The 71395-nt window shown below is 40.9% G+C and overlaps 3 protein-coding genes, 3 long non-coding RNA genes, 1 pseudogene and 4 gene segments (V, D, J or C); 3 read left to right on the top strand and 8 right to left on the bottom strand.

Moving 5' to 3' along the window:
• Positions 1-551: 551 nt before the first annotated feature.
• On the top strand, positions 552-3679 carry trdc (T-cell receptor delta constant). 2 transcript variants are annotated; one of them, XM_030363681.1, is made up of 6 exons: positions 552-725; positions 1142-1213; positions 1429-1659; positions 1852-1944; positions 2385-2432; positions 2557-3679. In XM_030363681.1, exons 3-6 carry the CDS (start codon positions 1473-1475, stop codon positions 2664-2666), a joined length of 438 nt encoding a protein of 145 aa, XP_030219541.1. In that variant the 5' UTR covers positions 552-725; positions 1142-1213; positions 1429-1472; the 3' UTR covers positions 2667-3679. The 2 variants fall into 2 exon arrangements, with proteins under 2 accessions (XP_030219541.1, XP_030219540.1); XM_030363680.1 differs by lacking the exon at positions 552-725 and having other exon boundaries at positions 782-1213.
• A 12982-nt stretch (positions 3680-16661) lies between these two features.
• LOC115548821 (T-cell receptor alpha chain C region-like) lies at positions 16662-21078 on the top strand. The segment is given in 5 exon segments: positions 16662-17086; positions 19546-19743; positions 19913-19945; positions 20392-20501; positions 20604-21078. Coding segments are annotated over 4 exon segments (351 nt in total).
• A 19993-nt stretch (positions 21079-41071) lies between these two features.
• Positions 41072-42018, bottom strand: LOC115549361 (uncharacterized). Its single transcript, XR_003977752.1, has 2 exons — positions 41843-42018; positions 41072-41663 (listed from the first exon to the last, which is right to left on the bottom strand). It is a non-coding gene; the product is annotated as an uncharacterized LOC115549361 (long non-coding RNA).
• Positions 42019-42692: 674 nt separating this feature from the next.
• Positions 42693-44755, bottom strand: LOC115549359 (uncharacterized). The gene is made up of 5 exons (XR_003977750.1): positions 44381-44755; positions 44131-44223; positions 43550-44033; positions 43327-43424; positions 42693-42730 (listed from the first exon to the last, which is right to left on the bottom strand). It is a non-coding gene; the product is annotated as an uncharacterized LOC115549359 (long non-coding RNA).
• A 475-nt stretch (positions 44756-45230) lies between these two features.
• Positions 45231-46252, bottom strand: LOC115549342 (T cell receptor gamma variable 9-like). The segment is given in 2 exon segments: positions 45231-45894; positions 45985-46252. Coding segments are annotated over 2 exon segments (477 nt in total).
• A 63-nt stretch (positions 46253-46315) lies between these two features.
• Positions 46316-50694, top strand: LOC115549338 (uncharacterized). 2 transcript variants are annotated; one of them, XM_030364503.1, is made up of 3 exons: positions 46316-46397; positions 47853-49905; positions 49996-50694. In XM_030364503.1, exons 2-3 carry the CDS (start codon positions 49443-49445, stop codon positions 50406-50408), a joined length of 876 nt encoding a protein of 291 aa, XP_030220363.1. In that variant the 5' UTR covers positions 46316-46397; positions 47853-49442; the 3' UTR covers positions 50409-50694. The 2 variants fall into 2 exon arrangements, with proteins under 2 accessions (XP_030220363.1, XP_030220362.1); XM_030364502.1 differs by having other exon boundaries at positions 46331-46517.
• A 1127-nt stretch (positions 50695-51821) lies between these two features.
• Positions 51822-53102, bottom strand: LOC115549354 (T-cell receptor alpha chain V region CTL-F3-like; annotated as a pseudogene).
• A 140-nt stretch (positions 53103-53242) lies between these two features.
• Positions 53243-54638, bottom strand: LOC115549356 (uncharacterized). The gene is made up of 3 exons (XR_003977747.1): positions 54236-54638; positions 53653-54138; positions 53243-53527 (listed from the first exon to the last, which is right to left on the bottom strand). It is a non-coding gene; the product is annotated as an uncharacterized LOC115549356 (long non-coding RNA).
• Positions 54639-62954: 8316 nt separating this feature from the next.
• LOC115549346 (T-cell receptor alpha chain V region CTL-F3-like) lies at positions 62955-63714 on the bottom strand. The segment is given in 2 exon segments: positions 62955-63362; positions 63622-63714. Coding segments are annotated over 2 exon segments (420 nt in total).
• A 5142-nt stretch (positions 63715-68856) lies between these two features.
• LOC115549347 (T-cell receptor alpha chain V region CTL-F3-like) lies at positions 68857-69790 on the bottom strand. The segment is given in 2 exon segments: positions 68857-69381; positions 69643-69790. Coding segments are annotated over 2 exon segments (420 nt in total).
• A 190-nt stretch (positions 69791-69980) lies between these two features.
• The window catches only part of LOC115548666 (uncharacterized), a 2666-nt gene continuing 1251 nt past the window's right edge, over positions 69981-71395 (bottom strand). The window contains exons 2-3 of the mRNA XM_030363430.1: positions 70570-70646; positions 69981-70444 (exon numbers count right to left, since the gene is read on the bottom strand). Of these exons, the coding sequence (XP_030219290.1) occupies positions 70059-70444; positions 70570-70646 (463 nt within the window). The 3' untranslated portion in view covers positions 69981-70058. The remainder of the gene's footprint in view (positions 70445-70569; positions 70647-71395) is intronic.

Raw genomic sequence — 71395 nt, 5'->3', positions numbered from 1 at the left:
TACAAAAACTAAAAGGCTTCACCGTCTGGGCTGAATCATTGTGGAAGGTAAACACTCATCCCCATTCACATTGGACTAAACTCAAAGTAGGCTGCATATTAAGCAGGCAAAGTAAAACAGAATATTCATCTAGATTATTCATCTAATTGATGTAGGATTAAGGATTCTTAATCTACAGTAGCAAACTGATCATTTTTAAATCAACCAAATTGTATTGCAGGTTAAAAATAAATAAATAAATACCACAACAACAATTGCACAGAGTATCCACAGCCAGGTGCCTAGGCTACAGGGATAAGACGCTAACTATAAGCTTCTTTACAGGATCAACCCGTGTTGATTATAATCTGTTAATTAACTCTTTATTTAACTATTAAAACCTTGCAAACATATAGGACTACATAAAAAAGCTGGCTCCTACCTACCCTAGCGTAGGCTACTTCTCGGGTAATATTGTTTTGCATATAATAATGGCAAGTTTATGCTGCTGCAGGTCGGACTCGGCTAGGACCCCTCCCTACACTCCTTTCGTTTTCGCATAAGGGGAGTGCTGCTACAATTGCTTGGCTCTTCACAAGAGCCACAACGTATAAGTCTTATCCCGCAGGTATAGCTTCATAGAGAGGCGATGTTTGGTATGATATTAATTCAATATGATAGCAGCGTAATAGATAGAAACCAGTCATCGATGTTCCAGGGAGTTCCAGATCTTTTCCCCACAGCAGGTAATGTCGTCGTAGTTTTTGTGCTGGGATGTTTCACTGTGTGGGGGGCCCACAATGATTCAACACCCGCACACACCTTAACAAAAACCCGTCCGACTAGGCCTACGTTATTAATCTCATGGAATAATACCTTTGAGACAGAATTATGTTTCAATAGGCGTTTGATGGACGTTTGACATTTGGTAAGTCGCATTTAGCCTTAACCCTAACCCCTAACCCTAACCCTAAACCCTAACCCTAAACCTAACCCTTACCCTAACCCAAAGACACCATTGCTGTATAAATCATCTGCAAACTATTATATTTGTTTTTGTAGGCTCTATAGCTAAAATAATATTGACTGAACTTAACATTTACGAATTTACTGTTGTAATACTATCCTAAAGTCAGAACTTATTGATTGAATTCCCCTGCAGGTTTTTGTATGGGGCTGTAGCACAGTGATCGGCTTTTCGGTAATGCCATCACTCTCGACGTTAAATTTGGAGGTAAGAAATGTTCTGTTATTAGTCAACATTCTCAAATACATTTTAAAAGTTTAATTTATTAGTTTAAACCATTTTGACATTTAATTAAAAAATGTAAAAAAGTGAAAAAAAAGTTTTTAAAGCCACCCGTTTCATTTATAACAGCACAAAAACCTGGGTTTATTATGTCTTCTTTTTGGTTCATGCATGTTATTTTGTTTTTTTCTCTCCATAAGATGATACTCCTCATGTCGCCCCCACCCTGTCTATCCTCCGCCCGATGTTGGGCGATATGGAGGGCCCGCAGGTCTGCCTGGCAACCGGATTCTACCCGGATATATCGAACAGAGTGCTCCTTAACCCGCTTAAGGATATCACCAATCAACTTTTGATATCCCCCAGGAGCAAATCATACACCTATGCTACATTTTCCAAAGGAAGTATCATCAGTAGTTGTTCAGTGGAAGGTAAATCGACATAGGGCTATTTCAAATGGGCTACTTTGAAAAATCGTTAAAAATACATTGGCCTATTACTTTGAAATCATTCTAGCCCTACCAAAAGTGGTAGGCCATGGTTCTGAAGTACTGGATGTATAATCTGTGTTAATGTGACATGTAGTCTATGTTGAAATTTAATTTATGTTCTTTAATTTATAGGTGCAGATAATGAGGCAGTTCCGACAAATGCCAACCCAACAACTGCCTACCTAACAACTAGGTCTACCCCAGTAACCGTCAACACATCATCAGGTTAGTCACCAGGAACACCAAAATGCGCTGTCCTCGACGTTGTAAAAATTGATATCTAGACATGCCATTAACAGGGTCAATTATTTTGATTGTGAAGGCCTACTCTGTTTATCCTGAACTGCCGTTCATGAAAGCCGTAGCTAACAAATCCTTTCATAAACCTTTTTTTTTCTTGACCCAAGGGTTTGCCTTCAACTGTCCTATACGAAAGTTTAAATTAAATTGAGAATTTATGCACGATTTAAAGTCGTCCATATTATAAACCCATAAAGCTCGTGTTTGTTTAATTGGGCACATTCAAATAAGAAGGCTTATCTACTTACAATAGTGTGTGTGTTTGTCTGTGTGTCTGTCCGTCTGTTCATGCACGTGTGTGTGTGTGTTTCTGTTTGGTGTTATGTTATTTTTTAATCACAAAACAATTCCTGCTTTTGGTCCAGCCCACAAATTAGAAAATCACACCGAAGTCTTCAACGCAGAACCCTCCGGTAAGTCCGCTCCTTGACCTCTCTATGAATGTGTGATAACTTCCTCTTGCTTTGCGTCGCATTATCTTCAGGCGCTGCCAAATGGCCGACATCAATCTATTTCTCTCCTTCCTTTGCGGTCCAGACAATAACAGGCTGAGCTCGTACTACCTGCTGATAAACGGCCTGCGACACATCCTGACCAAAACCCTTGTTCTCAACGTGCTGGTGGTCCTCCGAGGTCTGCTGGCCTAGAAGACCACCGCAGGGCACACATGGACACATTGGTTGGAAATATACTCCATCATGCCGTAATCATGATCAGGACCTGAATCTGATTCTTTAAAGAGGTCAGGATGTGGATTAAGGATGGATAGGCATATTGTTGTGGTGTATAGTAGGCCTAAGTAAATTGTAATTGACAATTGAGAATTTGAAGAGAAAGGATTAGGATATAGTAAAAATCACATTAAGGCTTCATTGTGGTGATGTTTATTTTTTCACTTTCGTTTTATTGTCTGTACAGTCTGTATGTATTCCTTTCTTATTTGTAAAGCGTCTTTGAGCATTTAGAAAAGCACTGTAAAAAAAAGATCAATTATTATTATTATTATTGTTAAACTCAAGCAGCCAGCACCTGTTCAATCTATCGCTGGGACCGGTTGAAGCTTGATGGTATCAGATAGATGTGGACAGCTGGGGAATGAGAAGAAGAGAAATTTGAAGCATGAGGTATAATATGTAATGAATAATAACAATTTATAGTCTACTGATTGGACAAACCCCTATCATTTAAATTAATATGGTGCACAAACAACTTTGGCCCTTGGGCCAAAAATAAAACAAAGTTGTTACACATGTATTTCTGGGGTCTTCTGGAGGCTTAAGAAGGCTGCTTGTCTGTCTTCTCTTGTTATCTTGGTGTCAGTCGTGGTGCTTGTTATTAGTGAGGAAAACCACATTTTTACTGAAACTTGAAACCATGGCAACAGAGGAAATCCTCCATGCTGATTACGATCTAATATTCTCTGACAGTTTGTTGAGTATCGGAATATCTGCCCGCAAAGCTTTAAAACGAGGCTGTCATTGACAAGCACGATGCTCATAAGTCACTTATGTATAGAGTTTTATAGGTTTTTTTTTTGTCATTATGTGTAACATCCACAACCTGGAGAAATCGATCATGTACTGCTGAATTGGACGTCTTGTTTTTTGGTTTTTCACTTGCAAAATATAAATAAAAAAAGGTTTTCACAGCCCACACCAGCCAACATAGTCCTATGTCTTTTCACGCAATTCACAGGAAAAGAGCAGCGATTTGGATTGAACCCGGGTCCTGATTTGACAGAAGGCCTATTGCCGTTTCTCTGTAATAGTGTGTTTCTGCAGGCGAAGTGGTGTCTACAGCTTAGATGAGCATTTTTTGTTATTGACGCTTGGACGTCATCGATGGAGCTATCGACACAAAACTTGTGACACTTGAGTTAGGGGAGATTTCATCTATGTGCACGATAAATAACCTGATCCTGGCTCAAGTGAACTTGTGATTCCTAGAATTGAGTTGACCTTATTATTTTATGGAAACTATAATAACTTCTACGCATTTTTGAGTCAGACACGTTCTTAGAACATGCATCACATCAAGTGTTATTTGCACCTGTGGCAATTTAGAAGATTTTTTCAAGTGTTCAAAATTTCACTGTACAGAGAAATCTATCCAGATGGACAGTATTGGTCAAAGAGGCAAACCTTTACAGCATGTAAAATAAGGCCTGTAACAAGTAGCAACAGATAGCCTACTCTTAGAATCCTATCTAATAGGATGCTACAATAATACTTCCGTTGTAATCTGGTGTGACGCTGCCCCCTGCTGGATACAGGTAGAGTTGTCTTTCTGTCAATATTTTCCTAAACAGCGATGGAAGTGAGTAAACCCAGCCCCTTTCGGGTGCAATCTTTACGGTAACTAAAAAAAGGAAAAAAAAGACCATTGGTTGGCGATTGGACCACATATTTAGAGAGTGGCATTTGTTTAAACCATTTTTTTGGTTTGGTTTGTAGAAGTTTGGATTGAACCCGGGTTCAACAAGTGTTTTTACAAAGCAGTTTTTAATTATGAGATGTAAAAGTATTTCCCAATACGCGTGTGTTACTATATCGGTAGATATGAATAAATGTAACGCTGATATTCCCATCACTGGATTTCAGAGCTTCGAACGGTTCTAACCGAGGCCTGGGAGCGCATTGTATGATTGTTTGACAAGGTTATACTATTGAAAAAGTATAAAGATAAAGAGATGTTTAATGTTGCGTGCGTGCGTGCGTGTGTGTGTGTGTGTGTGTGTGTGTGTGCGTGCGTGCGTGCGTGTGTGTGCGCGTGTTTGTCTTGCTGCTTCCAGGCCCCAGGTCCCAGGTGAGCGTGTGATGATGTCACACTCACCAGGATCCAGGTCATTGGGTCATCCTGCGCGACTGTGCCTGAACTACTTTACTTGTGGTTCACTTCCCTTCCTACAGCATGGATGTTTAGTTCCAGAGACTCCACTCCACTTTTTTATTCTTGTTTTAGTACTCATGGCGTTAACACTACTTCTACGTAAGCGTAATGGAGTTACAGTGTGAAAGTAGTATACTCATAGGCGTTAAAAATGAAGTTATCCATTAATGTATTCATCCATCCCAGACTTTCTGTTTAACATAAACAGGGGGTCTGCCTGTGTCTGGTGAAGATCAGGCCCGGGTTTTAGCAAACATTTATTTCCCAGATTGAAGGAGGATAACGGCGAGGGCCAGTTACCACCTGCTGCCGTGGACAAACTCAGCCCCCCGTCTCCTCGTCCAGGCAAGTGAGTACATCTCCTCTGCATTCCTCTGGCTCAGTCGCTATGGAGGGGTCAACCTGTTGCTTCCTTCAGTGCTGTGTTCCATGGTCAAACACAGACCCATCCTCAGCAGCACAGCAGTGTTCTCGAGATAGATGTTGGCCACTTTCCTGTGTTCCCTCAGTGGTAAGGTTTCTCTAGTTTATTCAGAGTTGACATTAGGTTGTTGCTTCTGTAGTCTATGCAGAGTGGACTTTAGTTTTGGTATCATGGTTTTTAGACAGGGATTGATCACAGTGGGCCAAGAGGAGTTGATTCAATTATGTTTGGCCCTGGGATCAAATTATCTGTTGTAAAAGGTGAGTTAAAAAGTGTTTATGAGTAGCATCGCACATGGGTAAATATAGTTGGTATCGAATGCAGAAATGCAGTCCAAAAAAGGTTTTCTCTCTTAATGTACAGTAACAATTTGCTGTGATACTGTATCTGAAATAAACCCAAAGAAACACCTTTACAGTCATGTTATTCTCGTAGAGATGCTTAACATCACAATTGCAAAATATTTAGGTTTAACTACATTATCATTTTCAATGATGCATGCAAAAAATATATCATGATTAATTACAAATACCTACTGTTACTGTTATATTACTGAAAGTGTAGGTCTACCGGTTGATTAAACTAAAATATTTTCTGCCATTGTTAGTAAAAGGCCTTAACCATGACAAAATTGCCTTTAATTGTTAATATAGGTCCATAAGTAATAGTCAAACCTAATTCGGAGGATAGGTTTTACTCATTATATCGTGAGATACGCGTTTTAGGAGTAGTTTCTCTTCTGGGAAGCTGTATAACTGACACCTTGCAGTTATTGATATGGTATTAACCACTGTGTGTCTGCGAACAAGATCTATTTCGGCCAAGGGACTAAGCTGACTGTTTCTAGCAGTAAGTTAAAGTTCATGGGTTTAAACAGTATATTTTATAATATTAGATTGACCAAGGAATAATATGAAGATTGTATCACATGAATCAATATAACAAGTTTGACATAAATGGTAAGGTTAATGTACTGAAATCACCATCAGAACAAACTAGAGTATTTTGCACGGAAAAATACTAAAAGAATCTAAAAAAGAAAGCAAACACTAATGTTTCATCCATAAACACCATTGTAATTTACTAAATACTAGCATTTAGAGGTGTGTTAAAGCATTTTGAAGTGGTTTAAAGTGTTCGTAGCGGTTCTGTCCTTTGTCCTATAGTTTGTGTCATGAGTGTTCACACTGTGTGAATCAAGGAGCAACACAGAAGATATTATTCGGTGCTGGATCAAAACTGTTAGTACAATCAAGTAAGAAATATCTTAATTTACTTTGTTCGATTAAGTTGTAAGATCATTTTCGTTCATTGGGAAACACACGTAGATAGGAATTGATCGGAAACAGCTGTTGAGTTGAATATCATTGAATATCGAAATATCCCCAAAAAACTATAGAAATGCGTTAGCCGTCCCTTGAGATGAAATTATTCCTGTCAAATTTGTATATGTATGTATATTTAGTTTTATAAAGTCTGTTTTTAGTATTTTAAAGTGCTGTCAGTAGTTATGTCCTTAGTCATAGTTTGTGTCATGCGTGTTCACACTGTGTGAATCAAGGAGGAGGACAGAAGATGATATTCGGTGCTGGAACAAATCTCTTAGTTGAATCAAGTAAGGATTATCTCCCTTTACTTGGCTAGATTGAATAGTATGTGATTTTTTTTCAAAAAGTGTTGATTGAGTTACCTATAGGTTTGATAGATATGTCTTGTTCTAGATATAGCTCAATTTGTATTCACAATTTTCTTCAACAGAAGGTATAAGGAGAAAGCCTTTCAGCATGTATTGATCTAAAAATTTGACTGGTTTCCAGTAACCATTACATCTAAAATGTGTTATTGTGAGGCTTTTTAGTTATGATTGAACGAGCAAAACATTGTTCACAATAATTTTGACCAACCTGGTAAAATATGGAAATATACATATATAAGAAAATATAGAAACGCTAGTTTTTTTTCAAAATATATTTGGGTGTTGGTTTTAGTCAAGTGTCCCCGCATATTGTGTATTCTGGAGCTCAAAATATTGTGTTTGGAAGTGGAATATCCTTGACCGTAAAACTACGCAAGATTAAACATTTGGACATTTGAAATGAACACACACAACATTTTCATGACAATAAGTTTAAACTAAGTTTGTAGTTCTATAAAGTGGGTTTTAAGAAGAGGCAGTGGTCCTGTTCTTAATTGTAGTTTTTGTCATGCATTGCCACACTGTGTGAATCAAGGACAGAAGATACTATTCGGTGCTGGAACAAATCTCTTAGTGAAATCAAGTAAGAATTATTTCCCTTTACTTTACTAGACTGATTTGTGCTTGATAATTTTTCCAACATTTTTGGCAAAATGTGTTTTTTTGTAGCATAGAGGTTTGATAGCTCTTTCTGGATCTTGATATCGATCAATATGTATTCAAAATGTTCAACAACATGGACACAGAGAAGGTAGCTAATAAACTGTTGTCAAAATCACACCAAGGGTGACACAAAATGTATGTGAACTGAGGCCTCGTTGTGAAACGCACATAATTGATTGGAAACAGCTCATGAGTTTAAGTCATGGGGCTTATTGTTGTGTGAAGTCTGGCGCTATCAAACTCATCTTTGGAGCTGGTGTAAAACTTTCCATTGCTTCTAGTAAGTTTCCTGTTGTTGCTTTTCTTAAGTATATTTTTTCTTTCGCATAGCCCCAGATGTATACAAAGTATATGTAAGATAACACATTTTGACATTTTGAACAAGCAAAAACATTTCATTTTCATTACAAAGTCAATTATTTGCTTATAATTCATTTTTTTAAAGCGTTAGTTGTCCCTCGAGAGGAGGTTATTCCAATCACATTTTTATAAAGTGTGTTTGTAGTAATTTAAATTGCAGGCAGCGGTTAGTTATTAGTTGTAGTTTGTGGCATGCATGTTCACACTGTGTGAATCAAGGAGGACAGAAGATATTATTCGGTATTGGAATAAATCTCCTAGTCAAATCAAGTAAGAATTATTTCCATTTACTTAGCTTGATTGATTTGTATTTGATAATTCTTCCATAATTGTTGTACATTTTTTGTTTCAGTAGCCTATAGAGGTTTGATAGCTCTTTCTTTCTCTTTCTCTTCATATACGTGGATAAATATGTATTCAACATTTTCAGCGAAATTGACCTAGAGAAGTTAGCTATTATAAGTTTGGAAAAAATCTAAAGGGGCACAACATGTATGTGAACTGGGCTACATTGGGAAACAAGTAGGAATTGATAGGAAACAGCTAATGAGTTTAGGTGATGGGGTTTGTTGTTGTGTGAAGTCTGGCACTGACAAACTCATCTTTGGAGCTGGTGTAAAACTTTCCATTGCTTCTAGTAAGTTTCCTGTTGCTTTTCTAAAGTATATTTTCTCTTTCATAGCCCCAGATGTATACATTTTCCCCTGGGTGGATTGAGCTTTTTTCTTCAGACAAAGTGAATGTGTCAGTGAAAAAGTTATAGATCCAACGTGATGCCTGGCAATGTGACATTAGTACTCATGTGCAGGTTTAAGCAAAGCAAATATAAATATGATTCTCATTAAAATGTTATTACAAGTAACAATATTTTAAACCCAAGCCCATGCCAGCCAGTGTTACTCTGGGTTTTGTGTATCCAGGTTTAGCACTGTGTGAATACCGGGCAAGGCAGACTTATTTTCGGGAGTGGTACAAGGCTAACCGTAGTCTCTGGTAAGTCCTCACTTCGACTTATGATAAAATACCTTTCCATATCTTATCTTTCCAGAAGTTATCGTTTGGAGGCTTATCAGCGCGTATGGATCATTAAATTAACTGGCGCCCGGCAAATTGGAACCATTAGATTGTATGTATTGTTATGATTTATAACTATTTATGAATTTGAAACACAAGAACAAGAATGGTCACCAATGATTTTGCCAGTTCTATTTGAAAAGAAATATTATGGAATTAGTTTTGGTAGTGTCCTTTCATTGTGTGCATTCTGGAGCACAAAGGAATGTGTTTGGAAGTGGAACCACCTTGACCGTAGAACTGCGTAAGATAACACATTATGACATTTGAAACAAACAAAAACATTTCATTGCCATTAAAAAGCCTTGTGAATTATTTGCTTATAATTACATTTTTTTAAAGAGTTAGTTGTCCCTTGAGATGGGGTTCTTCCAATCACATTTTTATAAAGTGTGTTTGTAGTTTTACAAAGTGTGTTTGTAGTCATTTAAATTGCAGGCAGAGGTTAGTCCTTAGTTGTAGTTTGTGGCATGCATGTTCACACTGTGTGAATCAAGGAGAACAGAAGATATTATTCGGTGCTGGAACAAATCTCTTGGTCAAATCAAGTAAGAATTATTTCCATTTACTTGGTTTGATTGATTTGAATTTTATATATTTTCCAAAATTGTTTGAGTAGCCTATAGAGGTTTGATAGCTCTGTCCTGATCATGATATAGATAAATATGTATTCAACATTTTCAATGACATGGAGATAGAGAAGTTAACTATTATACTGTTGAAAATATATGAAGGGGACACAAAATGTATGTGATCTGAGCTTCATTTGGAAACACGTAGGAATAGATAGGAAACGGCTAATGAGTTTAAGTCATGGGGCTTATTGTTGTGTGAAGTCTAGCACAAACAAAATCATCTTTGGAGCTGGTGTAAAGCTTTCCATCGATTCTAGTAAGTCTCACTTTGCTTTTCTAAAGTATGATTTCACTATCGAATTGCCCCAGTTTTCATACAGAAAATGTACGAGCGTATTGACCTTATTCTTTGGAAAAAGTGAAGGTGGCAGTGAAAAGTTAATAATTTGGAGCCAAAGTCATGGCTGTCAGAAGTAAAGTTACATAGTGCGTCTAAGCGAAACAAATGTATATATCTGTATTTTCTACTACAATTAAAACTGTTTTAACTCAAGCCAATGCCAGCCAGAGGCGCTCTGGGTTTGTGTATGCTTGTTTGACACTGTGTGAATACCGGACTAGAGAAAATTATCTTCGGGTTGGGTACAAGGCTAACCGTAGTCTCCGGTAAGTCCGGGCCGAGTATTGTAACCAGTCAAATTTGTCAAGTGTTTTTAGTTTTACAAAGAACATTTGTGTGTTTGTAGTTCTATAAAACTGTTTGTAGTTTTTTTTAATGTGTTTGGAGTATTCAATAGTGATGTGTTTTTAAGTGTGTTTGTAGTGTTTTAAGGTGCAGGCAGCGGTTCCTTACTTTTTAGTAGTTTGTGTCATGGGTGTTAACCCTGTGTGAATCAAAGAACAACACAGAAGATGTTATTCGGTGCTGGGACAAATCTCTTTGTGAAATCAAGTAAGAATTATCTCCATTCACTTGGCTAGATTGATTTGTATGGGAATCATTTTTCTAAATTATTCGACATTTTTTATTTGAGTTCCTATATGTTTGTATCTATCTTGTTCTGGATATAGCTCAATTTTTATTTACAACTTTCTACAACTGAAGGTTTCACGAGGAAGCCTATCAGCATGTATTGATCTGAAATTAGACTGGAGTCTAGTAACCATTACATTTAAAATGTGTTACGAGTTAGGCTACCTATAGGTTTGATATATCTATCTTGTTCTTGATATAGCTAAATTTTTATTTACAACTTTCTACAACAGAAGGTTTCACGAGGAAGCCTATAGCGTGTATTGATCTGAAAATTAGACTGGTCTCTAGTAACCAGTACGATTTTTTCAATTATGTTTTTCAAATACAAGGATTAGCAAAGCATTGCAACCTGCTATGATTTTAACTAATCTGTTTAAATCTAGAAATCTATAAAAAAAAAAGTATAGAAATGCGAGTTCTTTAGGGGTTCGTTTTTCTCAGTTGTCCTCTCATTGTGTGCATTCTGGAACTGAGATTGTGTTTGGAAGTGGAACATCCTTGACCGTAGAATCACGTGAGATAAAACATTCTGGCATTTGAAACAAACACATTGCATTTGATCACATAGCGTTGCAATATATTTGCTGTTCCTTTTTTCTTTTTTTGCTCTCCCTTGAGATTAAGCTGTTCCTATCAAATCTGTATCAACAAGTTCAGTATAAGGATTACTAGCTGAAAAAAACTGTAAGGTAATATTTACCTTTTATAATCACTTACAAAGGAGCTCTTGTTTTAATTATTCATCTGTTAGTGTCTCTGCTTGAGCAGTAGGTAGCTGGTTGCTTTTTGCTATGGCAAGTATCGTTGTGTGAATACTGGAGGGGGATATAAACTCATCTTTGGAGAAGGCACCCATCTATTTGTTAATTCTAGTAAGTAACGATTAATGTACTATGTCCATCTAATCTAATGTCATCTCATCTCATCTAATACAATTTATCTCATCTTTATCAACAAAAAAACAGTAGTACATTTCTCATGAATCTTTTTCAGGACAGTTAATAGTTCATAGCATCAAAATTGACTATGATTTAAATACTCCAATTAATCCATTTAAGATATTGCTGAACTGCTTCTGCCAAATATTGTATATTGTGTCAGAAGAAATCCGAGATCAGATAACATTTTCTACGCAGTCCACCCTGAGTAATTGTCATGGTACTAAACACTGTGTGACATATGGGAATGTGTTCATATTTGGAAAAGGAACCACGCTAATAATTGAATCAAGTAAGTTTTAATTTTTCGATGCAAATTGTAACTGATTCAAAATTAGCTTTTTGTTAACAATAACATAAGCATTCTATGGAATGGAATGTTTAAAAGTGAATAAAATCACACAAAAAGTATATAAATTGGTTAGTAGTTTACTAACCATTAGTTTACAGAATACATTCATTGACTAAAATACTACTATGGGATAGTTATTGCTGAGGACTGAATCAGTGTGTGACTAATACGGCTGGAGGGTTGAAACTTTTCTTTGGCCAAGGTATCAATGTAGTGGTTTTAACTGGTAAGTATTTTCTACCTGATAATGTTAAACTAGAAAGTTGATGTGATGATCTGGAATACGAAAAAAAAGTGTTGCAATATAATGTGATTATATTGAATACTGGAAGTACTTTAAGATCATTACTATACTGCTGTCCAATACATTGAGTAATGTAGTTAAAGTGAGTATATAGGCCTAAATGTAATATCTAATATCTTAAAAAATATGCCATCCATAACTGGAAAAGCTAAAACTAGGAAAAAAAGGCAGTTTCAACAAAACAATAATTAAATTTTTTGAGTGATAGAATTAAGGATAAAGTAAAGAAAATACTACAATATTAAAATCCTGTACTGGGTTATTATTTAAAAATATTTTATGGCATATGTAAGTGGAAGGTTTTTGTTAGGCAGGGTCTAGATGTGTGAGTACAGATGGCAGAAAAATCTTCTTTGGTGCTGGAATAAGCCTGACAGTTAACCAACGTAAGTTATTATTGTAATTTCCCTTAAATAATATATATTTATTTAATTTACATGACATTCCTTCTGAGTAAACGTGACTTTCAGGTGAGGTATGTTTAGTTTTTAGACGGAAACCTTTCAAATCTTAGGGTAGCATTGCTGATATGTAATCTGCATGGCATTAAATCATTAGGTAATGTTATCTACCATGATTAATACCTTATATAGATCCAACAAAAGCCCAAAAGTGGGATGATTTATTTATATATTTATTCGCTTATTTTAAGGGTAGTAAAGTAGAAACATTGACTGTTGCACAAGCAGTGTCTGATGTTTTGTACAAGTGTATAGCCAAAGCTATGTACAAGGCTATATGCCAAGGCTCATTTCCAACACCAGTCCCTTGATAGTTCAAACAATCATTAAAGTAACATGTTAGTTTAAAATCAGTGTGTAATGAAATAAGAGATGACCAGCTTCCATCTAAGACAGCACAAATAAACAACATAAAAACAAAATAACAAACAAAAACAAATAAAACATAAAGCAGTCGCAATACATTTATAGCATCAATTCAATTTACATACACAACTTATTACTAGTTGATGTTGATAGGGATGATGCTGATTTTGGGATGAGTCTGTATTAACTGAAATAAGCAATGTTTTAAGTGGACAGAAATTAATTTAAACTCAAACTTGAAATGAATCCATAGTGTTTTAAGTTGGGTGGGAACCACTGTGTGACTACTGGGTCAGGCTGGAAGATTTACTTCGCATCAGGGACCAAACTAGTTGTTGAGACCAGTGAGTACCTGAGAAACAATTTCAGTACCTGCATGATGAAATGCTTGTAGATATTTTCGTACAGCCATAAAACAGTTTTACTAAAAATATATTTTTTGCAGTCTTACTTTGTTTAGTAAGGATTTTGTAGCTGCAGTTGAGAAAGTATTTGATACTCGTCAATTAATTAAATGCTAAATTTAAGATACTGAGTAAATGTCATGTATTGAACCACTGTGGGACTGATAGTGGCTCAAGGAAGCTCCTCTTTGGGAATGGTATAATACTCACCATCACATTAGGTAAGTTTTTGGATTCAACACAGATTACCCTTCCAATGATTGAATCAAATGTAATGGGGTTTTAACGTGTAAGGGGCATTTTGTTAGCATAAAAACAGTACCTCATATTTAAACAGGCCGGTCATTCTGGTAAAGTTAGCCAATATTAGATTAGGATTCTGAATTGTGACTACAACACATTTTTAAATCATTATTTGGAAAAAACAATATTTGTTGGTTCATTTTTGCACTGCCAATCCAACAATACAAGTAACCTGAAAGATTCATCTTAATGTCTCAAAATGTATGTGAGGCATTATTACTGTTAATTACTATTTTGATAATTAAAATAATCCATAAAATAAGCACATTTTCCATAATATTTTCATGAATATATATGGATGTGTAATTGCAAAAAAGTCACTGCAATACAACTTTTACTTAAATTAGGATATTTCAAATCTTAAAATGGTTCCTTAAATGGCAATGGATTCTTCGGTTACTAGTTGATGAAGTGTATATTACTTTGCCTTGATGAAGATAGGGTCAGCTTATTCTTGTTCAGAGAATATTCACTGTGTGTCTACTTCAGGAGGTAACTGGAAAGTTATCTTTGGAAAAGGCACCAAACTAGTTGTTGAGACCAGTAAGTACCAAGTAAACAGATAAGAAATGTTAAACACAAACTAGCACTTGGATGTAAGCTAATACAGCAGGTAATAGCACTTCAAATTATAAGCGGATATTTGCAGATATTTGATATTTTGACATTTCATAAAGGGTTAAGAAGATCAAATGTATTTTGGTATTTAAAAATTGCATTTAAATATTGCAAAATATACACATTAAGATGGATATAATACAAATCTTATATTTTTTTTTATAAAAAGCATATGTAGATGCATTACTGTTAGCAGATTATATGATCATCAAGGCGACATGGTATGTTCAACATAGCAGTTATTGTTCAGAGAAAATATGTTGCGTGACTGGGCTGGGGTAGGCAAGTTTGTTCTGGGAGAAGGAATCAAATTGGTTGTTGAGTCCAGTAAGTACAATTCTTTCAGATATTAGCTTAAATGATAAGTGTAGGCATACTCAGGTTGAATATGAATGTCGAACTCTTCTCATTACAAAGTTAAAGTATGTGTCATTCGTGGTTTTGGTAGTGGTGTAGTAGTAGTACTAGTAGTATAAGTAGTAGTGGTAGTAGGAGTAGTAGTAGTAGAAGAACTGATCAGTAATATGCAAGTGAAAATATAAGAACTGATTTCTGTAAATGATCCATCCTATATTGCGGACTATACTAAGACCTAAACACATTGTCCCCCATGAAGTCTGTCTCAGGTATTTGTAACATGCTATATTAGTGTGTGACTGGCTCAAATAACAAACTCATCTTTGGGACTGGGGCAAACCTCATTGTCCATTCACGTAAGTTTATCTTTATCTAAGTTAATCAAACAATGATAATGTATATTAACAGACAATTATTTTGTTTCCATACGGAACCTACTTGTTGATCCTTGTGCTCATTGGTCTTTTCATGGTGTTCTCACTTTTAATAATTTAATCATGTTCATTACTCTTTTGAAAATGAAGAAACATTGACATTTAATCTAAAGGGATGGTTTGTAGAATTTGATTGCCATTACATCCAAATGGATTAATAGGCCAATATATGTAATGAACCCCATAGTCCATGTGCTACATGTATTAATGTCATGCGCATATTCATGAGATTCAACCCTGGAACTTGTTTTAACACTAAATAGTTATTTTATTATTTCAGCCTATATTCTTCTGTGTTACGGTTGGTCTGTAGAAACATATTCTTTGGCAGTGGACAAATTAAAATGAAAACCAACTTTGCACTTCTATCAATTATTGATGACAATAACACTTACAGCCTTATTGGAATTCGTTGTTAATGCATCATGAGGCTTTAACCTCGTTAAATCACAATTTCTGTACTAAATTCCAAGTGCTTGTTCCAACAAGTTAGATTTTGGTCTGTAGCTTAACACTGTGTGAGTAATGCAGCAGGCAGTAGGGTCATTTTTGGAGCAGCAACTAAATTAGTAATTGAAACCAGTGAGTATCATCACATTCATATTGGTATGATCACATTCAGGATCATCACAGGATGCTAAATATTTTTAATCTTGTAGTATTTTTAAAGTTGTAAACCAATTACATTATTTTATATTTACATTTGGAAGTAGAAATTGCATATTGTAAAATAATAGTTTCTAAGACTTTGTGGAGGTCCATGCTCAAATTGATCTAGTTAGATAAAAGTAACACTAAATAGTATTATTATGTCACAAATGTTGTTCAATTATCATACAATCAACTACTATAAATACTAACTCCTACAATGATAATGCTATTTATATTAACAGTGTCCTAAATTAAACCAAAAGCTAAATGTAAATTATCCAAAAACCTGCTAGAAATATGGACATAACAATAATATAATCTTATGATAGTTCCAATACGCACATCCAAGGAGATTTCCAATTTTCTGGACCTGTTTTTTTGTAACGTGTAACTTTCTAAAACTCCCTATTTGTGTCTGGCATCCAATTCATCATTTTAAAAAGGAAATCAACCATTAACTTAATCGTTGTTTTTGGTCTGCATTGTATGGATTTACTACCCAATAGCCTTTGATATTAGCTCAAATTTGGTTGAGACCAGGAGTGGTTATTGAACCAGTTCCAAGCACAGTGTGAATGATGGAACACGCAAACAGATTTTTGGAAGAGGAACAAAACTCTTAATAGAGTCCAGTAAGAATATTTGAATTGTTAAATTGCAGTAAGTAAATAAATCTAGAAATGCATCCTTTACACCGGAAGAGATTTATATTGTATTTATTAATGAAAGTTGATTTCCAAGTACCCTGAAATGTACTTTAAATATAGAACAAATATTTGAAAATATTTTTTTTTGTTACAAAATGTCAGGGTGTCAGGCTTCAAAATGACAGTAAGGCTTATTTTGAAAAGTTGCCTTAGAATTAGATTTAACTGCATTTTGACATGTTTGGCTGTTTGCCGTTGAACAAGTGAGTTTTGGAAAATCTAAATTTAATTTTTTACATTAAGGTAGATGACAGGGAGTAATGGTACACACGGATGTCAGAAATGTCCCAATTATGAATGACTAAAATATTCTGTTGTTCACGGAATTCCATACATTTTAAATTCCAAGTCAGTAACATCATTAGGTATTTGTAGCAGGGATTCTTAATGTGTGACTGCCTCAGGAGTTGGGAAATTGCTCTTTGGGACTGGTACAAAACTCATGGTTTATTCAAGTAAGTTAAAACCATCCTGAAAGTATCTTTTTAATCGGACCATGGTGTTTTATCTTTGCAAATTGAATTGAAGCCAAACTATTTAGTGGTGTTGTTTGAGAAAACCGGGGAACAGGTATGCCCAAAGTCTTTAGCCAAATATATATTTTAATTGCAAAATTCAGTCTAAGCGTCTAGTAATATACGATGTCATCACTAGATGTTGGTTTACTGTTTTACTGCTACGAATACCTCAGATGGACTTTAATTTAGTTTCCTTATTGCTAATGTTGGACTGCAGAACCGTTTCATTGGCGGTAAAGTTTTACTACAAACTCTATTTACTTATTAATTTGTTACTGATCAAGTCAGAATGATCCTTGGAATCCAGAGAACTCCTCAATTAAAGTAGACAATGTATTTTCAAAGGTTTGAAATAATAATTTTTCTATACTATCTTAACTAATTACTGTATTACAAAATAGTTTCGGACAATGTCAATTTTTTCTGCAGCTAAACATACAGGACAGCACGCCACAAATAGATTTGATAGTTATGATTTTTTGATAACAGGAGCAAAGCTACTGTAGATAAATGATTCCAGACAAATATAATAATTAACCATGTATTTTCTTACTAACGTGACAAATACATGATTTGGTGTTGAGACATGGAGTTTTTGAACCAGTTTGAAGCACAGTGTGAATGACGGAGGTCAGAAGTTGATCTTTGGAAGAGGAACAAAACTCCTAATAGAGTCAAGTAAGAATTATTTAAACTTACCTTGACCTTGACTTACCTTTTTCTAAATAAAATTCACAGGAATTCCAAATATTTATCAGAATGTAGATAATTAATTGGTTTACAGTCAGAGAAAATCTTTTATGTGACTGAGTAAATAACTTTGAGGAAAATCAAGGTATAATTCAATATATTGGTCTTGATTTGTGATTATGAGAAAATAGCTGAGTTCCACTTTAAAAAAAATGAGCTTACATAGGTCACTCAAAGTTTGAGGTTTGATCATCCAATTAATTTTCTTAATGAATACAATGACCATAATCGATAAATAACTATAAGGAGAGCTGACAAAAGTTTTGTTCAGTAGTTTGAATACTCCTTGGTATTTGTAGCAGGGTTCTTTAATGTGTGACTGGCTCAGGAAAGTACAATCTTCTTTTTGGGGTTGGTACAACCATTAAAGTTGTCTCAAGTAAGTCAATTTTGTCCTTGTAAAAACTTTCAAATCGCTCCTCCGTGCGTTACAATCTGAATCTCAATATTTGGTGACGTTGATAGAGAAAACCGATCCTAACATAATCTATTATTAAAATATATGAATTGATTAATTTAAAACTATGTCTTAAGTAATGGTAATTATTTGCCACAATCACAAATTTCCTCGTCTGAAATAGAAAACGAAAATAAAACGAGAAAGAAGAAAATAAAACATAAATATACCCCAATAGGTTTCTACAGTCGTTAATTAATTAGTTTAGTCTTGTAATTTAATTAAATAAACATACATTTGAATTTATTAAAAAGAAAATAAAGGAAAAATAAATGGTTGAAGAAAAGCTTCAAAATACAGTTGTTGTACTCTTGTCTATGACCGTGAATGCCGCTGGATATATATATAAAAAAAATAAATTGTAGTGGAATCCGGTTAATGGTCGAAACTGAGAAAACCATACGGAGAACTTTGTTTCACGTTAATTAACTCATTTTTTATCAACATTGTATTAGTAGCATTGACTTAATTGTAGACATTACATTCAACAGGCAAAAATAAAACTGATTAAAACCACCATGCGTAAAGCAATGAAGATGTTTTCCTTCTTCACTAAATGTAATGTATCTTATTATGCATACTTATTACAGATATTCGGTTTTATTAAATTGATTAAAAGAAGCTGGTTAGAAAGGAAAATCGTTTTCTGTGGTTAGTAAGAAAATACTTCTGAATTAGATATACTATTATATTGTTGATAGATGCTTTGCAGCAACAAATTATATACAAACAATATGCCAAAGATTTTATTGATTCATATTTACCTATTAATCTGTACATCCATCAACAAATCACAGTTTTTGAACTGAGCTAATTTATTGTGTGAATAGCAACAACTTTAAACTTGAATTTGGATCTGGAGCCAAAGTCATTGTTGCATCAAGTAAGTTGATAAGTTGCATATTTAAAGACTATAAAGATGTATGTACTGTGCCTAAAGAAATCGACGTTTCTGTTGGTCTTACAAACAAATGGACCGCAACAATAAATATTGTGAATATTTACACTGACTATTTCAAAGATCAATTTTTTTGTAGGATGGTCTGCTGGATTTTTTAGAAGGCCGTCATTCGCAATAATGTCAGACTTGAAGGGTTACCCTGTTTGTACGCGTTTTCCAAAGACACCACCTTTCATCCAAATGTATCAAACAAATATCAACGAGTGTGATGTGTGTTGTATTTTACAGAGGGGCCAGAAGAAGAGCCGAAATACTACCGACTAGGAAGTAAAGGAACCAAAGCCTGCCTGGCGACGGATTTCTCTTCATACAATGGGACCATTGGGACGATTGGGTTTTACAAGACATCAAAAGCTTCTAGAGCGCCTGAAGAGGCGTTCTACAGCCAGGTGGCCGTCAACCCTGAGAGCGGTACCTGTGTCGAAGGTGATTAACAATATGGAATTATATTTATAATAGCACAATTATATAATTCTGATGATGATTTACAATATAACGTCTATTAAAATAATTATATAGGCCCTTAACATGCATACTTATTATATTCCAAAAAACATGATTGTATAACATAAAATGTCTACCTCTCCAATAACAGGTGACGCAACGTGTAAGAGGGGTTTTGGGCCAGGTAAGGCCAATGTTTTTTATTCTTTTATTGAACCCAAATGGGAAATTCAGGGGTGCCAGAGCAGCAAGTAAAGGATAGTAGAAGAATAAAAATATGTCAATGTTTAAAGACAATATACAATATATACAAAATAAGAGTAGATGAAGTGTAGCACTACTACCAGCTCATTTTGTCCACTTCTATGTTGTGACCAAGGTCCTTCCCAAAGTGGCGGAAAGCCAAGGTTTAAAAGTTCCTACCATGTTTTAGCTCTAGCCAAGTGCTGAGCCAGCTCGTTAAACTCCTGGTCATTAGCAAATCCAGGCCATTGACTAAAAATACTTGGGTGGACTACCCCTTTCTGAACCTGGATGGACAGCCTGTGATTCTATGCACCAATATACCAAACATGGTCCTCCTTTGCTTAATACGTTGCTCTGTGTTCTCTTTCATTATTGTGTGTGCAGACAAGGAGGTGACCTCCATGTCTTTCATCATGCTGGTTCTGAGAATCCTCTTCCTGAAGGCCGTCGCCTTCAATGTCCTCATGACCCTACGACTGTGGATCCACTAGGTGGTAGGTCTGTTTTTCTGACTGTCCGTTTCTCCCTCTGTTCATTTGCCTGTGTGTTTGTGTGTGTGTTTGTCTAACAACCTCGTTTTTACTGTTGTTTTTTAGATTCTCTGGGATTCAGAAAACCATTGACCGAATCAACTGAAGACAACTTTTTGTTCCCCCGCTCTGCGTTCCTTGGACTGTAATGTATGCTGTGTTAACCAATGCTGGAATCACAAACCAACTAGGTTGTAAATGTCTGTGTTATTTTATAAAACAAACAAGATGGGCAGTATACCGGCACATGCACAACATCATGTCACACAAACTTTCTGTAGATGTAGTGTTTTGCTTTAAGGAAAAACTAAGTTTAACTCGTAAATGTTTTTTTGTTTTTTAGTTCTGTGTGTTATTGTCATTATGTGTTGTAATGTCACATGTACATTTCAGAGTTATATAAGTCCTCACAGCTGTACCTAGCTAAGCTTTCAAATTAATTAAGTGTCATAGATTTATTACAGCATTGCATCATTTACTGAGATCTGTCTATGGCTTGTGTGTTGAATGCGAATATATAATAAAGCAGTATTTCAATTAATGTGTATTCTGTTCAATGCAAACATGAGACTATGCAGAACTACACATCCATACTTCTGAATCTTTCCCCCTGATTCATGAAAATAGCAGCACTTTCCTTCCAAATTTAATTAATTAATTTTATGTATGACATGTATCAGGTGTGTTTACATTTCTACCTTTGTGATTACCTGAATGACGATGTAATTAAAAAAAAAAGAAGGTAAAATACAAAGCAATACATCTTGCCATATTATTGTAGAAAAGGAAGAGGTTTGCGTGCAACCTCTTTAAACACATTTGTTTAGATACATTTCCAGTATCATTTTTGTAGGGTTATTCCTATTTGTAATAGGAATACATTTTTCAACTCTTAATTCTACCCAACAATACAATCTTATTTCTTAATCCTCTCTCTTTCACACTCATTCCTGAGTGCCTGAATGACCAAACAGCTACCTAACTCACTTTTACTTGCGTTAAAGCAGAAGTTTTGTCAGGCTAAAAACCAAAGCATACGTAGGCATTACATGAGCCACTAAGACGTGGACGTTACATGACCAGCAGCTCTCCAAAGTACAGTACCAAGGTTATATGATCAGGTAAAGCGTGGTTTTCCTCTGCATAACACAATTGTGCATTGTGTTGTTTCTATCAAATGTTAATTAAATCAATTGTCAGATTACTATGGTTGCGTGGGTTTGCACATTTGTCTGTGCCTCGTGTTGCATTTTTCTGCAGTGTTGTGCACTTCCTGTCTGGCTTCCTGCCATGTGCATGAAGCCAGACCCCAACCATTCACCACTGAGACGCCTTGCAATAATGTTGCGTCAAACACATTATTTTTTCAAACGAACAAACTTTAATGGAAATAAATAAATAATAAATAATCCATGCAGCCACTTAAACACAAGTAGGCAAGCTACGTGCTTTGCATCAGACAATACAATGTTTCATTAATGCATAATTACAATGCATACATATTGTATTAGGCTGTCTTTTCATCTGTGAATGTCCTGAAAGGCTGATTCAAGCCCGAAGGTGGTCTGTATATATAGCAGCAGAAAGTATGATTTTATCTTTCAGGAATCGTAAGGGAACAGGTCATCCATTGTCTTGAGACTCTTTAATGTAGTGTCTAGCATGACTTGAGCACAAAGGTACTAAGTTTGATTCTCAATGCATTCTTATGTCAGTAGGCTACTTTTCTCAATAAAGTAATCAGTTACGTTAATAAGTACATTTTATCTTCACAAAATATATGAAGTGAAACTCTAAATTAACCAAGAATTGACTTTCAGTGATTGACTCTCGGTCTAGTCTAGTGGCTAGTGTGTTTGGCTCTCAGTCGAGTGGCTACTGTGTTTGACTTTCTGCTCAAAGGTCTTGAGTTCACTCCACAATGTCTAACTGTATTCTACTTTTGAAGTGCACTTACAATTTAAGTACACGTAAATTGGGGGGTTATTGGTTTTAGTAGTCTACTTCATATATTTTGTAGAGGTATAATACTTAATAATGTAACAGATTACTTTGCAGGAGAGCAGCTGACTCAATAGGAAAAATGGTCATCTCACTCTCCCAGGAGTAGAACTAGCCAATACACCGAAGTCAATAGACTCTTCCCTTGCCTTCGATTACTGTTCACATAACGAGATCAGATGAGTCCAACGAAACACTGAACTTAACAACCGCGTGGTGAGTTGCCTTCAGTCAACGACTAGTTAGTAGTTTTTATGGTAAGGAGTTGACAGCACACAATCAGCGCAACACAAGAAAGACGACACCGCATCCCAGCTGCCATGGCAACATAATGCGAGTTCCACAAATACACACACATACACAAGCCACTTCCTGGGTGCACCTGCCTTCCACCCCCGCTCCACCACACCACATCGGCTGGGTCAGGCCAGTGTGAGTGTGTGTGTGTGTTTCCAGAGGATGTGGTTGAGGTGTCTGTTTGCGTCACAGACGGCTGTTGGCTCCCCAGCCCCCGCTGACACAGGATGTGTTTGTGTGTGTTTGTGTGTCACTGCATGTGTGAATGTATGTGTGTGTGTGTGTGTGTGTGTGTGTGTTTGTGTGTGTGTGTGTGTGTGAGTATGTGTGTGTTCCCCTACAGATTATTTTTGGGGAAAAAACTGATATTTAAAAAAGTGTGTTTAAGTCCTATTTACACAACAGTCCTATTACATTACTATTATACTATAGAGTATATGCTAAACTTGCTTACATAAATGAAAAGGTAGAATTCCCCCTCCTTATGGTACTTGATGGTACTTGATACTCACAGTGGTCGGTATTCAATCAGATCGTGTCTGGTGTCATAAACATAATTCTATACAGGTACACTGTTTATATACCACACCAGCTTTTACTGGTATACTCTAGTTCAGTGGTTCCCATTACTGTTGACTATTTATTGTTGAATTATTTGGTGTGATATTTTGTAATCATTTCTGTCTCTGGGCAATTACATATTTTGACAAATAATGTAATTGCCCTATAAATAATTGCACTATAAACACTATAATGTAGGTTGGGAACCACTGTTCCAGTATCAACACTAGGAACACTAATGTGCACTATTATGCTGGTTTGAAACCAGTGGTACAGAATTCAAACATTAGGATGCATATAACAAGTGTGTCTACCTCTGGTGTGTTTTGTATATCAGGGACATATCTGGTATGCATAACTTCTGATGAATAAACTATTCATACGTGAGGACAAAGTTTCATTTATAGTATTTAGTTAGCTTGAAAAGTCCTACAGTAATAGGTAGGGTAGGGGTAGCAGATGGTAGTTGGACAGTGAATAAAGAGACAAGTCATTAAGGAGCAGGTAGGGGTAAGACGGTGAATACGGGGACAGGTCATTAGGAGTAGGTAGGGGTTAGACAGTGAATACAGAGACAGGTCATTAGGAGTAGGTAGGGGTAAGACGGTGAATACGGGGACAGGTCATTAGGAGTAGGTAGGGGTAAGACGGTGAATACGGGGACAGGTCATTAGGAGTAGGTAGGGGTTAGACAGTGAATACAGAGACAGGTCATTAAGTAGCAGGTAGGGGTTAGACAATGAATACAGAGACAGGTCATTAAGGAGCAGGTAGGGGTTAGACAGTGAATACAGAGACAGGTCATTATGGAGCAGGCAGGGGTTAGACAGTACGGAGACAGGTCATTAAGTAGCAGGCAGGGGTTAAACAGTACAGAGACAGGTCAGTAAGGAGCATGTAGGGGTTAGACAGTACAGAGACAGGTTAGTAAGGAGCATGTAGGGGTTAGACAGAACAGAGACAGGTCATAAAGGAGCAGCTAGGGGTTGGACAGTACAGAGACAAGTCATTAAAGAGCAGGTAGGGGTTAGGCAGTATGGATAAAGGTATTTAGGAAGCAGATAAGAGTTAGATAGATAGGGGTGAGACAGATAATTTAGGAGCAGGTGCGGGTAAAACAGTACAGAGACAGATTATTAAGGATTAGACAGAGATGAGATAGGTAATTAAGGAGCAGGTAGGGGTTAGACCAGGGGTCTCAAACTCGCGGCCCGGGGGCCAATTGAGGCCCACGGGATGATTTTTTGTGGCTCCCTACTTGGCATCAAAGTTTAGTGTTAGTGCGGACCACACGTTGTTGTCAAACGCACATTTTTACTGAGTGGCTTGCCACGATTTTTTATCACTTGTGATAGGGTGACCAGGTTTCCTGGTTTTGCCGGCACAGTCCCAAATTTGAGTTGCGTGTCCTGAGTCCCGACAAAAGCCAAAGGACGCTAAAATGTCCGGGTTTCCACCAACCACTATGAAATGTCCCCTGTTGTCAGCGATAACATAGCCAATGTGATCTAAATATAGCCCGATCATTAACTTAGATTGGGTCAGTTGTGCTCTTTTTTTTGTGGAATACTTGATGTGGCCCAGCCTGACCCAGACTCTACCTCCAGCGGCCCCCGGGTAAGTTGAGTTTGAGACCCCTGGGTTAGACAGTACAGAGACAGGTCATTAAGGAGCAGGTAGGGGTTAGACAGTACGGACACAGGTCTTTAAGAAACAGTGAGGAGTAAGACATTACAGAGAAAGGTCATTAAGGACCAGGTAGGGTTGAGATAGGTCATTACGGAGCAGGTAGGGGTTGGACAGTGAATCCAATCTGTTCAAATGTTATTCTATCTTAATTAAAGGATGGCTAAACACACATCCCATTTCATGAAGTGGCTTTGAAATCTGTCACTTTAATGTTCATGGTTTGATAAAAAGTTTGATTTTCAATGAAACAATACTGACACCGTGTGGCCATTTTCTGTATAACTCCTGTGTTTTTTTGGTTACCGATAGGATTGATGTTTAATGAAAATGTAGCTGAATTTCTATGATTGATAATACATCAGGTTTATTGAAAGCATGCTGGTAAAAGCCACATGTTTTTTTATTTATATATACACTTCAAATAAAACAGCGTGGCTTGGCAGAGTGCCTTGGGAACCATTGTTTTATTAATCAGGAATAGACTCTTATATACACATGAAAGTTGCTTGGTATGCACTGGTATGGTGTTGTTGTATTTATCAGTGAAATATCTTTGGTAAACAACATAATTTTGACAAATTACACTAATAATTATTCATTACAATATATTTTTTTCTTATGAGTAGCAAAATGTGTAAAAAGCATTAAGTTTAATGTTAATAATAATAATAATAAATGAAATTTATATAGCGCTTAATATGGTACTCTAAGACGCTTTACATATTGCCCTATCAAAACTATGTAAAACAGACTAGGAATAAAAGAAAAACAGAGGTTAAACATGAAGAATAAGAAGAGGGCGGTATGACAACGCAGAGTCAAATACCTTGGGAACAAACGCAGGATTCGGCATTAATAAAACCTTTGAATTCCCCCGCAAATACTGCATACACGCCGGGCTTACCGACAGCGCATGGATGTCACTCACGCGTTTAGCCGAGGCCAACGCGAGTACAAAGCCGTCTTAAACGAGAGCATCTTAAGCTCTACCTGTTGTAAGGGCTCTAACGGTGGGCGTAACAGTGTATCAAGCACCCTAGATGAATCCCACGGAGCAGTCAAGATCCGGGACACAGGCCGAAGACGGCGTGCACCTTTCATAAACCGGCAAACGATAGGATGCTGGCCTGCAGTTTTGTCCCCAAAACCTATGTGACAGCTGATATAGCGACCAAGTTCACTTTGACAGTGGAGAAAGCCTTGCCTTTATCCAGCAGGTCCTGCAGAAACGTCAGAATAACAGGTACGGGACTCTGGAAAGCTATTTCCCCAGCTTTCGCGCACCATTCTTCGAACGCACGCCATTTCCCGTCATAAACATAATGCGTAAAGGAAGCCCTGGCGCCCTGGATAGTCGTAATGGCATTCCATGGGAGTCCAGAAGTCGTTAGGTTCATCCTCTCACGGGCCAGGCCCTCAGAGCCATGCGCTCCGGATGAGGATGGAAGATTTCCCAGTGCCCTTGCGTCAGGAGATCCCTGCGTAAAGGCAGAGGCCAAGGCTGGTTGCACAGCATCTGGACTATTTCTGCCAACCAATATCTCCCCGGCCAATGGGGGGCTGTAAGGATCAGTGCATGACCCCTCTCTCGCAGTCTGGCGAGATTAGGAATGATCAGTTCTAATTAGGGAAAAGCGTACAGGAGGACGCGCGGCCACTCGTATGCCAAAGCATCCAGCCCTATCGGGGCGCTCCGACCGGTTGGGGAATAGAACAGAGGGGACTGAGTGTTCTCCTTCGATGCAAAGTATATCTCTCCCATATCCGGTTCACTTCCACGATGTGGAGTGTCCAGTCCTTGTAGCGAGGGTCACCCCTGGACATTAAATCTGCTCCCCAGTTCCGTGCGCCCGGCACATGTGTTGCTCAGAGACAACAGGTGAGCGTTGCCCCACATGGTCAGTCTGTGTGCCAACGGGTGCATTTGGGGGAGCGTAGCCCCCCCTGACGGTTTATATACGCCACCACCATGGTGTTGTCCGTCCTGACTAGAACATGTGCCAGAGACACCGCTTGAAGTTCCAGGAAGTTTATGTGAACAAACTGCATATGTTTGTTCACAAACGGCTCCCGAGCCCGCCCGAGACACATCCGTCGAAAGGACCTTCCTGGCCAGGATAGTCCCCATGGTAACGCCCGCAGTTAAAAAGGACGCGCGTCTCCAAGGGCGCAGCGCCAAGGCTCACGCCATGGAGATCAAAACTCGGTGCTGGCCATGGCGCGTCGGGTTCAGTTTGATGCAACCCATCGCTGAATCGGCCTCACATGTAGGCGGCCAAGTGGGACTACTACCAGCGCCGACGCCGTCAGACCTAATAGCCCGAGGCACGTTCTGAACTTCAACATCGTCAGATTTATGCTTGTGAACCAGCCTCCCGGGTGCACAAAGCGTATAAGAGCGGCATGTGTCAGTATCCTGAAACTGTACTGCCTCATGTATCTGTTCAGAGCGCGTAATTCCCTCCCTCCTTTGGGACTAGAAAGTAGGCCTACCTCGAGTAAAAAACACTTTGGCCTTTCTCCAGTGGCACTATCTGAATTGCCCTTTTGTTTTTTAGGGAGGTGATTTCCTCCTGTAAAACATGAGCTTTCTCTCCATTGGCCTGCGACTGCAGTATCCCGTTAGAACGGGGAGGAGTGGACGCAAAGTGGAGCCTGTAACCGGCGGTTACAGTTCTTATAACCCAATTTGACGCACCACATGCACGCCACTGTTGAGCCCGGCCAGACAGCAGCCCCAGCTCCGCTGGTTTCGCTGTCGTGCCAGGGCGAACGTGTTGGACAGTGAATACAGAGACAGGTCATCAAGGAGCAGGTAGGCAAGGCCGCTTTAATGCACGGGCTTACCTGGGCTGAAGCCCCAGGGCATACGACGATCAGGGGGCATATACTGAGCTGCATCATTTTTAAACTGGCTCATGATAGGCCCCCTGATCGGCGTAGGCCCAAGACAATGTGATTTGTCTTGGGACCCCCCAGACACAGGTCTATAAGAAGCAGTTGGAAGTTGGATATTACAGAGAAAGGTCATTATGGACCAGGTAGGGCTGAGATGGTTCATTACGGAGCAGGTAGGGGTTAACAGTGGCAGGTTGACAGGTTGCTAGTTCAATCCCCAGCTCCTCCTAGCTGAGTGTTGATGTGTCCCTGAGCAAGACACTTAACCCTAACTGCTCCTGACGAGCTGGCTGTCACCTTGCATGGTAGACTCTGCCGTCGGTGTGTCAATGTGTGTATTAACCGATGTAAGTCGCTTTGGATAAAGGCGTCTGCTAAATGCCCTAACTGTAACTGTTACTGTAACAGTGAATACCACAAGATATCATTATATAGTTGGTAGGTATTAGTATTCTATCTTATTTTTACCCTTTTGGCAATATACAGTGATACCATTTGAATTGAAGTGGAAGGTTCTTATTCAATATTTCTACATCCAATCTTTTCTAATTGTATTCTATCTAATTTAAACGCTGGTTGAAAACACTGCCCATTATATAAAGTGGCTGTGAAATCTGTTACTTTAGTGTCCATGGAAGGTTACACAAAAATATTTTCAGTAAAACAATACTGACACCGTGTGGCCATTTTCTGTAAAACACATTTGATTTTTTGGTTTCATGATAGGATTATCGTTTTGTAAACATGATGATACATAATTGGTTTCCTGGTTATTATTTATAAAACAGCGTTGCTGTGCCTTGGGACCAAGTGTTTTAGTAATCAGGAATAGACTCCAATATACACATTAAAGGAGCGTACACTTCTGGTATGTTGTGTTCAATCAGTGACATATCTGGGGAATGTAATGTTTATTATGTGGCACACTTTCTGATGAATAAAGAGTACTACTGGGTAAACTTCTGGTTTTGACAAATAACACAAATAACTTCTAACCATACTTGAATATAGGATAGCTGAGCCGTTAAGCTGATAGATTGAAATGGTTAATTCAAGTCAGTGTTACAGTGTGTGTGTGTGTGTGTGTGTGTGTGTGTGTTCAACTTTTAATAACCAGGAAAAGTGTTGTTGACTTTATTCTTTCCCATCTAGTTAATCGACATAAGTTCACAAAATGCTAAAGAAAGGGCTCTTTGTGGTTCCACGTTCACGCAACGCAAGGTGGTTACGGACCCCTCACGTCCTTGCGGACCCTCCGCACGTGTGCCCCCCCAAAAAAATAACCTTCCGTCGAGGCGACGCAGCAACAAGGGCTGTGATTTGTCTGCTAACTAAAACCCGACGCAGAACCGTAAACGTTGACGACTGCGTCGAAGCGCTTGCGGGGTCATTGCGTTGCGGGACCATAAAAAGGAATGGGAGTCATGCTACAGTGGATCATTAACAGTGTCTCTGATCAACCATGAAGATCCACCATCCATCTGATAGAAAGGTGTGGTGGGATTACCACCTCCCTCCTCTTTGAAGAATAAAGAGATCATTGCCTTCAGGTTTATGTAAAGGCTCCTCCACACTTTATATCACTGTGTTCTCCAGAGCACAGTAGTAGAGAGCTGTGTCTGCCAGGGTTAGCTGGGTTATAGTGAGTTCAGTTGATGTTCTGGATGTCGTGGACGCATAACGACGGTCAGGAATATTCTGAGAGCTGCTATATGATCTTGCTCCTTTATAGAGTATATACTGAGGAGCCTGGTTAGAACGATGTCTGTACCAGTAAAGGAGAACACTCTCAGAACTTGTTTCATAGGAGCATCTGAGTGTTACAGATGCTCCCTCTTTCCCACTGACTTCCGGATTAGCAGGAGCGATGGAGTCCCCAGCTATCAGCCCTGGAAAAAGTCAACATAAGCGATTCGTTAGATTAACGTTGACCATAAAAAACACAACAGAATAAGATCTTAAAAACATTGAATAATAAATTATTATTACGAAGTGTCTGATAATTCAGTCATATATACAGTGTGTAACATGAGCTTTTCCTCTTACCAGATAGAACTGCAGCAATAATAATCCAGGGCCAGGTTCCCATCTCAACAGCAGGTCTACAGCAACAGAAGAAACTATCTGGTGTTCAGCTCAAGTATGAGACTTATTCTCTTCATGGTACGAACTGTTAGGATACAATGACCAAATATGTTGATGAAATAGTAAAACACCTACTTGATAATACTGACCTCTAGGGGTGGATAAGAGAACTCGCTTCATGTTCACTAGTGTAACTGTTGAAACATAGATGTTGTTTAATTGAATGAGCCATGCGGATAAACGCTACAAATATAGCACACTATACAAACCAAACCATTCAAAATAATATAGCAAGTGAACTTACTGAATTAAAAAAAAGAAAAAAAAAGGAAAACTGTAAACATGAATAATTAATCAGGAAATAAATATTGAGATGAATTCATGAGTTTTGTCAGAAATGTCATTGATCGGGTCAAAGAGGGTGATGGAAGAGTGTAATGTGCTCAGCAGATGTTTGTAGAGGGAGTTGTTTCCTTTCACTGTGGGCTGCAGAGCACAGTAGTACAGAGCAGAGTTTGTCACCGCAGAGGAGATTTGTAGCTCCACAAGTCTCTGTTGTTTTATACGTTTGATGTTCAGTCCTGGTATTGGATTAGTTATGTATCCAGAGTATTCCATGATTAGGAACTGTGGTGGTGAACCAGGATACTGGCAGTACCATAAGAGACTACTGACTACAGAGCTGTTGTAGCTGCATGAGAGCACCACAGCAGCATCCTCAACAGCACGTTGGACATCCTTCTGTGGACTGATACTGTCTTCAACACTTGGACCTGAAATTAAAAAGGGATCCCGTCACTGCAACGAGAATCAAATCTACAATACATTCATGTTTCAGACCAAGATCACTTTATTGGACGAATTAGGAGTTGCACCGTGGTAACAGAATTTATTGTTTTGTCAAAAGTCTTACCACATAAAATGCAACATATGAGTGCAAAGAGCATGATGTATCGACGCAGTGGAGAGCAGAGCAAGTAGAACAGGAGAGTGAATCTTAATCACATTTTACTCAACTGAGACCGGCTCCTCCCATCTCATCTCATCTCTCCGAGTTTTTCCAATACACAGAAGGCCTCTTTGGATTCAGAACCCGTGGAGGGCGCCACATCAATGGGTGAGTTCACTAGATAGATAGGTGAACAAATTTAGATTTTCCTTCACTTTCTTAGCGGATATGGTGCCACAATCAAAGGATATCAGCTTACTGGATAGGTGTCTTGCTATGTTAATGGTTTGGATTTAATTTATTTAAAGGAAATACAATCCCCAGCACCACTTCTACATCGTTTCCATTGTAAGTGACTCCGTCTGTTGGTGAACACATGCGATTACATTGTAACTTGGTTTCCCGGTCCCCTTTGGATTAATTACGTTGGGACACACCTGTTGAGGAAATAGTTAAACCATTTCATAATATTGATCTCGAGTAAATTACTAAAATCCCAGTAAAGAATAACATATATATCACTTATATGATAGCAGCATCAGAGTGTTACAGTTCCTCCCATTTTTCCACTGGCTTCCTGTTTATCAGGAGAGATGGAGTCCCCAGCTATCAGCCCTGGAAAGATTCCACCTAATGGACGTGATAGATAAAATGTCATATGTGTGTAACATGAGCTTTTCCCAACAGCAGGCTTAAAGCAACAGGCAAAACTATATGGCGTTCAGCTCAAGTAAGGACTTATTCTCTTCATGGTAACAGCTGTTGAAGACACAATCACCAAACATTGATGAAATAGTTAAACACCTACTTAATATTACTGACCTGCAGAACAATTTTAAGATGTTCAGAGTATGGGCAAGTAATCTAGAGAGGTTCTGATGAGTTAGGGTTAGTGAGTAATGTCTGTGTGCTGGTTTTAGGGGCAGAGGGAAGTGTGTTTTGTGCTCAGCAGGTGTTTGTACAGGGAGTCTGTGTTTCCTGTCACTGTGGCCCTCAGAGCACAGTAGTACAGAGCAGAGTCAGACAGCTGCAAACAAGTAGAAAGAGGACTGACATCATGTCAAACAACACGGGAGCCCTGATACTCAACTAACTACCTCTGTATCTCTGTTGTAACATACTGTTTCTTCACTAGACTCCTGGTGAATTTACCTCTTCAGACGTCCCTCCCCTAAACAACAGTAGAAGACATTGACAAACCACTCATGAACCATTAAGAACCACAATCCATCTGATAGAAAGGTGTGGTGGGATTACCACTTCCCTCCTCTTTGAAGAATAGAGAGATCATTGCCTTCAGGTTTATGTAAAGGCTCCTCCACACTTTATATCACTGTGTCTCTGAAGAACACAGTAGTAGAGAGCTGTGTCTGCCAGGGTTATTCGTGTTATGGTGAGTTCAGTTGATGTTCTGGATGTTGTGGACTGATAACGACTGTCAGGAATATGTTCACTACTCCCTGATCTTGCTTCTTTCCAGAGTATAAACTGAGGAGCCTGGTTGAAATGATGTCTGTACCAGTAAAGGTAAACACTGGTATCGCGTGTTGAATAAGTGCATCTGAGTGTTACAGATCCCCCCTCTTTTCCACTAACTTTCGGTCCATCAGGAGAGATGGAGTCCCCAGCTATCAGTCCTGGAAAAAGTTCACATAATGGATGTGTTCGATTAACATGGACCATAAAAAACACAACAGAATAAGATGTTAAAAACATTTAATAATTTATTATTATAATAAAATGTCTGATAATTCAGTCATATATACCGTTTGGAAAATGAACTTTTCCTCTTACCAGATAGAAGTGCAGCACTAATAATCCACAGCCAGGTTTCCATCTCATCTGGTGTTCAGCTCAAGTATGAGACTTATTCTCTTCATGGTACCAGCCTTTAAAGACACAAGGACCAACATGTTGAAGAAATATTAAAACACCTATTGATAATACTGACCTCTAGGGGTGGATGTGAGACCTCACATCCAAGGCATAAATTCGACGCAAATAAAATTCAACTATTTTAACATGAATACTTTAATCAACAAAATGTAAATGCAAAAACTGCATACAAATTTTGAGACATCGGGATTATGGTGAAAATGGATAATTAATTATGAGTTCCCCGTTGTGATGAGTTATCATGTTTAGTCAGTCATGTCTGTGTGCTGGTTTCAGGGGGAGAGGGAAGTGTGTTTTGTGCTCAGCAGGTTTTTGTACAGGTGTAACTGATGTGTACCCGCCCCGCCAAGAACCCACACACAGGCTGGATAGGATGATGTGATCCTTTATAGCTGAGCTGTAATGAGTGGTAGACACACATATACACAATTTGTAGTTTAGCACCTCCACTGGTTTAGTCCTAGCAGAGAACTACAAGACTACTAAAGTACATTACATCTTTTTACAATTACATGACATACATGACAAATACATTTTAAGATGTGACTTAAAATGGTTTTTAACAGAATACTTTTTAACATGTGATCGTATAGTGGTTTTAACTGGGTTTTAACGTTACTGCTTTTACAATGAATTCAATCCAATATATTCTGAATGAGTTTTTTAACAAACATCATTCTTTTTTATATATTTATGAAATCATCAATAGAAAAATACTAAATGCAAGACGCAACATCAAATAAATGATTAAACTGTAACAGCACCCACTAGTGGTGACCATCAAATCACAAAGGCCACGTTGTCCCTTTTTCAAACATGGCGGACAACATGCTGGCCGACAAAACCCGAAACGCAAACGTCCTGACACTTTAAACACACAATTACAACACAATTATTACCTGTAATGAGTGGTAGACACACATATACACAATTTGTAGTTTAGCACCTCCACTGGTTTAGTCTACGGGGGAAATAACATTGACCTCAGTGCGAAACAATATCACTACCAACGTGAGCAACAATCAATGTAAAACGAAAATGATAACATGAATAAATCTCACGTTAGCTTCGATAATAATAATACATAAAACTTTTCACTTTTCATAACACTTTTCAAAGCAACATCGGAACGTGACTTACCCTAGCAGAGAACTACAAGACTACTAAGAGCACTCGGGTTGCGGTCATATATGTAGACTTCCAGGTACCAGCAGATGGCGCAATTGAACCCCTCATTACAAGGCAATATACAGGCGATATACATATTTTTGCAGGGATTTCAATAAAATAATCAGAGTATTTCTTATACCCGTTACATACACCCCCCTGAAATTCTGCTAAATATGGGAGTGCAATCCTAAAAAAAAAAAAAAGTGCATTACAAGGAACAAAGCTAGAGTGCATGTCAGTTCTAAAACTCTCCCAAAAAGGAGTGTGGAAAGAAAAGAGGCGATCAAACTCCTAACTAAACACAGACTCAGAGATGCCTGCTACACCTCTGAAATGCAAAACATTGTCCCTGTAGCCTCAAGTACTACCTAGACTCATCTCTGGTCAAATACTAGCTTAACCCTGATACTCAAACCGAAAGTGCATCTCTAAAGAACTGAAACAATGTACTAACTGATACTGTGGACACAGAATCCTCATCTACTACTTGCTCATTCATCTGACAAATAAGGCGTTGGGGAAGCTTCATGGAACTACGATCCCTGAGATCATAACGGCCAGGCTGTGTGCAAACCACCTGAGCTAGAGGGCCTGGAATGTCATTGTCTGGACAGTCAGTGTCAAGAATGGCTGCCTCAGGGGCGTTAGTGTCCGGGGAGTCAATGTCTGGAGGGTTACTGTCAGGAGGAGCAATGTCTGTGGGGATATTGTCAGGAGGGGACATGTCAGCAGCGTCAGTGTCCAAAGGGGTCTCATCTGGACAAACATCTTCGGGAGGGGTCACGTCTGTGTCAGGGACTATGCCTTCAGAGCACTGTGGTGGGCCTTCCGCACCATCGACAGCAGCATGGTCAACATCTTCTGCAGGTATTTGTTGACTGTCCTGACTGGAAGCGGCGACTGAGAGAGAGTCAGACTGGGCAACATCAGACCTCCGGTCAAGTGAGCCATCCTCCTCTTCTGAATGGACTTCCTCTTCACTTGTCTGCATCAGCCAGCTCACTGTACGAACATCACTGTCCTCCATCACGTCAGGCACATCAGGACATTCATCACTACTGTGCGCAGCTACGTCACATTCTGAGTGTTCTGACCCACTGTCCACACCTCTCTCGCAGGGCAGAAAGCTGACACAGAGTAGTAGATTCCGGTGAACGACTCTCTCTCTGCCTGTCAGGCAATCCTTGACTCTGCAGACATTGAGTTCAGGTCTGACTGAGATGACTTCATATGGGGTCGACTCCCACTTGTCTGCAACCTTGCGTTTTCCTGGCACACCTCTGTTGGCGAACAACACTCTGTCTCCAACGACGAGAGGTGAGCCCTTGACCTTGCGGTTGTACAGCTTGGCGTGGCGAGTCTGTTCCTTGAGACTGTTCCTCTGCACAATCTGAGCAGCTTCATGCAGATCCTTCCTCAGGCGGGACACGAAGTCCGAGTGGCTGACAACAGTGTCACTGGTGAGAGCATGCTGAAACATGACGTCGACAGGGAGACGAGGGATTCTCCCAAACACTAGGTAGAAGGGTGCAAACCCTGTCGTCTCATGCTCTGTGCAGTTGTAGCAGAAGGTGAGTTGCTGCAGCATCTGTGGCCACTTTGCTTTGGACTGAAGAGGAAGAGACCTAATCATATTTCCCAGGGTCCTGTTAAATCGCTCTGTGACACCATTTCCCATGGGGTGATACGGAGTCGTATGGGATTTCTGCACCCCAGCCATCTCTAGAAGCTCCCTGATCAGCTTGCTCTCAAAATTGGCTCCCTGGTCCGAATGGATACGCCGAGGAAAGCCATAAATTAGAAAGAAGTCATTCCAGAGACGACGAGCAACCTGCTTGGCAGTCTGATTCTTGCACAAGAAGGCGTGTGCCATCTTGGAGAAATGATCAGTCACAACTAGAACATCCACAGACTTGTTCCCTTGCTCAGCAGTCCAAAAGTCTATGCAGACCAACTCCATAGGCTCAGAGGTGACAATGTTCTTGAGTGGCGCACGGCTGTGTGGCTCAGGTGTCTTCCCTACTATGCAGCGCTGGCAGGACTGAACATAGTTCACAACATCACGTTCCATGCCACTCCAGAAGAATCGTTACCTCACCAGAGACAAGGTACGATGCTGGCCTTGGTGACCTGCTGAGTCATGGAGACCTTGGAGGACTTTCCGTTTCAATGAGTCAGGTACTATGAACTGGAAGATCTTCTTGTTCACCTGGGGATCTTTCCTTATCTTGTACAGCATGCCATTCTGTATGGTTAGTCTACTCCAATGCTTCAGCAGCTTGATCACGCTACGTGACTCAACAGCTCTCTCACGTTTGGTAGGTCTCTTGTGTCTCTGTACAAAGTACATGACCCTGCTTATCGTGCTGTCTTGCTCTTGTTGACCAACGAGCTGGCTCTGAGGGAGTGCAGCAGACTGGTCTTCCTTCTGCAGAAGACTGAAGGCAGCATCTGTCCCAATCACGTGACTCACACCGCCAGTGGACTGAGCATTAAGGATGGCAGCAACTTCCTCTGATGCGACTGAGCCTCTGGTGTTGGGTGTAACTGCCCCCCGCACTGGCTCGTCCGATGCTTCACCACCGTCGTCCACAACAGCCTGACAGTTGTTGGACACTCTGAACACCTCTTGTACGGTTCTGTCAGTCACACCGTTGACCAGGTCCAACAGTGAGGCATAAGGCTCGGTGACAAGGCGATGACCCACGCACGACTGGACAAACGGCTCACGGCTCAAGGCGTCGGCTACGATGTTCTTTGGGCCGGGAATGTACTTCAAGTCAAAGTCGTAAGCAGCGAGCTTCGCCACCCACCGCTGCTCACACGCGTCAAGTTTGGGTTTGGTTAGAATATATGTCAAGGGGTTATTGTCAGTCCATGTGGTGAAGTGCCTGCCTTTCAACCAGTGGCTGAATTTGTCACATACCGCCCATTTCAAGGCAAGAAATTCAAGGCGGTGTGCAGGGTAGTTCAGCTGGGAACGAGAAAGCGTTCTACTCGCAAAGGCAACAGGTCTGGCTACTTTTCCACCAGGTGGCAGTTGGGACAGGACAGCTCCAATCCCATCAAAGGATGCGTCGACAGCCAGAATGAACGGGGCATTGAAATCCGGGTGGGCTAGGGTGACACTTGTCATGAGGTCGTGTTTCAGTGTCTCGAACGCATTCTGGCATGCGTCGGACCAGTCAGCAGGAGTCAGTTTCACAGGACCTCCTTTCTTCACAGGTTTGCGACCTCTCTTGTGCTTGCGCTGAGCACCAGGTTCAACTGTGAGTCTGAACAGCGGCTTAGCCTTCGCAGAACATGCCTCGATGAAACTCTGATAGTACATCACCATGCCTAGAAACGATCTGATTTTACTAGGGCAAGGCGTTTTCCCATCGGACTCCATGAGTCCTGTGACTTGTAGATCATTTATGGCTCTCACTTTTTCAGGGTTTGTTTGAACCCCATCTTCACTGATGACGTGCCCAAGAAACTTCACAGTCCTTCTGAGGAAGAAGCATTTCTTGGGTGCGAGTTTAAGGTTGTGCTCCTTGAGGCGAGCAAACACCATCTCTAGGCGTCTGAGTGCAACTTCCTCTGTAGGCGCAAATACCATCAGGTCGTCGAGGTAACACAACAGGCTTGTGAAATTCTCGTCACCGAATATGGACATCATCATCCTCATGAAGGTAGCCGGACTGTTGCAAAGTCCTTGAGGGAGACGGTTATATTCATGAAGTCCAAAGGGCGATGAGAATGCTGTATACTTCCTATCATCAGGGTGCAAGGGGACGTTATAGAAGCCTGATGTCAGGTCCATCGTAGAGAATAGAGCATTTCCACCAAGTGCGGCTAGAGCATCTGCTTGATGCGGCAGTGGATAGGCATCCTTCACAGTTCTTGCGTTGAGCCATCTGAAGTCAGTGCATACTCTGAGGTCTCCATTCCGCTTCCATACGAGAACAAGTGCAGATGCATATTCACTGCTCGACTTCTGAATAATGCCTTTTTCTTCCATCTCATTCAGAGTCGTTCTCAGTTTCTCATACTGGCTTGGTGGTATGCGTCGGTAAGGTAGTCGGAACGGCTTGTCGTCAACGAGGTGGATGCGATGCACAAACTCTTTAGCCTCTCCGCAGTCCATCTTGTGTCTGGAGAAGATTGACTCATACTGTTCAATGATGTGAACAAGTTTGTCTTTCCACTGTAGTGACACTTCGCATGACTTCAGATCAACGTCTTGCAGTCCCAGAGCCTCCATGGCATGCACCATGTCCTCTTCTGACCTCAAATGCACATCTTCGCTCTGCACACACTGCATGTTGCACTTGACCTCCTCTGCTTTAGGCAGGTCCTCTACTGCTATACAGGGGGACACATCTGCGATCTTGGCGTTCCTTCTCAGCACCACAGTTCTGTCTGTAGGATTAATAACTTTAACAGGCACCCATCGATCTCCCCAAAGTGGAGTAATAACTCTTCCAACAAGGATTTGTTTGGGTCTGGCTTTAGACTGGGTCGGTTCAACGACCACAGTACTACCTACTGACATCACAGCCGACTCAGGTAACTTGCCCCAGACAAGGTGCTCGCTCTGTGGTTTCAGTGTCACACAACTCTTGACTTTCACTGTTCCCACCTTATCTGGAATGCATTCACCTCTCCATCTCTCTGTATTGGAAAGCAGCGACAGGAATTGGCAGTGGTCATCAGTCTGACCATTTTCGGGTGAGGAAACTAGCCTCCAGTAGCCGTCAGTGTTCTTCAGTTGAGTTAGAATATGCTTGATAGCATTGCTGCCAAGGATCATTTGTTCTGTCTGGCCAGGAACGACCATTACTGGAACGATCATCCTGCATCCGTAAACGGTGACATCAAGGTCATACATGTCTTTGGGGGAAACGCGGTGACCTCCGCAACCTACAATGACATAATCATCAGCTGTGTCTCTTTTCATGTCAGGGTATTGCTGCAGCAAGGACTCAACAGCAGATTCACTTATTGTACAGGCCATCGACCCGCTGTCCAACAGCGCTTTGAAAGTGGGGCCATTCTTCACAAGTACAGGTGTGTAGAACAAGCTGTCAGTCTCTGCTATCCTCTGGGATCCCTGAAAGATCAGTTTCTTGGATGAGATTACTGTACTGCCAATATAACTGCTATGTGACTCATAGAGGGATTTAATATCCAGCATGTCGGGTTCCTCATAACTGGTGGGAGGTTCAATTAGCCGGTCTGCACAGTCCTCCCTGGTGTGCAGACTGGTCAGTTTTCCTGAGGCTGTGGAGTGGTCCTCCTTGCTGGGCAGTAACGGCGCGAATGGCCTGGAGCATAACACTTGAAGCAGAGCCTCTTCTCCCGGCAATGAGAGAAAGCACTGTGACCATCATCTTTGCAAATAATGCATGGCACGTCAGTGAACCCGTCAACTCTGTCCTCAGGACGCTTGGGTGGAGCTCGCCTCCTCATTTGTGACTGGTCAGAGGTCCCACGCAGTAGAACCTTCTCCAACATAGCCATCACTTCCGCTAGGGGGACATACTGAGGGCTCTGGGCCTGAGGTGGCACGTGACTACTCTGGCCAGGGGCCGGGCTATGGCTCACCTCAGCTGTGTGTACTGCAACGTCCATCCTCTTCACAGCATGTACCGGGGGAGTTGCTTTGCAGCTCATCTCGGCATGGTACTCGTTCAGCACCTCCAGTAGTTCACATGCTGACCACTTCTCGATGGTCTTGGACCTGAAAGTGAGGGCCAGGTCTTTGCAGGGACAGTTTCTAATAAACATGCGAGTCACCTCCGTTTCAGGGTTGTCCAGCGTCTTGCCCTGCTCTCTCAGACAGTCAACGGCGAGGTCAGCTGCTCTGTTTAGTCTCAGCCAGTAGTCATAGGGGTCTTCCTGGTCTTTAGGCAAAGTCGAGTAAAAGTCAGCTAAAGGGACAGCAGAGTACCTAGTACAGCTAAAGTGTTTTCTGAGGAGACCATAAATCATGTCAGGCTGAGCATGCATATCAATGTTACTGTTCCTAATGCCAAACTTCACTACATCTTTAGCTTTCCCCCTCAAATGCACAAGGATTTCCTCAGCCTGCTCTTCGACTCTCACATTACTCTTTTTTATGAATGCTCTCATCAGATCTTCCCATTCATGCACCTTGATTGAATCTGACCCATCTCCTACAAATGATGGTGGTTCCTTAACCTTCCTCTGTGTGACAACCTGAACCTGAGATACATCAGACACACGGCTAGGCTGACTCAGTGCGCTCGTCACATTCTGTGTGACAGTTAAATCAGGAGCTACTGTGTTGTGTGACTGCATACGCGACATGATGCTGTCAGCTAATTGATGACCTATCTCCTGAATGACAGTCCTCATCTGGTCAGCTACACCCTCAGAGTTGTCACTAATAGGATTTGGCGTAGACGTGACTTGAGGCAAATGGGAGCTAGTGTGCTGGTCAGCTGCATCATGGACGCTAGTATTGGAAACTGCCTCTAATGGGGGCAATTTAACACCTGGGGTAAAACTATCAACAGAAAAGGGGATAGGAGTAGGCATACCCCTGCCTCTGCCAACATGAATGGGTGTGCCAAACCGTGGGAAAAGCTGATTACTCTGAAATGACATGTTTCAAAATGTCTGGCACAAAACAGTACAGTCCACCCCAATGTATGAAATCATCAAATGAAAAAAATGGAAAATAGCAAATGAATCAAAACGGTAGAATAAATCAGCAATCTGTGTGACAGTTACTGCTATGCCACATAAAATTATACGTGCCACTGTGACACACTGTACAGTGTATAGTAATGAGCTTCACTGCAATATTTGCTACCCTTGTAAACTGTGAACCTGCAAATACTGTGAACTGGTTGCTTCATGGAACGATGTGGTAGGCAGGACGGTCAGCGGTTCGACGAGCTTGATAGAAGTTCTCAGGTCACGGCACCAATGTAACTGATGTGTACCCGCCCCGCCAAGAACCCACACACAGGCTGGATAGGATGATGTGATCCTTTATAGCTGAGCTGTAATGAGTGGTAGACACACATATACACAATTTGTAGTTTAGCACCTCCACTGGTTTAGTCCTAGCAGAGAACTACAAGACTACTAAAGTACATTACATCTTTTTACAATTACATGACATACATGACAAATACATTTTAAGATGTGACTTAAAATGGTTTTTAACAGAATACTTTTTAACATGTGATCGTATAGTGGTTTTAACTGGGTTTTAACGTTACTGCTTTTACAATGAATTCAATCCAATATATTCTGAATGAGTTTTTTAACAAACATCATTCTTTTTTATATATTTATGAAATCATCAATAGAAAAATACTAAATGCAAGACGCAACATCAAATAAATGATTAAACTGTAACAGCACCCACTAGTGGTGACCATCAAATCACAAAGGCCACGTTGTCCCTTTTTCAAACATGGCGGACAACATGCTGGCCGACAAAACCCGAAACGCAAACGTCCTGACACTTTAAACACACAATTACAACACAATTATTACCTGTAATGAGTGGTAGACACACATATACACAATTTGTAGTTTAGCACCTCCACTGGTTTAGTCTACGGGGGAAATAACATTGACCTCAGTGCGAAACAATATCACTACCAACGTGAGCAACAATCAATGTAAAACGAAAATGATAACATGAATAAATCTCACGTTAGCTTCGATAATAATAATACATAACACTTTTCACTTTTCATAACACTTTTCAAAGCAACATCGGAACGTGACTTACCCTAGCAGAGAACTACAAGACTACTAAGAGCACTCGGGTTGCGGTCATATATGTAGACTTCCAGGTACCAGCAGATGGCGCAATTGAACCCCTCATTACAAGGCAATATACAGGCGATATACATATTTTTGCAGGGATTTCAATAAAATAATCAGAGTATTTCTTATACCCGTTACACAGGGAGTCCGTTTCCTGTCACTGTGGGCCTCAGAGCACAGTAGTACAGAGCAGAGTCAGACAGCTGCAGGTTCTGGATGCTCAGAGGAACTGTTTTGATTTGGATTTGGGCATCAAATCGGTCTTTGTGGAACTCTGCAGCATTATTTCCTTCTCCAATTGTAAAGCGTCGTAGTATGAACCTGGGGAAGTCTTTGATTTGTTGTTTGTACCAGAACAAATACACATTTGTGCTAATGGTCTCAAATGTACACTCAAGAGTAACTGTGAGTCCTTCAGTAGAAATGACATCCTCTCTGGGCTGGGTCACTCTGTCTTCTCCTTTACCCTCTGGGGAAGAACAGAAGATGTAGATTAATGAATTAATCAATTAAGATAAATTATGAAAGGCACAGAGTCTTTAAAGAGTTACCCATCGAGAGAGTTTGAACTAGGATGAGTCCACAAAATTGACGTGATAGATTAACATGAACCGGAAAGAATTCAACTGAAAAAATTGTCTAAAACATCAATCCACCAATCATAGCAAAATAATTGATTATCCATCATCAGTCATGTTTGTAGTGTGGAACATGAGGTTTTCATCTCACCAGATAGAAGTGCAGCCATAATAATCCACAGCCAGGTTTCCATCTCAACAGCAGGAGTACAGCAACGGGAGAAACTATCTGGTGTTCAGCTCAAGTATGAGACTTATCTCTTTGATTCCAGCTGTTAAAGACACAATGACCAAACATGTTGATGAAATAGTTAAACACCTATTTGATTATACTGACCTCTAGTGGTGGATAGTGGCTCCCTCAGAATCAATTTAGGAAGAGTAAAAGCTGAAGAAACTGATGTTTTTTAATTTAATGAGCCAAGCTGATAAAAGCTAGAAACATACCACACAATTTAAAATTATTTAAAATAATATGACAAGAGAACTTACTGCTAAAATATTTTCATATTTTTAAATAAAAAATGGTAAACATGTATAATTAAAGGAAATAAATATTGTGATGAGTTCATGTGTTTAGTTAGAAATATATGTGTTCTGGTCTAAGGGAGATGGACGCGTGTTCTGTTCTCAGCAGGTTTTTGTACAGCGGTTCAGTGTTTCCTGTCACTGTGGGCTGCAGAGCACAGTAGTACAGAGCAGAGTCTGTCACCGCAGCAGAGGAGATCAGTAGCTCCACAAGTCTCTGTTGTTTGATATGTGTTATGTTCATTCCTGGTATTGGATTAGTTATGTATCCAGAGTATTCCATGATAAGGAACCGTGGTGGTGAGCCGGGGTACTGGCGGTACCATAAGAGACTACTGACTACAGAGCTGTTGTAGCTGCATGAGAGCACCACAGCAGCACCCTCAACAGCACGTTGGACATCCTTCTGTGGACTGATACTGTCTTCAACACTTGGACCTGAAATTAAAAATGGGATTCAGTCACTGCAACGAGAATCAAATATAAAATACATTCATGTTTCAGACAAAGATGATTTAATTGCACTAATTAGGAGTCATTTGTTGTTTTAACAAAAATCTTACCACATAAAATGCAACATAACACGAGTGCAAAGAGCATGATGTGGCGAGGCAGTAGAGAGCAGAGCGAGTTCCAGTAGAACGGGAGAGAGAAACATAAACACATTTTACTCAACAGTCCTTTTGTGGCTGGCTCCTCCCATCATCTCATCTCTCCAAGGCTCTCCAATACCCAGCAGACCTGTTACCATTCATGACCAATAGGGGGCATCACAGCAAAAGCTGAGTTTCGCTATAGGTAAACTCATTTAGATTTTCCTTTACTTTGCTAGCGTATATGGAGCCATCACCAAAGGATATCAGCTCACTGGATAGGGGTCTTGCTATGTGCATTGTTGAGATTAAATGTATTTAAAGGAGAACCAAACCCCAGCACCACTTGTAGGGTGTTTTCCATTGTAGTGACTCCCTCTTTAGGTGAACACATGCTATTACATTTATAACTTGGTTTCCTGGTCCCCTTTGGATTCATAACTTTGTGACACACCTGTTGAGGAAATAGTTAAACCATTACTTGATAATACTGACCTCTAGTAAATTATACCAGTTACTATAATCCCAGTAAAGAATAACATATTCATCACTTGAATCATAGCAGCATCTGAGTGTTACAGTTCCTCCCATTTTTCCACTGACTTCCTGTTTATCAGGAGAGATGGAGTCCCAAGCCATCAGCCCTGGAAAGATTCCACATAATGGATGTGTTAGATTAACATGGACCATAAAAAACACGACAGAATAATATGTTAAAAACATTGAATAATAAATTATTATAATAAAATGTCTGATAATGCAGTCATATATACAGTTTGTAACATGTGCTTTTCCTCTTACCAGATAGAAGTGCAGCCATAATAATCCACAGCCAGGTTTTCCATCTCAAAAGCAGGTCTACAGCAACAGGAGAAACTATCTGTTGTTCAGCTCAAGTATGAGACTTATTCTCTTCATTGTACCATCTCTTAAAGATAAAATGACTCAACATGTTGAGGAAATAGTGAAACACCTACTTGATAATACTGACATTCACCTTCAATGAGAAATACATTCAACGCAAATAAAATGAACACATTAAAAAAAAAGATAATGTGAAGACAAAACCTGCAGACAATTGTTTACATATATGGAATATGGTGAAAATTGATCATTAATTAAGAGATCACTGTTGTGATGAGTTGATGTGTTTTATGCATAATGTTTGTGTACTGTTCTCAGGGAGGGAGGGAAGTGTGTTTTGTGCTCAGCAGGTGTTTGTACAGGGAGTCTGTGTTTCCTGTCACTGTGGGCTTCAGAGCACAGTAGTACAGAGCAGAGTCAGACAGCTGCAGGTTCTGGATCCTCAGAGGAACTGATGTGTTTTGGATTTGGGCATCAAATCGGTCTTTGTGGAACTCTGCAGTATTAATTCCACTTCCATGGGTAGAGCTTTGTAGCATGAACCTGGGGAGGTCATTGAGTTGTTGTTTGTACCAGAAAATAGAGGGACTTTTTCCAATGGTCTCAAATGTACATCCAAGACTATCTCTGAGTCCTTGGGTGGCAATGACAACTTCTCCGGTCAAAATCACTCTTTCTTCTCCTTCACACTCTGGGGATGAACAGAAGATTTAGATTAATTCATAAATTAATTTAGATCAATGATGAGAGAAGGGGTCAACAGAAGTCTTAAAAGAGTTACCCAGCCAGAGAGTGAAAACCAGGATATTACTCAGCCAGTGCTCCATGTTTACAGTGGGAGGGGAAGAGAGAGAGGAAAATCATCTCTGATGCAGTAGGAAAGTGATCCTCCCCTTCATATTTTATGTTAGAGCATCTCCACCTTAATGTTTATCACAAAATGACGGAAGACCACGACTTCCTTCTTCTGTACACAAAATTGAATCAATATGAGAAATCAACAGTTTTCTTTATCATCAAATACATGACTAACCTTTCTGTTTCAAATAAGATGGGGAGATTCCACGGCACCACTCTTTAATCTTGTGATTGAATAGCTGTGAGGTTTTTGTACAGCGAGTCTATGTTTCCTGTCACTGTGGGCCTCAGAGCACAGTAGTACAGAGCAGAGTCTGTCACTGCAGCAGAAGAGATCGTCAGATCCACTCCAGTCTTCTCAATCAGTTCAATAGAAAACCTTTTGTCTGAACCAAGAGACTCAGCTGTCTTGTTGACACCAAGCCCTGAGATGGACAGCAGGAACTGTGGAGGTTCTCCAGGATACTGACGGTACCAGAAGAAATCATCGCCCCCTGCAATTTCTTTATGGAGCCTGTGGGACAGAGTAACAGTTGTACTGCCTAAACTGTTCTCTTTCTGCTTGACAAGAGTGAGGTCCACACTATAAACACCTGTAAAGATAAGGTTAATATGTAAACATGTTGCCATGGAGACACATGTTTCATTAACTCTTTACTCAACGGAATTTCTGGTGGACTTACCTGCTATCATGCAAACTACAAGTAGAAAGAGGACTGACATCATTTCAAACACCATGGGAACCCTGGAGCTCAACATGCTACCTCTGTATCCTTGTTGTAACATACTGTTTCTTCACTAGACTCCTGGTGTGAATTTACCTCTCTAGATGCCCCTCCCCTTAAACACAGTTGAAAGCAATGACAAATGCTGTTCGAGTTCCTTGTCAGGTTTTTGTACAGGGAGTCTGTGTTCGCTGTCACTTTGGGCTCCACAGCACAGTAGTACAGAGCAGAGTCTGTCACTGCAGCAGCGGAGATCTCCAGCTGGAACATGTGTCTTCACTCTCGTTCTTCAAAGTAATTCCAGATAGCTCCATGTGTTCTTTGATAAGGAACTGGGGAGGTGAGCTGGGGTACTGCCGATACCATAAGAGGTATGTTGCTGACGAGTAGCTGCAGGAGAGAGTCACGTTGTTTCCCTGTAGAGCCTGGACTCTGTCCTGGATTGAGATTGTTTGCTGATAAAGGTCCCCTGCATACGTTAAGAATGAAAGGTCAGTGACTACTACAGTGTCAAAGATCCTGGAAAGAGCAATGTGAATTAATTAATATGAAGTGCTAAACAAATATTGAGGTCCATATCTGAATTTGGACATTGCTCCTAAAGCAGAACTCCCCAGTAAACCCAGTGAGCAAAACCACTAACATGAAGAGCTGCATTGCTAATACTGGAACAAGCAGATGTTGTAAAGCAGCAACAATCAAGAGTCTAAAAGCTGTTGTGTTGACAGATTGTTGCTGATGTGCTGCCTGTCAAGTTAGCTGGGTTATGGTGAGTTCAGTTGATGTTCTGGATGTCGTGGACTCATAACGAGTGTCAGGAATATGCTGACTGTCGCTCTCTGATCTTGCTCCTTTATATAGAGTATAAACTGAGGAGCCTGGTTAGAAGGATGTCTGTACCAGTAAAGGTCCACATTCTTAAAGCTTGTTTCACAGGAGCATCTGAGTGTCACATATGCTCCCTCTTTCCCACTGATTTCCTGTTTATCAGGAGAGGTGGAGTCCCCAGCTATCAGCCCTTGAACAAGTCCACAACAATAATGTGTTAGATAAACATTCAAAATGCATTTTATGCAAATGAAGTTAATTCAAATAAAAATTAACATACACAAATACTTCAGAATAAAATATAAAAAACATCCAATCATCATGATTCGGTCATACAGGTAGTGTGCGGCATGAGTCCTTCATCTCACCAGATAGAAGTGCAGCAATAATAATCTACAGCCAGGTTTCCATCTCAACAGCAGGTCTACAGCAACAGGAGAAACCACCTGGTGTTCAGCTTAAGTGTGAGACTTATTCTCATCATGGTACAAGCTGTTAAAGAAACAATGACCAAACATGTTGACTAAATAGTTCAACACCTACTTGATAGTACTGACATCTAGTGTTGGATATGAAACTCCCCTTCACACTTAATGAGACATGCATATATATGACACAAATAAAATATACAAATTTAACGTGAATATTCCAAATAAGATAACGTAAAGCCAAAAACGGCAGACAAATGTGAATTTATCTGGATTAAGGTGAAAATGTATCATTAATTAGGAGTTCATTGTTGTGATGAGTGGATGTGTTATGCATGTAATGTTAGTGTATTGATCTCATTCATATGAACTGCTAAACATGATTTGAGGTACTTGATCAGGATAGGATAGTGCTTCTAAAGTAGAACTCGCAAGTAAACCGAGTGAATAAAACCACTAACATGACGAGCTGCATAGTTGATAGTGGATATGCCAATCATATAGAGTAGCATCAATCAAGAGTCTAAAAGTTTGTGTTGACAGATTTTTTATGATGTGCTGTCTTTCCAGCTCCACCTCCTGCTAGAGTGGCACCAAGGACTGAATGAGACAGGAGAAGACCTTCTACTATAGATATATCTACTATAGGTCTGTGTATCTATACCAATGACTCGTGGTGTACCAATGTCACAGTTGTTAGCAAACATTGTTGCCCTGACGTGGAATTTTTGTTGCTCCAATGCAGACTGTTTTTACCAAGAGAAATCTCTTCTGTTTTCATCTGTGCTGTTTACATTCCACCCGACGCCAATGCTAAGCTGGCACTAGCTAGGCTACAAGACATGCTAAACAAAAGCCTGGTGGCACATCCCGACAGTGTCTTTATTGTGGCGGGGGATTTTAATCACGCCGACTTAAAGTCTGTACTTCATTCTTTCCACAGTAATGTAAAATGCGCTACCAGAGGGAGCAACACACCTGATCAGGTTTATACCAACATAGCCCATGCATACAGAACCCAGGCGTACCCCCACCTAGGTCTCTCTGATCATGTTTCGCTCCTCCTGCACCCCTGGCACACACCCAAAATCAGAGCCAGTAGGCCCGAAGTCAGGTCTGTCAGGATTTGGCCTGAGGACGCCACCCCTAGGCTCCAGGACTGCTTCAGCTCCACAGACTGGGACATTTTCAGTGGACTGGGTGTGTTGACACGTAGGTCTCTGAATAATTATCTTGTCTCAGTCCTTGACTACATCATTTTTTGTGTGGATATTGTTACATCCTGGAAACAATTCTGTGTCTTCCCAAACGTTAAACCCTGGATGACACCTAAAGTAAAATCCTTACTACGAGCCAGGAATGCAGCGTACAGAACCGGCGACACCAATGCATACAGCGCGGCAAGATCCGACCTGAAGAAAGGCATCAGTTCTGCCAAGCAAGCATACATGACCCGCATTGAAGCTCAGTTCAACAGCCCGGCAGGTGTGGGAGGGCGTCAGGGCAATAACGGACTACAAGGGAAGAACATCCCGCCCTGTCAACAGCAGCGCCCCCCTAGCGGAGGAGTTAAACATCTTTTACGCACGTTTTGACAGGAACAACAAGGACCCGGTGTCGCCCCCTCTCCCCTCTGACGGCTCCACCCTAGTCCTGAGCACTCATGAGGTCAGACTCATCCTACGCAACATCAACATCAGGAAGGCAGCAGGCCCAGATGGAGTCCAGGGACGGGTGCTCAAGGACTGTGCGGCTGAACTAGCTCCAGTTCTCACCACCATCTTTAACCTGTCTCTGGGTCCCAGGATGTCTCAAGGCAACAACAATAGTGCCGGTTCCCAAGAAACCAAATGTTGCAGGTCTGAACAACTACAGGCCTGTGGCACTCACCCCTATCGTCGCAAAATGCTTTGAGAAACTAGTCATGAAACACATTAAAGCCTCCATACCGCCATCATCAGATCAGAATCAGTTTGCTTACCGGAAGAACAGGTCAACAGAGGATGCCATTGCCATTGTGTTACACACTCTACTAGATCATCTTGAGCACAGGAACACATATGGGAGACTCCTTTTTGTTGACTTTAGTTCAGCTTTCAACGCTATCCTGCCTAACAAGCTACACAGCAAACTACACAAACTTGGCCTGAACACCACTTTATGCAATTGGATTTTGGACATTCTAACACACCGCACACAACATGTCAGCATTGGCAAGCACGTCTCCCCCACCCTGCCCATGAACACCGGGCCCCCCAGGGTTGCGTGCTCAGCCCACTTCTCTACACACTTTTCACTCACGACTGCTGCTCCTCTTCTCCATCTAACCTCATAGTGAAATCTGCTGACGACACAACAGTACTTGGCCTCATCACAGGAAATGATGAGACCTCATACAGGAGGGAGGCCGAGAGACTGGTAGAGTGGTGCGGTGATCACAACCTGGTTCTCAACACCACTAAGACCAAGGAAGTGATCATCGATTTCCTCAGGGCCAGACACCTCAGCCACTCTCCACTCCTAATCGGAGGGGAGGAGGTAGAGAGGGTGTCCAACTTCAAGTTTCTGGGCGTGACTGTGGCCGACGATCTGTCCTGGAGGACCAACATCACCTCTGCCGTGGGTAAGGCACAACAACGCCTCTTCTACCTTCGGTAACTAAAAAGGGCAAAACTTCCACAGGGACTGATGGTCAACTTCTATCACTGCGCAGTAGAGAGCATACTCACCTACGGACTACTGGTGTGGTTCTCCAGCTGCACCAGGGCCGAAAAGGAGGCCCTCCACAGAGTGGTCATGGCTGTGGGGAGGATCATTGGGAAGAGCCTCCCCGAGATCTCCACAGTCTTCACCTCCCGCTGCCTACGCCGGGTGAACAACATCCTAAAGGACCAGGTCCACCCAGCGCACCATCTCTTCCAGCGACTGCCCTCTGGTCGGAGATACCGTTCCATCCGCTCCAGGTCCAGCAGACTGACCAATAGCCTCTATCCACAGGCTGTCAGACTGCTGAACAACCTGGCCCCCGCAAAACACCCCAAATCCAAGGAAAAGTGTTGTTTTCATAATATGTCCCCTTTAAGGAAGAAGACAATAAACTCTACAAATGAACCACCACACTATTGAAACCACAATATTCCAAATAGCATGGCTATATAATGAACTGCAGAATGTGTAAATATTTTGTAAATGGGAAATAGGGAACATGGATAATTAATTAGGAAATAAATCTTGTGCAGAGTTGATGTATTTTGTCAGTAATGTCTGTGTACTGTTCTCAGGGGGAGATGGAAGAGAGTTTTGTGCTCAGCAGGTTTTTGTACAGGGAGTGTGTGTGTTTCCTGTCACTGTGGGCTGCAGAGCACAGTAGTACAGAGCAGAGTCTGTCAACACAGCAGAGGAGATCTCCAGATGGAACATGTTTCCTTCTTATTCCTTTTTAAAAGTAAATCGAAATGCCTTCTGGTATTCCTTAATAAGGAACTGTGGAGGTGAGCTGGGGAACTGGCGATACCAGAATAAATAGTTTGATGAGGTATAGTTGCAGGAGAGAGTCACGTTGTCTCCTTGTAGAGCCTGGACTCTGTCCTGGATTGAGTGGATGGTTTGCTGATTACTTTTACCTGCAGATTTTAAGAATCAAAAAGTCAGTTACTTCCACAGTGTTAAAGATCCTGTAAATAATAAGAGTTAATCCATATTAATTACTCAACCTTTATTGAGGTCAATGTCCTAAACAGGACTGTGGTTTTAATGCAGAACTCACCAGTAAACCCAGTGAATAAAACCAGTAACATGAAGATCTGCATAGCTAATACTGGAACAAGCAGATGTTGTCAAGCAGCAACAATCAAGAGTCTAAAAGCTGTTGTGTTGACAGATTGTTTCTGATGTGCTGCCTGTCAAGCTCCACCTCCTGCTAGAGTGGCACCAAGGACTGAATGAGACAGGAGAAGACCTTCTACTATACTGGCTCTGTAGAGACCATGAGGACTCAGGAAGAGGAGCGGCAGGTGAATGTGAGTTCTAGTTTCAAAGGTCAAGTAGAACCACTGTGGTGACACCATCTGTACATGTATTCATGTCAAATAAAGATCACTTTGTGTTAAAAATATGATTATATTATTTCAACTGATTGGATGAATGTTAGATTGCTGTTAGTTTTGACCAGAGTGCTTGGGACATTCTTCTAGATTGAAAAAGGTTTTAATTTAACATTGACCCCCTCATTGACTGTCTTAGCAGAGTGTATTTTTGTTTAGTGGGATGGCTGATGGATATTTCACTGAGATGCCCTACTCATTGGAGTACTGCTACAGTGTATCATTCACACGTAAAACATGAAATCAAAAAACGTATGGTGAGTTCATTTGATGTTCTGGATGTTGTGGACTGAAAACAAGTGAGGAGCTTAGCTAGGCTGAAGTCTGTACCAGCGAAGATGCACATTGTAGAGCCTGTATATGCATTTGAGTGTTACAGATGCTCCCTCTTTTCCTCTGACTTTCTGTTTATTAGGACAGGTGGAGTTCCCAGCATCAGACCTGGAAAAATTCGAAATAAAAAATATGTGACATTGACATGGACCATAAAGAACAAACCAGGATAAAATGTCTGAAACAATAACCAATGAGTGAAATGACACAAATATAATAAACAATTCGAACCCTAAAATTCCCAACATTATGGAAAGAGAATGAACTACAGAAAGAGAATGAGCTTCAGAAAGATTGTAAGATGTTTGGTGTGTGGGGAAAATGCCACAGAGGAGTACCGATGTGTTTAAACAGTAATGTTAAGGGGGAGAGGGAATTGAGTTTTCTGCTCAGCATGTTTTTGTACAGGGAGTCTGTGTTTCCTGTCACTGTGGGCCTCAGAGCACAGTAGTACAGAGCAGAGTCTGACAGCTGCAGGTTATGGATCCTCAGAGGAACTGATGTGTTTTGGATTTGGGCATCAAATCTGCTTTGTGGAACTCTGCAGCATTATCTCCTTCTCCAATTGTAAAGCGTCGTAGCATGAACCTGGGGAGGTCATTGATTTGTTGTTTGTACCAGAACACATACGCATTAGTGTCAGTGGTCTTAAATGTACAGCGGAGACTAACTGTGAGTCCTTCAGTAGAAATGACATCCTCTCTGGGCTGGGTCACTCTGTCTTCTCCTTTACACTCTGGGGAAGAACAGAAGATGTAGATCAATGAATTAATCCATCAAGATCAATGATGAAAGGCATTGCACAGGCTTTAAGGACAAGAGTCTTTAAAGAGTTACCCAGCGAGAGAGTGAGAACTAGGATGAGTCCAGAAAATTGACGTGATAGATCAACATGAACCGGAAAGAATACAAATGAATATAATGTCTATAACATCCATTGAACAATAATAATACAATAATTGATGATTCAGTCATATTTGTAGCGTGGAACATGAGGTTTTCATCTCACCAGATAGAAGTGCAGCCATAATAATCCACAGCCAGGTTTCCATCTAAACAGCAGGAGTACAGCAACGGGAGAAACTATCTGGTGTTCAGCTCAAGTATGAAACGTATCTCTTAGTGATTCCAGCTGTTAACACAATGACCAAACATGTTGATGAAATAGTTAGACACCTACTTGATAATACTGACCTCTAGGGGTGGATAGTGGCTCCCTCAGAATCAATTGAGGGAGAATAAAAGCTGAATTTAATGAGCCATGCTGATAAAAGCTACAAATATACCCCACAATTTAAACCAAATTATTCAAAATAATATGAACATAGTACTTACTGTAAAAATATTTTCATATTTTTAAATAAGAAATGGTAAACATGCATAATTAAAGGAAATAAATATTGTGATGAGTTCATGTGTTTAGTTAGAAATATCTGTGTTCTGGTCTAAGGGAGATGGACGCGTGTTTTGTGCTCAGCAGGTTTTTGTACAGGGAGTCTATGTTTCCTGTCACTGTGGGCTGCAGAGCACAGTAGTACAGAGCAGAGTCTGTCACCGCAGCAGAGGAGATCAGCAGCTCCACAAGTTTCTGTTGTTTGATATGTGTTATTATCATTCCTGGTATTGGATTAGTTATGATTCCAGAGTATTCCATGATAAGGAACTGTGGTGGTGAGCCGGGGTACTGGCGGTACCATAAGAGACTATTGACTACAGAGCTAACGTAGCTGCATGAGAGCACAACAGCAGCATCCTCAACAGCACGTTGGACATCCTTCGGTTGACTGATACTGTCTTCAACACTTGGACCTGAAATCAAAAATGGGATTCAGTCACTGCAACGAAAATCAAATCTACAATACATTCATGTTTCAGACAAAGATGATTTGATTGCACTAATTAGGAGTCATTTGTTGTTTTGACAAAAATCTTACCACATAAAATGAAACATATCACAAGTGCAAAGAGCATGATGGAGTGAGGCAGTGGAGAGCAGAGCGAGTTCCAGTTAAGAAGGAGAGAGAAACATAAACACATTTTACTCAACAGTCCTTTTGTGGCTGGCTCCTCCCATCATCTCATCGCTCCAAGGCTCTCCAATACCCAGCAGACCTGTTACCATTCATGACCAATAGGGGGCATCACAGCAAAAGCTGAGTTTCGCTAGATAGGTACACTCATTTTGATTTTCCTTTACTTTGCTAGCGTATATGGAGCCACCACCAAAGGATATCAGCTCACTGGATAGGGATCTTGCTATGTGCATGGTTGAGATTTAATTTATTTAAAGGAGAACCAAACCCCAGCACCACTTGTAGGTTGTTTTCCATTGTAGTGACTCCCTCTTTCGGTGAACACATGCTATTACATTTGTAACTTGGTTACCTGGTCCCCTTTGGATTAATAACTTTGTGACACACCTGTTGAGGAAATAGTTAAACCATTACTTGATAATACTGACCTCTAGTAAATTATGCAAGTTACAATAATCCCAGTAAAGAATAACATATTCATCACCTGTATCATAGCAGCATCGGAGTGTTACACTTCCTCCCATTTTTCCACTGACTTCCTGTTTATCAGGAGAGAGGGAGTCCCAAGCTATCAGCCCTGGAAAGATTCCACATAATGGACGTGATAGATAAAATGTCATATGTGTGTAACATGAGCTTTTCCCAACAGCAAGTTTAAAGCAACAGGAGAAACTGTATGGTGTTCAGCTCAAGTAGGGACTTATTCTCTTCATGGTACCAGCTGTTGAAGACACCAACATCAAACATATTGATGAATATGTTTGATGTTACTACTTGATATTACTGACCTGCAGAACAATTTTAAGATGTTCAGAGTATGGGCAAATTATGAGGTTCTGATGAGTTAGGGTTAGTAGTAATAGTAATATCTGTGCACTGGATTCAGGGGGAGAGGGAAGTGTCTTTTACGCTCGGCAGGTGTTTGTACAGGGAGTCTGTGTTTCCTGTCACTGTGGGCCTCAGAGCACAGTAGTACAGAGCAGAGTCAGACAGCTGCAGGTTGTGGATCCTCAGAGGAACTGATGTGCTTTGTATTTGGGCATCAAATCGGTCTTTGTTGAACTCTGCAACATTAAGTACACTTGCATATGTAGAGCGTTGTAGAATGTCTGTGTTTCCTGTCACTGTGGGCTGCACAGCACAGCACAGTAGTACAGAGCAGAGTCTGTCACTTCAGCAGCGGAGATCTCGAGATGGAACATCTTTTGTTTTTCACTGTCCTTTTTCAAGGTAAATCCAGATAGCTCCATGTAATCTTTGATAAGGAACTGGGGAGGTGAGCTGTGGTACTGCCGATACCAGAAGAAGTTTGTTGCTGAAGAGTAGCTGCAGGAGAGAGTCACGCCGTCTCCTTGTAGAGCCGGGACTCTATCCTGGATTGAGTGGATGGTTTGCTGATAACTGTCACCTGCATATGTTAAGAATGAAAGGTCAGTGACTACGACAGTGTTAAAGAAAAAGCAATATAAATTAATTCATATGAACTGCTAAACAAATATTGAGGTCCATATCTGAATTAGGACAGTGCTTCTAAAGCAGAACTCACCAATAAACCCGGTGAATAAAACCACTAACATGAAGAGCTGCATCGCTAATACTGAACAAGCAGATGTTGTAAAGCAGCAACAATCAAGAGTTTAAAAGCTGTTGTTGACAGATTGTTTCTGATGTGCTGCCTGTCAAGCTCCACCTCCAGCTAGAGTGGCACCAAGGACTGAATGAGACAGGAGAAGAACTTCTACTTTACTGTCTCTGTGGAGACCACGAGGACTCAGGAAGAGGAGCGACAGGAGCTCTGGCTTTCAAAAGTCAAGGAGAATCACTGTGGCGTCACCATCTCTACATGTACATGTATTTAATGTTTAGATAAAAAAATAATTGTGTACTCAAAATATGAATGCTATATGTTTAATGAGTTGGACATTTTTTATTGCTGTAATTCCTTACCCGAAGGGTTGGGTAAATTCTTGTTCTCATGGAACTCTAAAAATATTAATAATATATTTTTACAATTTAACGTTTACTCCCTCATTGACTGTCTTAACATAGTGTGTTTGTGTTCAGTCATACAGCTGTCGGTTATATAATTTAGATTGTTAGTCAGCCAGTGTTCAATGTTTAAAGTGGGAGGGGAAGAGAGAGAGGAAGATCATTTATACTCTGATGCAGATGGACATTGCATCACTGGCCCCTCCTCTTCATAATTTATGCAACAGCATCTCAACCACAACGTTCACGATTATTATTATTTTTTGGATCAGAATGTTATAATTCAGTCAGATTGCCTACTCATTTGAGTCCTGCTACTGTGGATCATTAGAAGGTGCAACCACAGTGTCTCTTTTAAACCATGAAGGTCCACCATCCATCTGATGGAAAGGTGGGGTGGGAGTACCACTTCCCGGCCTATATCAATGTGTTCTCAAGAGCAGTAGTAGAGAGCTGTGTCTGCCAGGGTTAGCTGTGTTATGGCGAGTTCAGTTGATGTTCTGGATGTTGTGGACTCATAACGAGTATCAGGAATATTCTGACTGTCGCTCCATGATCTTGCTCCTTTATAGAGTATAAACTGAAGAGCCTGGTTAATAGTTGTCTGTACCAGTAAAGGTCAACATAGTAAAAGCTGGTTTCATAAGTGCATCTGAGTGTTACAGATGCTCCCTCTTTCCCACTGACCTTCTGTTTATCAGGAGAGATGGAGTCCCGAGCTATCAGCCCTTGAACAAGTCCACAAAAATAATGCGTGAGATAAACATTCAAAATACAATTTTATATTTAATTCTAAAGATACCATGTTACTATGGGGTCAGAACAGTCTCATTAATAATGAATGCACAGAGAAGGATTCACAAATGTATTTTGTGATTTATATATAATAGTGCTGTCAGTAAAACGCGTTATTAACGGCGTTAACGCAAACCAATTTTAACGGCGTTAATTTTTTTACCGCGCGATTAACGCAATTTCTTATCATTAGTAGCAGTGTGCCAATGTTGTTATCAATAAAAAAACATTCGCACAAGGCAAGCCGATGCACTTCTCCATGTTGATAAGAGCATTAAAATGAGAACAATTAATGGGGCAAAGAAATCAAGGGATATTTAGCATAGAAAAAAGATTTGCGATTAATCAAGATTAATCGTGAGTTAACGATGGCATTAATGTGATTAATCGTGATTAAATATTTTAATCGCTTGACAGCACTAATATATAAATTACTCTCTTGTCACAAATACATTTCAATGCACACACAAATGGATATCGATATGTATAAATGTAAAATAAATCCATAAACAAGACGCTTTTCATTAGTGAACTTGTTTGCATTTGTGTCTGAACTGGTCTGTATTTATATGTGGATTTTGAGACCCTCCTGATGTGGTTGGATTCACAAATGAATTTCTTTCAACAAGGAATTCTCTGTAGCCAATCAGATGCCTCCCTCGTTTCCAGCCAATCACATGACTGCAGTCCCAACCTCTGAAGAATAAGTCCTGCCTCCCGGTTTCCTCTGTCAAATGTCTATGGGAAATAACGGGGTTTTTGAATGATCGTGCATAACAATCTCTAGGTGGCGAAAAAGTAAAAGCTGCGTCAAGTTTTGAACTACACACTTTTCCCATCTAGTTTCGACTGGTTTTGGGATTGTCGGTGCCGTAAAAGTAGTAAACGGCACACGACAATCTAAAAACCCAATCACTGCAATCATGTGATTGGCTGAAAACGAGGGAGGCATTTTTATACTGGCTCATGATAGGCCCCCGATCCCCGCAGGCACAAGACAATGTGAATTTTTGTTTGGGGCTTACAGAGATCAGAGGCCTATCATGAGCCAAGAAAAAGGGGTCTGCTAATGATAGCTGGGCCCAGTGGCCACTTGACCCCCCCCCCCCGTGCCGACAATGGCAACATTTCGGAAAATAATTTACCCATCATCATTGTAAGGTCCCCTCGCAGGGGGCCTACGACACCTCTCAGCCCAAGGGCCCAATGGCAGGTTAATGCAGGCCTGCATGTAGGGGTCATACAGTACATACACAGGTCTATAAGAAGCAGTTGGAAGTTGGACCATTATGGACCAGGTAGAGCTGAGATAGCTCATTACGGAGCAGGTAGGTTTAACAGTGAATACCGCAAGATATCATTATATAGTTGGTAGGTATTAATATTCTATCTTATTTTTACCCTTTTGGCAATATACAGTGATACCATTTGAAATAAAGTGGAAGTTTCTTATTCAATATTTCTACATCCTATCTTTTCTAATTTTATTCTACCTAATTTAAACACTGGTTGAAAACACTGCCCATTGCATAAAGTGTCTCCTAAATCTGTTACTTTGGTGTCCATGGAAGGTACCACAAAAATATTTTCAGTAAAACCATACTGATGCCGTGTGGCCATTTTCTGTAAAACACCTGTGATTTTTTGGTTTCATGATAGGATTATCGTTTTGTAAACATGTAATTTAATTTCTATGATGATACATCGTTGGTTTCCTGGTTATTAATTTATTTTTAACTGGGTTTTAATAATCAGGAATAGACTCCAATATACACATTAAAGGAGCGTACACTTCTGGTATGTTGTGTTGAATCAGTGACATATCTGGGTAATGTAATGTTTATTATGTGGCACACTTTCTGATGAATAAAGAGTATTACTGGGTAAACTTCTGTTTTTGACAAATAACACTAATAACTTATAGCCATACTTGAATATAGGATAGCTGAGCCGTTAAAGCTGATGGATTGAAATGGTTGAATCAAGTCAGTGTGTGTGTGTGTGTGTGTCATCAACTTTTAATAACCAGGAAAAGTGCTATTGACTTTATACTTTCCCATCTAGTTAATCGAGATAAGTTCACAAAATGCTAAAGGGCTCTTTATGGTTCCACGTTCACGCAACGCAAGGGGGTTACGGACCCCTCGCGTCCTTGCGGACCCTCCTTGCGTACACCGCAAGGGCCGCACGTGCGCCTTCCAAAATACATCGCAGCAGCTAGGGCTGCGATTGGTCCACTAACTAAAACCCGTCGCAGAGCCATAAACGTTCACGACTGCGTTGAAGCGTCTGTGGGTTTATTGCGTTGCGGGAACGTGGGACCATAAAAAGGAATGGGAGTCATGCTACAGTGGAACAATAACTGGTGCAACCACAGTGTCTCTGATAAACCATGAAGATCCACCATCCATCTGATAGAAAGGTGTGGTGGGATTACCACTTCCCTCCTCTTTGAAGAATAGAGAGATCATTGCCTTCAGGTTTATATAAAGGCTCCTCCACACTTCCTATCACTGTGTCTCCAAAGAGCACAGTAGTAGAGAGCTGTGTCTGCCAGGGTTAACTGTGTTATGGTGAGTTCAGTTGATGTTCTGGATGTAGTGGACTGATAACGACGGTCAGGAATATTCTGTTGGCTGCTATATGTTCCTGCCCCTTTATAGAGTATAAACTGAGGAGCCTGGTTAGAACGATGTCTGTACCAGTAAAGGTAAACCTTGTAGCTTGTTCCATAGCATAGGTGCATCTGAGTGTTACAGATGCTCCCTCTTTCCCAACAACTTCCTGATTAGCAGGAGCGATGGAGTCCCCAGCTATCAGCCCTGGAAAAAGTCAACATAAGCGATTTCTTAGATTAACATGGACCATTAAAAACATAACAGAATAAGATCTTAACAACATTGAATAATCAATTATTATTACGAAGTGTCTGATAATTCAGTCATATATACAGTGTGTAACATGAGCTTTTCCTCTTACCAGATAGAAGTGCAGCAATTGTAATCCAGAGCCAGGTTTCCATCTCTACAGCAGGTCTACAGCAACAGGAGAAACTATCTAGTGTTCAGCTCAAGTATGAGGCTTAGGCCGCGTCCACACAAAGCCAATTTCATGGCGAAACCACAAAGGTCTTGTGCGGTTCGGCCTTCCGTCCACATGAAGCCGGTGAATCCGCTGACCGAAACCGTAAACTTCTGAAACCACCCTCGGAGGTGGTTTCAATTCTACCCGGTTTCGTTTTGGTTTCGTGTGGACGCCTGAAACCGACTGAAACCGTAAACCATGACGTCATCGCCCCCCCCTTCGACCCTCTAGCCAATGACTGTAGCCCGCGGAGTCTCACCCTCTATGCGCATGCTCGCCTCTTCTTCTTATTTATTTTCCTTCTGGATTTCTCCAGCAGAAGCAGCGCCCCTTATGGGCCTGGCATGTGTACTACAGCGTTTCTACAGATCTACCCGGTTTTGCTTGACTCCGTCTTGAGGGAGACACTCCGAAACCGGATAGATCGAAACCGTAACGGTTTCGCTCGTTTCGGCTTCGTGTGGACGGGGCCTTATTCTCTTCATGGTACAAGCTCTTAAAGATACAATGACCAAACATGTTGATGAAATAGTAAGACACCTACTTGATAATACTGACCTCTAGAGGTAGATAAGAGAACTCACCTTCATTTTCACTTTAGGAAGAGTAACTTTGGAAACATGGATGGTTTTTAATTGAATGAGCCATGCGGATAAAAGCAAGAGAACTGATTGATTTTTTTTTTTTTTTTATAAAATGGTTAACATGTATAGTTAATCAGGAAATAAATATTGCGATGAATTCATGTGTTATGTCAGAAATTCCATGATCAGGTCTCAGGGGGAGATGGAAGAGTGTTTTGTGCTTCACAGGTTTTTCTACAGGGAGTCTGTGTTTCCTGTCACTGTGGGCTGCTAAGCACAGTAGTACAGAGCAGAGTCTGTCACTGCAGCAGAGGAGATCTTCAGATCCACGCCAGTCTTCTCTTCAGTCAGTTCAGTAGAAAACCTTTTGTCTGAACCAAGAGACTCAGCTGTCTTGTTGATACCAAGCCCTGAGATGTACAGCAGGAACTGTGGAGGTTCTCCAGGATACTGACGGTACCAGAATAAATAATCGTTCCCTGTGGCAGTTTTAGAAAGCGTGTAGGACAGAGTAACACTTGTACCTTCTAAACTGTTCTCTTTCTGCTCGACAGGAGTGAGGTCCACACTGTAAACACCTGTAAAAATAAGGTTAATCTGTAAACATGTGGGCTGTGACTTACCTGTTAAATTAAAAGCTACAAGAAGAAAGAGGACTGACATCATTTCAAACACCATGGGAACCCTGGAGCTCAACATGCTACTTCTCTATCCTTGTTGTAACATACTGTTCATTCACTAGCCTCCTGGTGAATTCACCTCTCCAGATGCCCCTCCCCTGAACCATAGTTTAAGGTAATGACAAATGCTCTTCCAGTTCCTTGTCAGGTTTTTGTACTGGGAGTCTGTGTTTCCTGTCACCGTAGGCTGCACAGCACAGTAGTACAGAGCAGTCTGTCACTGCAGCAGCGGAGACAGACTGCTCTGTACTACTGTGCTGTGCAGCCTTTTATTTTGCACTGTCCTTTTGCAAAGTAAATCCAGATAGCTCCATCATTGATTAGTAACTGGGGAGATGAGCTGTGCTACTGTTGTTACCAGAAGAAGTATGTTGCTGAAGAGTAGCTGCAGGAGAGAGTCACGTTGTTTCTTTGTAGAGCCTGGAAAATGTCCTGGATTGAGTGAATGATTTGCTGATAACTGTCACCTGCATATGTTGAGACTGAAATGTCAGTGACTAGCCTACTACAGTGTTAAAGATCCTGGAAATAGCAATATGATTTAATTCATATGAACTGCTAAACATAAATTGAGGTCCATGTCTGAATTAGGACAGTACTTCTAAAGCAGAACTCACCAGTAAACCCAGTGAATAAGACCACTAATTTGAAGAAATGCATTGTTAATACTGGAACAAGCAGCTTCCTCCATCTTCTTCGGCACCTTCTAAATAAATCGCTGTTTCTCGTTTTCCGACGGCGACATCATCAGACTATCGTCCTTATACTTCCAGCTCACGGCCCCCGGGAAAAATTTCGAGCATGCGCCCAACGCTGATCGGATTCTAATCCGATCGGCTGTATACATGCACACTTAATTCGACTAACAATTGAATAATCTGGGGTCTTAATTAGACTACGAGTAACTCGATTCGATTCGACTTTAGTCCGACTAAGGTGTATACATGCATCTAATGGCGCTTTTCCACCGGAGGGTGTGGTTCGGTTTGGTTCGCCTCAGTCTGGTAGGGAGGAGGCAATATGGGCCAGCTCGGTTCTGAGGTCGCGTTTCCAACGCCGACAGTACCCTTTTGGTAGGCCGTATGTCAGTCGCCGCGGCAGCTACCTGAACATCATGACATCATAGCAGCGCGACACAGTGTAGCCTGCTCAATAAAAACAATGGAAAAGAGGAACGCGACACATTAAACCAAGAGCTACCATGGATGTCGTACAGCAACAGTTTCGGAACGTCTCCACTTCCTTGTTTGCCGCTACCTTAAGTTTTGCGCGACAGGTCCATTGTCCAGAATAATAATCCACGGGTACTATTTGTTTGTTTTTATCCCCATGTCGCCCGGAAGTGACGATTCTGTCGACCAATCAACGCAGGGTGCGTGTAGCTCGAACTTGCCGGCACCCTTTCAGGTGTCTCAGTACCCCAAAGGGGGAGTACTGGAGACGAGTGCGAAACGAGTCAGCTCAGTATGGCTCAGTCCGGGTCCCGCCTACTATTGGCGGTGGAAACGCAAACCGTGCCGCACCTTTGCGAACCGAACAAAACTGCACCCTCTGGTGGAAATGCGCCATTAATAATCCAATCATAGTCGGACAAAGCCAATAATTCGACTTTCTTCAGTGTCATGTAAATGCACTAGACTCAGCTGTTCTGTTGTTACCAAACCCTGAGATGTACAGCAGGAACTGTGGAGGTTATCCAGGATACTGACTGTACCAGAAGAAATCATCGCCAGAAGTAACAGCTCTTGAGAGCCCGTAAAACAGAGTAACTGTTTTTCCTTCTAAACTGTTCTCTTCCTTCTTGACAGGAGTGAGATCCTCACTATAAACACCTGTAAAACACCTGTTTGATAATACTGACCTCGATGGGTGGATGTGAGGCCTCGCCTTCAGAATCAATGAGTTATTAATTTAATAAGACATAAATTCGACACAAATAAAATAAACTATTTTAACCAGAATATTTTAAACAAGATAATGCTAATGAAAAAACTGCTGGCAAATTATAAAATATCGGGATTATGGTGAAAGTGGATGATTCATTAGGTGTACACTGTTGTGATGAGTGATAATGTTTAGTAATTTATGTCTGTGTGCTGGTTTCAGGGGTAGAGGGAAAGTAGTTTAGTGTTTAGCAGGTTTTTGTACAGGGAGTCTGTGTTTCCTGTCACTGTGGGCCTCAGAGCACAGTAGTACAGAGCAGAGTCAGACAGTTGCAGGTTCTGGATCCTCAGAGGAACTGATTTGATTTGGATTTGGGCATCAAATCGGTCTTTAGGGAACTCTGGAGCATTATCTCCTTCTCCAATTGTAGAGCGTCGTAGCATGAACCTGGGGAAGTCATGGGTTTGGTGTTTGTACCAGAACAAACTGGGACTACTGTCAGTGGTCTCAAATGTACAGCGAAGACTAACTGTGAGTCCTTCAGTGGCAATGACATATTCTCCGGTCTGATTGACTCTGTCTTCTCCATTACACTCTGGGGAAGAACAGAAGATGGCGATTATTGAATGAGATCAATGACGAGAGGAGAGTCAACAAGAGTCTTTAAGGAGTTACCAAGCAAGAGAGTGAGAACCCAGATTATCCCACATAATGACCAATGATAGATTAACATGGACCATAGAGAACACAATAGAATACAAGGTCTAAAAAATCCATTAACAAATTATTATAAAGTTATTGATGATTCAGTTATGTACTGGTATGTCGTTTGAAACATAAGGTTTTGATCTTACCCGATAGAAGTGAAGCAATAATAATCCACAGCCAGGTTTCCATCTCAACAGCAGGTCTACAGCAACTGGTGTTCAGCTCAAGTATGAGTCTTATTCTCTTCATGCTACCAGCTGTTAAAGACACAATGATTAAACATGTTGATTACATAGACAAATTCTGGCTTATATTGACCTCTAGTGGTGGATAAGAGATCTCACCTTCATATTCACTTAAAAGGATACTTCACCGTTGGAGATATTAAGGTTATATTAAGTAAATAATTCTATGTATTATAAATGTGCAAAAAAAAATTGAACTATTTGCAAAAAAAAAATGTGTAGGGTGAGTTTGCTAGTTTGACTATTTTGACTATTTGAGTCAAAATAGTCACATCTTGAGCATCTACTGTCTCCTGGTAGCCATGGTACTGCCCATCTTGTGCTGGGTAATTAGCGCTGATGGCCTGGACAACACATCCTGTCTCAGAATCAGAATCTCTTTATTGTCATTGCACAAAGTGCAACGAAATTGGGGTAGAGGCTCTCAAAATAAGTGTTTATGATTATACGCAGTATAATCATAATATTCTAATGACCACGGAAGAGGCAGTGAATGAAGTATTGAATAGAGAGAGATTTATTAGATAGGCCTACCTAATAAACCGTTGGAACACACAAGACCGGAAACATAGCAACGCCGGTAAACAAACCCCGAGAAGCCCAATCCCTATGAGAGCTCCCCGCGCTACGACCATCCGGAGACGCACAGATCTTTTGGCCGTGATATTATGCATACAAATATTATATTATATACTATTATATTATATATAGAGCTCCGGGAGTCGCAAACGGCAACATTCACTTTCTCCTCCATGCTGCAGTTCACCCCGGACTGCACTGCACTGACTTTGACGGTTGAACGCTGATTGGCTGTTACGTTACACATGTCACTCAGTGGCCACGCTGTTGAACGCTGATTGGCTGTCATCACGCGAAATTCGCCCGATACGTGTCTATACGTTCACTTTGTATGGGATCCTGTCGCCCTGTCGCGTTTGTTGTGAACACACAGTTACTGTGTGTTCACACCAAATGCGAATTTTTTTGCCCATTCGCGTTGTAGCCAAAGTTTTGTCGCGCCACACATCATAATCTGTCGCTGTGCAAGTTTTGTCGAATTTGTCGCGCCACAACAAGCTAACCACCATTACATGTCTTTACCTTTTGTGGAAGAGGGAGAGACGTCGGATGACCCAACGCAGTATATTCATAATATTGTAATGACCACGGAAGAGGCAGTGAATGAAGTATTGATTAGAGAGAGATTTTTTATGGAACACACAAGACCGGAAACATAGCAACGCCGGTAAACAAACCCCGAGAAGCTCAATCCCTATGAGAGCTCCCCGCGCTACGGCCATCCGGAGGCGCACAGAGCTTTTGGCCGTGATATTATGCATACAAATATTACATTATATATAGTGCTCCGGGAGTCGCAAACGGCAACATTCACTTTCTCCTCCATGCTGCAGTTCACCCCGGAGTTTGACGGTTGAACGCTGATTGGCTGTTACGTTACACATGTGACTCAGTGGCCACGCTGTTGAACGCTGTTGGCTGTCATCACGTAAAATTTGCGTCAAAGTTCTAATATTTCAACTCGAGCGAATTTGTCGCGCCACAAATCCTCGTGGACGCGCTCGCCTGTGCAGGGCGAAAGTGTGGCGCGATAAATCGAAACTTTTCGCCGGTTTTCTTTCGCGAAAAATGTGCCCGATACGCGTCTATGCGTTCACTTTGTATGAGATCCTGTCGCCCCGTCGCGTTTGGTGTGAACACACAGTTAGACTTCTGTCTAAGAAAGAAAGACAACAACATTAGCAAAGCAAGATAAATTATGCCTTGAGTAGCCTATACAGCATTACACAGACTTTAAGCTAACGTAACGTAGCCTATGCTCTGCCAATAAGATCGGCTACTTTCGGATAACTACATTTTCACGTTCCCCAGGACTCAAAACTATTGTGGCCAATGTGTAAGTCAAAAACAAACACCGCTCAGACGTCTGTTTCTCCCGGCGAGCTTTGGCTGGCGTTTCCAGTTCACTTTCTGGGTCCGGAAATATGTATCCAATACCCAACTGTTTAGATGAGGCGTAAAGCCTGGGTGAGAGGTTACACACATGGCCCCGTCCTCGCCAGATTCAGTAATTTATTTAGAAGAAACTGGCATCGCTGTAATACACTGCAGCATAGGGACTCTGTGTTATGGTGTGTTCCTGAATCCTCGAAAGCCAGACTTCCGAGTCGAAAGTCGAAGATCTCCCAGCTTTCTTGCGGCATTTCTCGAAGACACGCCCCCTTTTTGTCTCCTCATCTTTCGAAAATCTGAGAGTAGACCAAGCACAGTGATGACGCTCTCAACAAAATGGCTGCGCCCGTGAAGAGATTTTATTTACTTTTTTGCACCACGTAGGTCAATTTAATGTCGATTTTAAATGCTCTTACACACTTGATTACATTGCTACTTTATTCCGGTAACCAATTTTTACATTGCATGGTCTTGCTGTGCGTGCAATACAATTTAAAGTTGTGTTGTTTGTTTTCGGGCAGTTTTGTTAAAGAGGCTAATGTAGCTAACACTAAACAACGGCTAGCCAATTTCATGCCACAATCACAAAGACAAACAGGAACGCTATGAATGCTCCGAGACCGGAAGTGATGTCAAACGTGCAACTCGGAAGGCTGGCATCCGAGGATTCAGGAACACACCATTAGTGTCTATAGGCGAACAGAGCAAACCGGTGCGCTCCGGCTCCTCGTCCTCAGCAAGAGGCAAGGCTTGTTCAGCTGCAGCCGCAGCAGCCTCCCCCTTCTATTTGTGTAAATTCTTCCTGGCTGTATTCTGGCTACATATAGCCCTGAATGTCTGAATCCAACAATAGATTTTCAAAATCCACTTTGCCTGTTTCACATAGCAAATTTGTTCTCTAGCTAAGCGTTGAAGAAACATGGCGGACATTGTGTTTACATCTCGTACGCGAGCTCCCGCCCCCCCTCATTCCTTATTGGGGGGCTCACACATTTGCAGAACCAGTGGTTTGTAGTCCTCAGGCATTCTAGCAGCAGTGGCGCCTCCAGAAGATTATTCCAGGGGTGGCCAATGGGGGCCACAGGGTGGCATACTAAAAAGGGGGGGGGGGGGGGGGGGGGGGGGTTTGTATCGTGCAACTACGGATTTCAGTGACGTATTCATTCCGTCTATACGAGCAGGTGTGCGCCTGCAGCCAGAGGGGGCGCCAAAATACCTGTTCCCCACACAATGTTATGTCGTACTTCATTGATAACCGCTACGCAGCGCATTGATTGACAGTATTTCTTGTGTTGACGAACTTCACCAACTACCTATCACATCTGGGGTGGCCACAGGGGTGGCCGATGAGCTTTCAGGGGTGGCCCTGGCCACCCCAGGCCACCCCCTAGAATCGCCACTGTCTAGCAGGCAAGCAAAGTTCTCCCGAGATGACGTCAAACGGGTCATTTGACGTCATCTCGGGATCAGGAAAGCTGGGCCAAGGGAATACTGAAACGGCAAGATAGCACCAGGGATGTAATGTAAGATGTGTAATAAGCGGGATAATGTATAGAACGTCGCCGGTCATTATCAAAAATAATATACTTCAGGGTGAAGCAAGACACCTAAGCTTCGCGTCGGGGTCCGGTTCGTCCTGTCGGGGCTTATTTTCCTGATAACGAAAGGCGTTCTGTACAACATTATCCCTTACATATATCATATAAGTCCAGACCAACATATTGGTTGTGCGCGAGAGACATACGAACGTACATTCAGATTGCATGATAGGAATAGATCTATTCCGATTAGAAATCTAATCGGATCAGAAATTTTCTCCCGTTTGTCGCGGCCCACCTGTCACGCCTCTTCCCCACCAGTGGGGCAAGCCCCACACTTTGAGAACCGCTGGCGTAGCCTAAATACACTGGCACTGGGCGGAGTGTGGGGCTCCTACCACTAGGTGATGCCCCAGCACCACGGCCCAAAATACATTTCAAAGTGGACCGGCCCACCGGGAAACCACCCAATCTTCCCGATGGCCAATCCGCCTCTGGTATATAGTTGATAACCTTGATAAGTCATTCATGTTCTTAACATTATAATGTAGGGTATTAAAGGAGTAATCGGTATGGTAGGGGTAAGACAGACGCGTGTAACGCGCCTAGACCAATGGTTCCCTATGCAAAAATGCCGATTTTCGACGCCCCTATCGCGATTAACGCGGTTGGTGTGGCCGTACCTTGAGTCGAAGCGTCTGCGGGTTCATTGCGTTGCGGGAACGTCGGACCATAAAAATAAATGGGAGTCATGCTACAGTGGAACATTGACAGGTGCAACCACAGTGTCTCTGATAAACCATGAAGATCCACCATCCGTCTGAAAGAAAGGTGTGGTGGGATTACCACTTCCCTCCTCTTTGAAGAATAGAGAGATCATTGCCTTCAGGTTTATGTAAAGGCTCCTCCACACTTTATATCACTGTGTTCTCAAGAGCACAGTAGTAGAGAGCTGTGTCTGCCAGGGTTAGCTGTGTTACGGTGAGTTCAGTTGATGTTCTGGATGTTGTTGACTGATAACGACGGTCCGAAATATGTTCACTACTCCATGATCTTGCTCCTTTATAGAGTATAAACTGAGGAGCCTGGTTCAAATGATGTCTGTACCAGTAAAGGCGAACATTTTCAGAGCTTGTTTCATAGGTGCATCTGAGTTTTACAGATACTCCCTCTTTTCCACTGACTTTCTGTTCATCAGGAGAGATGGAGTCCCCAGCTATCAGTACTGGAAAAGTTCACATAATGGATGTGTTAGATTAACATGGACCGTAAAAACACAACCTAATAAGATGTTAAAAACACTGAATAATTTATTATTATAATAAAATGTCTGATAATTCAGTCATATACCGTTTGGAACATGAGCTTTTCCTCTTACCAGATAGAAGTGCAGCATTAATAATCCACAGCCAGGTTTCCATCTCATCTGGTGTTCAGCTCAAGTATGAGACTCATTCTCTTCATGGTACCAGCCTTTAAAGACACAAGGACCAACATGTTGAAGAAATAATAAAACACCTATTTGATAATACTGACCTCTAGGGGTGGATGTGAGACCTCACCTTCAGAATCAAATTATTAATTTAATAAGACATTAATTCGACACAAATAAAATAAAACTATTTTAACGTGAATACTTTAAACAAGAAAATTTAAATGCAAAAACTGCATACAAATTATAAGATATCGGGATTATGGTGGAAATGGATAATTAATTATGAGTTCACTGTTGTGATGAGTTATCGTGTTTAGTCAGTCATGTCTGTGTGCTGGTTTCAGGGGGAGAGGGAAGTGTGTTTAGTGCTCAGCAGGTTTTTGTACAGGGAGTCCGTGTTTCCTGTCACTGTGGGCCTCAAAGCACAGTAGTACAGAGCAGAGTCAGACAGCTGCAGGTTCTGGATCCTCAGAGGAACTGATGTGTTTTGGATTTTGGCACCAAATCGGTCTTTGTGGAACTCTTCAGCATTATCTCCTTCTCCAATTGTAAAGCGTCGTAGTATGAACCTGGGAAAGTCATTGACTTGTTGTTTGTACCAGAACAAATACACATTTGTGCTCATGGTCACAAATGTACAGTCAAGACTAACTGTGAGTCCTTCAGTAGCAATGACATCCTCTCTGGGCTGGGTCACTCCGTCTCCTCCTTTACACTCTGGGGAAGAATAGAAGATGTAGATTAATGAATTAATCAATTAAGATAAATTATGAAAGGCACAGAGTCTTTAAAGAGTTACCCATCGAGAGAGTTAGAACTAGGATGAGTCCACAAAATTGACGTGATAGATTAACATGAACCATAAAGAATTCAAGTGAATAAATTGTCAAAAACATCAATCCACCAATCATAGTAAAATAATTCAGTCATGTTCAGTCAGTCATGTTTGTAGTGTGGAACATGAGGTTTTCATCCCACCAGACAGAAGTGTAGCCATAATAATCCACAGCCAGGTGTCCATCTCAACAGCAGGAGTACAGCAACGGGAGAAACTATCTGGTGTTCGGCTCAAGTATGTGATTCCAGCTGTTAACACAATGACCAAACATGTTGATGAAATAGTTAGACACCTACTTGATAATACTGACCTCTAGTGGTGGATAGTGGCTCCTTCAGAATCAATTTAGGAAGAGTAAAAGCTGAAGAACTGATGGTTTTTAATTTAATGAGCCAAGCTGATAAAAGCTAGAAACATACCACACAATTTAAACCAAATGATTTAAAATAATATGACAAGAGAACTTACTGCTAAAATATTTTCATATTTTTAAATAAAAAATGGTAAACATGTATAATTAAAGGAAATAAATATGGTGATGAGTTCATGTGTTTAGTTAGAAATATATGTGTTCTGGTCTAAGGGAGATGGACGTGTGTTCTGTTCTCAGCAGGTTTTTGTACAGCGGTTCAGTGTTTCCTGTCACTGTGGGCTGCAGAGCACAGTAGTACAGAGCAGAGTCTGTCACCGCAGCAGAGGAGATCAGTAGCTCCACAAGTCTCTGTTTCTTGATATGTGTGATGTTCATTCCTGGTATTGGATTAGTTATGTATCCAGAGTATTCCCTGATAAGGAACTGTGGTGGTGAGCCGGGGTACTGGCGGTACCATAAGAGACTACTGACTACAGAGCTGTTGTAGCTGCATGAGAGCACCACAGCAGCACCCTCAACAGCACGTTGGACATCCTTCTGCTGACTGATACTGTCTTCAACACTTGGACCTGAAATCAAAAATGGGATTCAGTCACTGCAACGAGAATCAAATCTACAATACATTCATGTTTCAGACAAAGATGATTTAATTGCACTAATTAGGAGTAATTTGTTGTTTTAACAAAAATCTTACCACATAAAATGCAACATATCACGAGTGCAAAGAGCATGATGTGGCGAGGCAGTGGAGAGCAGAGCGAGTTCCAGTAAAGCAGGGAGGCAAACATAAACACATTTTACTCAACAGTCCTTTTGTGGCTGGCTCCTCCCATCATCTCATCTCTCCAATGCTCTCCAATACCCAGCAGACCTGTTACCATTCATGACCAATAGGGGGCATCACTGCAAAAGCTGAGTTTCGCTATGGGTAAACTCATTTTGATTTTCCTTTACTTTGCTAGCGTATATGGAGCCATCACCAAAGGATATCAACTCACTGGATAGGGGTCTTGCTATGTGCATTGTTGAGATTAAATGTATTTAAAGGAGAACCAAACCCCAGCACCACTTGTAGGTTGTTTTCCATTGTAGTGACTCCCTCTTTGGGTGAACACATGCTATTACATTTATAACTTGGTTTCCTGGTCCCCTTTGGATTAATAACTTTGTGACACACCTGTTGAGGAAATAGTTAAACCATTACTTGATAATACTGACCTCTAGTAAATTATACCAGTTACTATAATCCCAGTAAAGAATAACATATTCATCACTTGTATCATAGCAGCATCTGAGTGTTACAGTTCCTCCCATTTTTCCACTGACTTCCTGTTTATCAGGAGAGATGGAGTCCCAAGCTATCAGCCCTGGAAAGATTCCACATAATGGGCGTGATAGATAAACATGGACCATAAAAAACACAACAGAATAATATGTTAAAAACATTGAATAATTATTATGATAAAATGTCTGATAATGCAGTCATATATACAGTTTGTAACATGTGCTTTTCCTCTACC

The sequence above is a fragment of the Gadus morhua genome, chromosome 8 (assembly GCF_902167405.1).
Source record: "Gadus morhua chromosome 8, gadMor3.0, whole genome shotgun sequence".
Lineage (NCBI taxonomy): Eukaryota > Metazoa > Chordata > Actinopteri > Gadiformes > Gadidae > Gadus > Gadus morhua.
Note: the sequence above shows the minus strand (reverse complement) of the source record. Positions and strands in the feature narration are given on the sequence as shown.

What these genes read in the sequence shown, in the direction of transcription:
- trdc (XM_030363681.1), top strand. Translation starts at nt 1,473, where the DNA reads ATGTTGGGCGATATGGAGGGCCCGCAGGTCTGCCTGGCAACCGGATTC. An exon ending in CAGTAGTTGTTCAGTGGAAG is followed by an intron (nt 1,660 to 1,851) that starts GTAAATCGACAT and finishes TTTAATTTATAG; the next exon opens with GTGCAGATAATGAGGCAGTT. An exon ending in CTTCAACGCAGAACCCTCCG is followed by an intron (nt 2,433 to 2,556) that starts GTAAGTCCGCTC and finishes TTTGCGGTCCAG; the next exon opens with ACAATAACAGGCTGAGCTCG.
- LOC115549338 (XM_030364503.1), top strand. Translation starts at nt 49,443, where the DNA reads ATGCAATTGGATTTTGGACATTCTAACACACCGCACACAACATGTCAG. An exon ending in CAACATCACCTCTGCCGTGG is followed by an intron (nt 49,906 to 49,995) that starts GTAAGGCACAAC and finishes ATCACTGCGCAG; the next exon opens with TAGAGAGCATACTCACCTAC.